At 47.4% G+C, this 72089-nt stretch overlaps 2 protein-coding genes across 4 annotated transcripts; one reads left to right on the forward strand and one right to left on the reverse strand.

Moving 5' to 3' along the window:
* Positions 1 to 6812: 6812 nt before the first annotated feature.
* LOC135911397 (uncharacterized) lies at positions 6813 to 29266 on the reverse strand. Of its 3 annotated transcripts, none has more exons than XM_070528241.1 (5): positions 29079 to 29266; positions 28979 to 29023; positions 25472 to 25736; positions 9495 to 9633; positions 6813 to 7632 (listed from the first exon to the last, which is right to left on the reverse strand). In XM_070528241.1, exons 1-5 carry the CDS (start codon positions 29114 to 29116, stop codon positions 7565 to 7567), a joined length of 555 nt encoding a protein of 184 aa, XP_070384342.1. In that variant the 5' UTR covers positions 29117 to 29266; the 3' UTR covers positions 6813 to 7564. The 3 variants fall into 3 exon arrangements, with proteins under 3 accessions (XP_070384342.1, XP_065299739.1, XP_070384343.1); XM_065443667.2 differs by having other exon boundaries at positions 9502 to 9633; positions 29079 to 29265; XM_070528242.1 differs by lacking the exon at positions 28979 to 29023 and having other exon boundaries at positions 9502 to 9633; positions 29079 to 29265.
* LOC139051344 (uncharacterized) lies at positions 13956 to 17009 on the forward strand. The gene is made up of 2 exons (XM_070528367.1): positions 13956 to 14388; positions 16618 to 17009. Exons 1-2 carry the CDS (start codon positions 13956 to 13958, stop codon positions 17007 to 17009), a joined length of 825 nt encoding a protein of 274 aa, XP_070384468.1.
* Positions 29267 to 72089: the final 42823 nt, after the last annotated feature.

A 72089-nucleotide genomic window follows, 5' to 3' on the forward strand; every position in this document is an offset into this window, starting at 1 on the left:
AAATCTTCCCGTCTCTCCCTTCTTCGCAAACCCCCTTTTAAACGAGACCCTTCTTGCCCCTCCATCTTATATTTCGGCCCGCACTGACCACAGCCTTAAAATCGGCGTGGCATCGTGCATTTGAATGCACACAGTAGTTTGTGGGGTGATTCACGCTGTGATGCGTGAGGTCGCGTCATTGAACAGGTGCTTTTTTCCTCTGGAACATGTCTCTTGAACACGAAGGAGCCCACATATTTTATCCTGGCCAACAAGTCATACTCTGCCATAGATCTTAGCATTTTATCGCCGACGCTTTTACCCTATTTTAAATGGCATGTGCTTAACAATCCGTACGGGAGTGACCACTTCCCAATAATCCTAACTACGCCGAAACAAGATCAACTTCCCCCGCAGGTCCCTCAGTGGAAGGTTGACTCAGCCAATTGGGAACAGTACCGAACTCTTACACATATGAAATGGTCTGAGATGTCGGGTATAACCATAGATGACGCTGTTGCATATTTTACAGCTTTTATACTTGATGCCGCATGTAAATGTATTACTCAAGCGAGCGGCATGGGTTCCAAACGGCGTGTTCCCTGGTGGAACGATGCATGTAGGCAAACACGGAGGGACCAGAACAAAGCGTCGGCGATGCTTCGCGATTCTCCAACAGCAGAAAACCTGGAAAACATTAAACATGTCAAATCCCAGGCGAGGAGAACGCGCCGGCAAGCAAGACGAGAGAGTTGGGCGAAGTATATATCAAGCATCAACTCGTACACAGATGAGAGTAAAGTATGGAATAGAGTGAAAAAAGTCAATGGGCAACAAACATATTCCCTGCCTTTAGTAAATAGCCACGGAGAAAGCCTGGAAGATCAAGCCAACTTTCTTGGTACACACTTTGAACACACATCCAGCTCCTCGCACTACTCCAAAACATTCCTAAATTACAAAACACGAATAGAGAAGCAAAAGTTAGAAAGAAAATGTGCAAAAATTGCGGCGTACAACGAACCATTCTGCATAGCAGAATTGCAGGCAGCTCTGAACTGTTGTAATACATCTGCCCCAGGTTCAGACCGCATAATGTATGAGATGTTAAAACAACTACCATCCGAAACACAGAAAACCCTCCTTTCCCTTACAACATTACTATATGGTTTTCCGGCGAGATCCCCTCTGCTTGGAAGGAGGCTATATTAATTCCAATTCTGAAGCACGGAAAGTATCCTTCCTCTGTAACAAGTTACAGACCTATAGCACTAACAAGTTGTCTCTGCAAAGTACTCGAAAAAATGATTAACTGTCGCCTACTACACTTCCTAGAATCAAATTGCTCCACCCATACCAGTGCGGGTTTCGGGAGGGTCGATCCACCACTGACCATCCCATATGTATCGAGGCACGTATCCGTGAAGCTTTTGTCCATAAGCAGTTTTTCTTATCAGTATTCTTAGATATGGAGAAAGCCTATGATACAACGTGGCGGTTTGGGATATTGAGAGACCTCTCACAGTTAAGTATGCACGAAAATATGTTCAATGTTATTGAAAGTTATCTGTTGTATCGGACATTCCGTGTTCGAGTGGGCAATGTGCTGTCACGGAAATTAGTACAGGAAACTGAAGTGCCGCAGGGTGGGATGCTTAGCTGCACGCTCTTTATTGTAAAAATGAATTCTCTTCGTCTACACATACCACATAACATCTTCTATTCAACGCATGTTGACGACATGCAGATAGGATTTCAATCAAGTTCTCTTACAATCTGTGAGCGACAGGTCCAGCTAGCTCTTAAAAGGTCTCCAAATGGGCCGATGAGAACGGGTTCAGATTGAACCCACAAAAAAGCACTTGTGTGATTTTCTCTAGAAAAAGAGGCCTGCAATCTGATCCTGAAATTGCGTTGCATGGTGAGCATCTGCCTGTAAACAGGGAACATAAATTTTTAGGCATACTTTTAGATGCGAAGTTAACCTTTGTACAGCACATAAAGTATCTTAAAAATAAATGTATGAAAACAATGAATATCTCAAAGGTGCTCTCACGCACAACCTGGGGCAGTGATAGAAAATGTCTGATGAACTTGTATGAAAGCCTAATACGCTCCTGACAGTGGAGTTTCCCGGCGACGGCCGCGCCACCTGTAGCGTTGAAAGCGCAACTCTGGTACTGATACAACTTCAGTCGACGGCGTAGTGGCGCACGTGTTATGACCGCGTGTGATTTGAAACTTCTGAACCACGTGCGCCACCACCCTGCGGGTAAACGTTCTCATACCGCTGTTTTACGATGACAAATGTGCAAGACATCGAAAACTGCCCAGGAAAAAATAGCGTGGGGATGGCGGTACTGCTGCGTCAGAGGCTGTAACAGCCGTGCAGGGCTGCCTGCTCTCCGACTCCAGATTTCCTGGCCGGCCGTGGTTTTGTGCTCGCGCTTCCTTCCTGGAGGATCGTACTAGAAAGCATTGTAGTCAGTAGACTGAAGTTTTTGGTCAAGAAAGAGTCTTGCCGAGCAGCCGACTTACATATTTTTGAAACTTCTCCATATCTTTTAGAGCTATTTATTTTGCTGTGTACGAGGCATACTGCGCGGTGGCTGCAGGTGGTCTGGCTTGCGTGAGTCGCTCAGCACTTCCCGCTGTGTGGCTCGTTCTGAAAACGCGCACTGAAACGCTCGCCCGAGTCCGCTGCCCGACTAATGTCATGACGGTTTGGTCTATGAACTTGTCGATGCTATAGATACTAGAAAGGTCAGTGGAGTCGAAAGGCAGCGGTAAGAAGCACATTTAAAAAAAGCATGGCATATGGTCATGTTTGTGTTATGAATTAATGCACTGGATTACAAAAAAAGGAGCAGCGGGAAGTTGCACGCTGAGGACACCGATAAACATACAGTGCGACGCGACTCGAGAAATAGTATTGGAAGGTAAAAAAATTTAGAAGAAAAGAAAGATTGAATCGTCGCAACGGCACATCACAGTCCCCGTAGACGTCGAAGTCTCTACAATGAAATTATTTTTGAACAGCTCTGATAGCGCCCACGCAACAATGGTTGCTTGTATACTGTCAAATGATCATATTCTGCGGCCTAAAGCTCATGGCACGGTGCGAAAACGCGCGCGCGGAGAAAGCGAAACAGTGCGTGGACAAGCATGCAGGCGCGCAGTCGGTCGCTGCGAATCTACGCCATCGCTGCATTGAGGCTTCGTTCTATTACGCTCCATTTAGTTATACAAACGCTATAAGAACATATTTCACATAGTTTGCTCTCAGCGTTTACCTATCTTTCACGCAAGAAGCTGGCTCGGGAGACTCCATCGCGGCGACCGCGCGCAGTGGCGTTCACTGAACGTATTCGGTAAAGAGATGGCATCTATAAACGATTGTGTGCTTTCAGTTTGCCCAAGATTATTATTTAGACAATAAACGCTTCTCTCGTTTCGAAAGCACGTACAGAAATGTCCGGGAGAGCTCGTGCGTGGTGTTTTCAGTGAGCGCTGACAGCAAAACCTATGAGTAGCGCGCCACGTGATCCATACACGCCAGCGAGGCGCTTCCAATAGATGGCGACTCCGTAACTCCTCGCCGCCAATATTTGTGGATGTATATGCAAAAGTTATATGAAAGTAACCGCCAAGTGGCTTATATAACCCTGCTATTCTTACGATGTATGGCCACCTGTACGTTAAAAAAAAAAGGAGTCCTTAATAAAACCTGAACCTATAATAATGCCACTTACAGGCACTTCAATCTGTAAATGAAATGAATCATATTTAATGGATCCCTCAATTTTATTTCGATTTAGCCACTCAGTGTGTCACTGGATCTGCGCCCGGTCTTGGACAAACCTCCAAAATGGGTATTTCCCATTACAACGCAAGAAGTACAGAATCCCTAAACCTTACTTGATATGTGTCACAGCTTTTCGTTCATACACCTGTCATGCCCATGCTTCCCTTGAGAAGTCTCATACCCTTATGACATCGCTGCATAAGTGTTTCACACTGTGCAGCGATATGGTGCAATAACGTGCCAACTTGGGTCGGTTGGTACATGTCTGAAGAAAAAGAGTAACAGTGCTGTACAACGGGACGTGACTGAGACAGACAGACAGACAGACAGATGAAGCGCTGACTTTCAACCAATACATTATTGCGCACGCAGCAATATATCCCCTTCAGTAACGAATTATGTTCGACTGTTAATAAATGTGTAAAATTTACATAATTTTATGCCAAGGTGCTGGAGGCTCCATAGAAAGCAAGTCAAGGTGGGACGAGAATGATTGTGCATTTTATAGAGAGCTACCATAATTACATGGTAATTACATATTCATTTATTGTACAGTCAGTAAAGCTGCGTCTCTTCATTAAAAATATTGAATCACCCGCTCGAATTACAAGCACATGTTAATTATTTGGCACAGGCATTGCAACAATGGAGAAACATCGTTCGAAATGACTACCGAAACACCCCACTTCAAACGTCCCGTCAAACACGGTAGTGCCTTCACCAAAGGAGTCGTCTAAAGCGACACATTTCTCTCAGAAGCAAAGTGGGTGTGCTTTAGGAAAGCACAATTTTCAATTTACTCAATGCTTAATGTTCGTTGTCTATTCCTTGCAACCACAGCACAGTAATGCAAAAGTAAGTCGCGCCCACAAACGTGTACTCCGTGACTGAAGGCAATATACAGGGGCTTGAATAGGCACGAGGGAGAGGAGAACATATCACAGGAGAAATACATTGTCAGGAAGATCGAGATGATGGAGAACATGAAAACAGCACAACAAAATGGTCGTAATCATCCATGAGTAAGATACACGAGTTCCTTCGCGAGATAAGGAAAAAATAAAGCCTGTTGATTGCTCCCACGAGGTAGTGTACGAGATCCCCCTCTCATGCGGTCTTTGCTACATCAGCCAAACTGGCCGTTGTAATACTGACCGCCTCAGAGAACATTCAAATTTAATGAAGAGGTCAACCACCTAGCCATGCGTAGCTCCCGTTGTGGTTGTCAAGCACTGTTTGACAAATGCAAAATACTCAGGTGCTATGGTGACCAGTGTGCACATGAGGTGTACGAGGCCTTTTGTGTCGACAAGAAAGGAGATACGTACATGTGTGTGCCTTCGGTATCACTCCTCACGGAGGAACTTTTGTATCTTACACATGGATGATGGCGAATGTTTAGTTGTACGGTTTTCATGTTCTCCATCGTCACTGTCTTTCTCGCAATGTATTCCTACTATATGTTCTCTCCCTCCTGCCTATTCAAGCCCCTGTATATATTGCTGCGTGCGCAATAAAATATTGGTTGAAAGTCAGCGCTTCGTCTGTCTCAATCATGTCCTGTTGTCCAGCGCTGTTACTCATTTTCTCCTGACATGGCGCTTTCATTTGGCACAGCTTGCGAGCGAAGCATAAAAATTGTATGCCAATAAAGTGTTGACCTTTGTGGTGAATAAACAAACGTATGACATTACATGCTGCATAACATGAAAGTAAATAAAATCCTACAGTTTAACAAAACTTGAGCTAGTTGGTTCATGACTTAAAAACAAAGGTTATGGTGCCATGCAGACAAGGACGAAGTGAGACACAAACGACACATTAGGGCGCCAACTTCGAACTGTTCATTCAATCACTAGCATTACCTGACAAAGAAATGGCATTCATAAATTATAGCCGGTGATCACCGCTAGGATTAGAACGTGCAACTGCCACACTTGGTTGGATGCTCAGGTTATGCCTGTAATGCACACGTGCTCATATGTACCTGCCGTAATTCAGTACAGATCACTTGCCTATGAGCAGTATTAATTCATATCACCCCTGCCTATCTCTACAGCAATTACATTTCACTTAAGTTTCTTGTATAAATTTGTGTGGATTCTGGGGAATAAACAGTAGGAAGTTGGCGCCCGCATGTGTCGTGCGTCTCACTTCGTCCTTGTCTGCTTAGTGCTGCAACTTTTGTTTTTTAAATTGTACACATTGCCGTTAGTTGTAAAGCATTTACTTACCCAGTTCACTAAAGGTTCGCTTCACATATATTTACATAGTTTGTTTGTTTTCCAAGAAAGTTTGCCAGAGAATTGCTTAGGTGGTGCAATCCGATATGAAACCAAAACCACATTCGCAAAACCCTACCACCGGAGCAAGCCCAGCCAGTATCATCGCCACTGCCACCACAAGATGGTGACTATGGATGACGATCGAATGAGTTCTTGCATAGCATGATGAAGATGCACAGCTTTCAGCCCCCATTACAAAAGCATATCAAACTACTTACACATTATTTTACACATGTCGAGTTGAGTGTTCTTGGTGTTCTGGAGAATTGCATGTATTGCAGAAAGACCTAGCAAAGTGGTTAGCCTAGGTGTAAGCCATGATCCTGTTTGTAAAAGCTGCGAAGTAGTTTGATAAATGCAGAATATCAAATGCACTATGGGCTGTACAGAAGACATTAAATTTTTTATAGACAGCGGCAAATGCGATACGAGAGTCGATTATTTATACGAACTGTCATACGCTCGCCTCGCCATCCAAGAGGTAACCTGCCACAGTGATGTGGACTAAGGAAGTTCATACCAAGTAGACAAGCAGAAATGTGAAGTGTTTTGCTGAACAAAGCCAGCAAAAAAAAAAAAAATCTTGTTGCAAAATTTGTGATGACAAGGTGGTAGTAAATGCAACACCTTTTACTTAGAGTAAAAATGCAGGTCAGGGCATACAAATGTGTCCGTCATCATATCTGTTAACCCTTCGGCTTTAAAGGGTCAGGACTGCCGACACCATTTAGTCGGAGAGACTCTTGAATTTCTGAACACATTTATTCATTTGTACATCCACATATTAATCACTAAAAAAGAAGCCCCACGAAGACGCCATCCAAGACATAAAAGGACAATGTGCCCACGGATATTTTTGGCAGGTTTGTGTAACTTGTGTTTTCGAAGTACCTCCACGTAAGCCAACATTGGTCACTCTCCACACACACACGCACATGCATGCACGGCACACAAGACGAATGTTAGATGGTTTACTTGTCCCAGCTCCTGCCTTCTTTTGAAAAACGGGGAACTAATTGCAGGTCATCCAACCTAATCCATGCAGCTGAATGAATTATGGAAGGGACATAAGATGCCAACAGTTCCTGCGCAGGCTTCAACCACTGTAGTGCATCTCAGTTCACTATGACACTTGTACATTAAAGTTACCTTCTGGATGCCACTGCCATGCTGTCTTGGTGGCTGTTGAATGTTTGTCACAAAACACAGCATAGGGTTGAGTTGTCAGACACAGAGCGATGTGATGAATGAAATAGAAAGTGACAATAATTATGAAATTAAAACAGACTTAAGATAAGTGGAGACACTGAAATGGTCAAAATTAAAAGTAGCGAGTTCATTACGAGAGAGCGCTAGCTGTGTTCCTTCAAAGAGGCGGTAAAAGAAAGATGTAGAGCACCAACACAAATTTACGTCATCCAATTCGCGAAACGTTCGTACAGACGCATATAAATATATAATATATGTACAAAATGTGTCATGTCACTGTTTGCTTCTAAGAGAGAGCTGCTTTTCTGGCAAGCTTTCGGTCAACGTGTCCTCTGGAATGGCCAAATCGGACTCCTGAAAGAAGAATGCAGGACAAAAATAAAGAAATATAGTCAGAAGTCTAAGCTACTTTCAGTAACTACAAACAACTTGTTTGTATTATTTTTTAAATGAGCACCTTTGGATAAGCCCCTGCAACACCTTTATAAAGGGGCCATAACCCACTCAGGAAAAAAAGAACGTAAATTCTGGGGGTATTCATGCCAAAACCACGATCTGATTATGAGGCACACCGTTGTGGGCGGGATTTGGGATTAGTTTTGACCACCTGGGGTTCTTTAGTATACCTAAGTACAGGAGCATTTTTGCCCCCCATCGAAATTCGGCCACCGCAGCTGCGATGAACCAGTAAACTTAACAGCACAATGCCCTAGCCACTAGCTAAGCTACTACAGCGGGTGCCACTCAGGAACACTTAAGAGCCAGACCACTTCGGCCAGTTTTGTGAACATTCGCCTACAATATGTATTTCAATAGACAAGATAACAGAGGAGTTCTGCCATTCTGAAGTGTACAGTGTCACAGGGTGTTTTGCAGTTGCTTTCTCACAGCATTGCTTAGCATCATACCATGTGGCTGCCAATGAAGCCTCATGGGGATGGATACGGGCTCCTGCAAGCACTTGAGCAGCCCTTGTCAAGTAATAAAGCGGAGATTTCTTTGGCTCTTTCCCGCACAGTGCATGGATGGCTGTCTGGCTGAGTGGACGGTGCTGATCCCAGAGACAGCTTGAAGAGCCACTAAAGAGAAACGCTGAACTAGTTTAAGCTGGTGAATTTTTGCGGGAACAGGTTGATTATTAGAAGAATGTGAATGTCAAAATTGAATTTCTTGAATTTTGAGCCAATACCAACGTGTCTTTAACACCGTCTGTGTGGAGTCAGATTTCAAAGTACTTAATTCATATTTTGTGCTGTTTTGGCCCAGTAAAAGATCCTGAATTTTGGCAAGGTCAGTTTTTGGCTTTTTTTTTTTTTTAGAATGCAATGCAGTCTACGTTTCACCAATAACTTAACTAGGCCCAAGCAGGTGACATCACTGCGAGCTGGTGTCACCACCCACATTTCGTTTTGGTTTTTTTCTCGCTTACGAGCTTACAAAGGCTCTTCTCATGTAAGATCGACCAATTTTTCGGTATTGTAGAAGCAGTAATTTGCTAATGTAGCTCGAGTAATTTTTCTTTTTAGTGTTCCTTTACTCTGAGGTGGTTACTTGTTGTGGCGATTCTGATACCAGTTCAAAATGTGCGTCCTCGCAAAGTTTTAAATGTGGTTTGCAGCACTGGCTGATCCTGGAGGCAGTGCAATGTACCCACGCACTCATAGCAATCACCAATAAAGCACCCACGCACCTCGTAGCAATGACCAATAAAGCTGGTGAATAAGTGTTTCCAGCTGAAATTTCAAGCAGAAGCCTGTCCACCTTTCCTTTCAAGGGAGCCCTGCTTCCAGCCAGCGAGTCAGTCACACACGCGAATGCCTCCGCACAAGATGCACTGTCCACAACATCACCTATTACGGCACGTGAACTTGGTAAATCATCCAATGCAGAACATGCCACACCACCATTGAGAGTGAGCCACGCAGCAAAAGAGGAAGGAAAAAACAAAAAGAGGTGGGGCTCGTGACGTAAACGTGATGTGGTCTTACATCTTCGGTATGGGAGAATGCGGGGAAGCTTGCCATCTGGCAGCGTGGCAACGCAACATTTAAATTTCTCCCGTTTCCACTAATAACGAAGCAAACTGAAAAATTCTTGTGGTAAAATACATAACCAAAATTTCCAATGGGGCCCGGTGCGGGGCCCAGTGGGGGGCGTGGGGGCCTTTAAGGCAATTGCTGCTACCACGGTGGCTCTTGCAACAAACTGTATATTACTACTTACGGAGTGCTGCGCCACGGGACACTCCCCCTTGCAGGAGCAGAGGGAGGAGCAGCTCCTCTGCTTCCTGGAACATCCACAGCGTCCCGAGCGGCACAGTCCTCGGCACTTGCAGGCAGCCGCCGATTTAGAGCGCTTCAGTAAACGATAGCAAGACAAGCACTTGAAGGCCAACCGCAACAAGATTCAGGACATCCAGAACAAGCATTTCTAATCGTGTATATATAGCCCGAAACAACCTAAAAATGCAGTAGCAAGTACATTACTGTCACACTCAAACAGTATAAGCACAGATGTGCCAACCAATTCACTATCATCATCTGACTATTTGTATTGCAGGATACAGGTTAAGAGGTTTTTGCTGATCAGGCCTCACTAATATCAATGAGAAACTTATTTCGTATGAAGTTTATACTATACAGTAAAAGCTCGTTAATTCGAACCGCAAGGGGAAGCCGCTTCAGTTCGAATTAACGAAAGTTCGAACTAACGAAAGTGAAGGAGAGCAACAGTACACTGCGATTTGGAAGCAGTAGGGAATGTCAGAAATTTGGCGTGTCAGAAAGTTTTATACGCTATTTTATAAGCTTGAAAGCGCGAACACAATGGGGTAATGAATATATAACACAAGAGGGAGTGCCGATGGCTCTAAAAATAAAATGCAGTTAAACCTTGAGTCCGTAAAATCAGAACTTCACTTCATTATAATGAATTTTGATATTTGAAAATGGAAGGAGCCACAAAACTTTCCGTATTATTGGAAAATCTGAAAAATCAACTTTTACTGAGGGGAAAAAAAAACATTTTGTAGAATTTGAGAGTCGACGACAAAAGATACGGTTTCGTGTCGTGTCTGCGATATCTTCATGTCGGCGGCATGAAGCAAGACCAGCCACGCTTTCCCGTCCACTCCGTCCCCTGTGGCTGATAGTATCGCCGGCAGTGCGGGGAGCGAATGCTTCGGCTGCTTCTCACTGCAACGCGTCTCTAAACTCAAGATTACGCAACCTCCAGCATTAAATGCACAGGAAGACAACGCATGATGCCATGCCGTCTCAGCGAGCTTGCCTACTCTCTGCACGCTTCGCACATTACCTCTAAAACAGGGCATGCACGCTGCACGCAGAGCCTGCAGCCATGCTAGTAAAGGAGACGTGCACTAACCTCGTACAACATTGTACCGCCGACGTGGAGATGTCATTGACAAAGCTTGAAACCGTAGCGTATTTGCACGATTGTAAGTCGACCTATTCTTTTTTTTTTAATTTCAAAAGCTGAAGTCGGGGGTCAACTTACAATCGAAACCAAAACATGGCACCGAAAAAAAAAAAAAAAGCGAGACCAACGAGATATCAAGGGAGCTACAACATAGTTACAATTTTATGTTTGCTCTACGGCCCTACATGTAGCTTTCCGCTATCCTATGCATTTGTTCGCTTTTTAGAAGGGTCTTTTAACATTTTTTATAGTTTTACAGCACACACAGCACTCATGGGGGGTTGTTGATAGTTCGTGGAAGTGCCGCAGTTCCATTTATGGTGACACCCTAAGTCAGCGGCACTTGCGGGAAGTATCGAAAGTTCATGGAAGAGCAGACACCGCTCACATGTTTCTATTTCCGTGCAGCTCTAGTTTCATGCGGTCTATTTGACTGCCAGCCACGTGCTACTTCCGTGCTTCCTCAGTCGTCATGAGTGCTCCAAGTCCAGTAAACATTCGGGGCTCGTCCACAGCAGCGTTCAAGAGGGCTGCCATCCTTTACACTGAAGAAACAAATAACTGCGCAGCGGGCCACAAGTTTGATGTTTCTTAATTGTTGGTGTGAGAGTGGCGACTGCAGTGAAGCAAAATTTTCACCTGTGACGGCAAGCTAAGAGGTTTCCGTGGGCCGAAGTCGGGATGTTTTCCGAAGCTGGAGGCCAAGCTTGTGGCGTACATCGCTGAAATGCGTGATCGGTCCCTGCCAGTGACGTACGATATGGTCATGATCTTCGATCAGGATCTTCACCTTTTAAGGACTTGCTCTGCCATGAGTATGAGTGGCAGGCAGGAGAAGACCGCGAACTTACGGCAACCAGACATGTCAAAAGAGCCTCCCTGATGGCTGTGTGTGGTTGGGTCTTTCGGCATGGACTTATGTATGTATGCAAATGCACTTAAATGAGCACGTCACACGTATTGTTCGCCGTGAACTCGAGGCTACCAGTCCCGCACCGTTCCATTCACGCCCACTTGAACCCACCATTGACCAACCAACCCCAGCGATCTCTCTCATTCCGGCAGTTGCACGGCAAGAATTTGCACACCTAGGTTTTCCTGCTGCCTGCTCCGTCTCCCAACCTGAAGCCTGACCAGTGCCGACTGCTTCGCCTCACGGCGATCTGTATTCCCCTCCCAGATACCACAACCCTACCGAGTGGAGAACTCCGAACAACAAGCCCATTTGCTTCCGTTGCCTCCGCATTGGCCACGTTGCTCGCCACTGCCGCACCGCCTGGACGTTGCCATATTTGAGCTCCTTTTCCCTGTCTCCTCGCCCCCATATGCTGACCTGTGCCGTTACTCGCCTCGCCGCATGCCTCCTACCTCTGATGTATCCGTTGATGTCAGTCATCCTGCTCGCTCGCCGCCACCTCAGCACCGTCAACCCCTGTTGCCCCAGGCACCCCACTATTCATCGCCGACCAATTACGAACCATCCCAGACGGAAAACTAGACCATGCAGCTCCTGGAGGCAGTGCTGCATTATCTTCGTCGTGTCGAAATCCTCCATTGACGCTCCCAACGAACCAGAAGTTACTTGATGTTAAGGTCGACGGTGTCCCCTTTGACGGTGTCAATAGATACTGGAGCCCAGCTGTCCATAATGAGTTGTAATCTCCGTCGTTGACTGCGGAAAGTTCTCACGCCTCCTACTCCTCGAGCCGTACGCGTGGCCGATGGCAGCGCTGTTGACGTGACTGGAATGTGTACTTCTCGTATAAGTATCGCCAGCCGCCACATTCCTGTTCCTTTTCCTTTTACCAATTCTCCCCATGACCTAATCCTCAGACTCGACTATCTTTTGGCGCATTCAGCTTTGATCGACTGTTCTGCCGCTACCCTTTGCGTCCAACTTTCTCTAATCGCGCATATTCGTGCTGAACTGCTGAACAACTTTAGTACGGCCGCCTTCGTCCCCGTGCCGCCTAAATCCTTGACTTTCATCGATTTGCTATAATTTTTTCCTGTGCCCGATGGTGATTACGTCGCCACACCTGTTCCTGATGTCCTTTTTGATATGAAGTGCTGTGCCACACGTGTCAAACATGATTCGTTCTTTATGTTACGTCATAGGCAAGCAGCCTATATATCTAGTTCGCTGTCGCTGAAATAAAGAGTGCGGTACGTGCTCTTAGATCGTCTCCGTCACTCTGCCACCCGCCACAACAGTGGCGACGAGGGTGACCACCCCGCGGAGCCCCCACCACGAACAGTGGCGTCTGGGTAGCGCTGGGAGTCCTGCTAGGTACTGAAAGTAATCGAGTCTACGGAGCATCGGCGGTCATGGCCCTGGCTACGAACCTCGGTACCCCAAGTTTTGACGAAAATCAAGATAAGTGGGATATTTACTTGACTCGACTGGAGGCATTTTTTGAAGCAAATGATATTAAGACAGATGATAAGAAAAGGGCGCTCTTGATTTCGACACTATCAACGAAGACGGTAGGCGTTCTTGCTGGACAGTGCACCCCCCAGAAAGTAAACGCCCTGAGTTACAAGGACGCACTTACCATCCTAAATAACCACTATGCGCCGAAGACTAATGAGGTTGCCGCAAGTTACAAGTTCTTTACAAGGGATCAGGCTGCAATCGAATCTGTCCGGGACTATGTTGTTGAGCTACGGAAGCTTGCGGATAATTGTCACTTCGGCACCAGTTTGAATCGTATGTTACGGGACCACATTGTTTGTGGCATCCGAAATCGGGCTGTGCAGCAGACGCTGCTTGAAAAACTGAGCTCGCACTTGCCCAAGCTGAAACGAGTGCCATAGCAGCAGAGACAGCGGCACTGGAAGTAAGCGCCATGACTGGACTTGATAATGAGGCAGCGGTGTGCATTGTAACGAATAAATCGCGCCGATATCAGGCCTTCACTAAAGATAAGCAAAGCCATACTGAGTGCGCACGCTGCGGAAACTACGATCACGAAGCAAGCGACTGTCCGCACAAAAAGGAGCAGTGTTTTCGCTGTCGGAAGACTGGTCATTTCGCAAAAAAATGCCGCTCTCAGTCGGGGCTGCGGGCTGGTCGTAGGCACAATGGCGTCACTAACGCAGTTCATTATGAGAGCGCTGTATGCGAAACCGAGGAAGGCGATATTTCATCAGTCTTCACATTGCAGGAATCACGGGAAAAGAAATCTTTGCTCCAGGCGTTCCGCAGAGTTATCCACTGGGGTGGCGTGCCCATGAACATGATTATCGACACGGGATCACCGTTTTCTATCATTCCGCAGGAGGTGTATCTAAAGCACCGTCCGAGTTGGCCACGCTTATTGAAATGCAAACACACGCTCAACTGTTACTTGGGCAAGTTACCCATTGTCGGTGAACTGCACCTTGAAGCCCATTTTGCGGGGAAGACTGTACCTGCCACACTGATAGTTACAGGCTGCTCGGGTCCCAGCCTTTGCGGAAGGGACTTAATCCAAGCGTTCTCGCTTTTGCCGTCCGGGTTTCTCGCTGTGGTTCAATCGATGTCAGCAGATCCCGACAGCCTCAGGACCGAGTTTCCTGCCCTTTTTGAGCCAGGACTTGGAAACATTCAGGGGCCACCTGTGAAATTCCACATTCGAGAAGGTGCCCAACCGAAGTTCCACAAGGGGCGGTCAATTCCTTATGCTCTTCGTGAAAAAGTGGAAAGGGAGCTGGACCGTTTAGTAGAGCAAGGCATATTATCGTCCATAGCACATTCTGAGTGGGCGGCGCCAATCGTACCAGTACTGAAGAAAGACGGTTCCCTTCGCATCTGCGGCGATTTCAAAACTACAATCAATGCTGCGTGCATAATTGAGCAGTACCCTTTACCAAACATTGAAGACATTTTCGCGTCGCTACGTGGGGGATATGGATTTTTCACAACACTGGACCTTAAGGATGCATATAACCAACTCCCATTGAATGAGGAGGCGAGGAAGTTGACCGTGGTAAACACTCACAAGGGGTTGTTCTGCTATAACCGTCTTCCGTTTGGAGTTGCCTCGGCTGCCGCGATTTTTCAGCGGCGCATGGAAACGGTCCTGGCCGGTTTTCCAGCCGTGCAAGTGTATTTGGACGATGTATTGATAGCGGAACGTCAAGACGATAATGGCTCAGTGCTTCGGGACGTTTTGCGCAGGCTTCAAGAAAATGGTATCAAGCTGAAGGCTGAAAAATGCCACTTTCGCAAAGACTCAATCGTCTACCTGGGCCATCGCATTGACAAAGACGGCTTGCATCCGCTTGAGAAGAACCTAGCAGCAATACGCGACTCGCCACGGCCTACGAATGTGAGCGAACTGCGCTCTTTCTTGGGTCTGTTGGCTTATTATCACCGGTTCTTGCCACACATGTCAATGATGCTGGTGCCGTTGTATCTTTTGCTTGAAAAAGAGCATAAATGGCACTGGGGAACGGCGCAGGAAAATTCATATCTCAAGGCTAAACAAACACTTCCGAGTTCGGCTGTTCTGACGTATTCCAATCCCAACCAACCAGTGCGTTTTGAATGCGATGCGTCACCTTCGGGTTTAGGTGCCGTAATCTCGCACCGAATCTGAAAATTGGATAAGCCCATTGCTTTCCGTTCACGCACGTTAACACACGACGAAAAGAATTATTCTCAGCTCGAGAAGGAAGCGCTCGCACTGGTATTCGGAGTAACAAAGTTTCGAGACTACCTGCTGGGCCGCGAGTTTATATTGGTCACGGACCACCAACCACTGGTGGGACTTCTACGAGAAGATCGACCTGTGCCCCCAACGGCGTCGGCACGTATTCAGAGATGGGCTCCGTTTCTAAGCCAATATAGCTACCGCATAGAGTTCAAGGCCGGCAAGGAAAACGCCAACGCGGACGCACTCAGCCGCTTGCCCGTGCCGATAACAGACGTTTGTCGATCGGGCACCTTACCAGAATACGTATTGTCTACAGAGACCCTTGACAGCTCGTTCGTGCCAGCGGATGCCATACGGGCGCTGACGAACGGAGATGAAAACCTTAGCGTTGTGCAGCACTTTGTACTGAATGGATGGCCTAAACGCTTGCCACCGTGTCACAATCACCTTCAACCTTATTTTTGCAGAAGACTGGAGCTGTCAAGCGTAGAAGGCCTGCTCTACTGGGGTCATCGCATCGTCGTACCCCGCAAAGCGCGAGTCTCCATGCTCGCTGAGCTACATCGGTCACACCAGGGTGCATCTGCGATGAAAAGACTGGCTCGGACGCTGTTCTGGTGGCCTGGGTTGGATGGTGAGATCAAAAGCTTTGCACGTTCGTGCATTTCATGTGTACAAGCTCAGCCAATGCCCCATCAACAGGTTCCTATCTGTTGGCCAGAAACGGGAACCAAATGGTCAAGGCTTCACATTGATTACACCGGACCGATAGAGGGATGCATGCTGTTCATAGTCGTCGACTCGCATACTAAATAGATTGAGGCACTTCCCGTCAACTCGGCGACCACAGAAGTCACAATTGCGCGGCTTCGAGAATTGTTTGCGCGTTTTGGCTTGCCGCAAACAGTTGTATCAGATAACGGGCCTCAGTTTGCAAGTCAGCAGTTTTCCCAGTTCATGACTGTCAACAACATAACTCATCTACGTAGTGCGCCGTACCACCCACTATCTAATTAATGGTCTCGCAGAGCGTGCAGTCCGTACACAATAAAGGATGGCCTTCTTAAGCACTCGATGGTGAATGATCTCGAAACAAAACTAGCACGAGTGCTCCTAGGCTATCAACATACCCCACTGCCGTGGGGCAAGTCTCTTTCAGAGATGCTGCTGAACTACCAAATTCGTTCGCGCTTGGATACTTGCCTCCCTTCTCTACCTCAAAGTTACTCGCAGACTCCCAGATTCCAGTCCGGCGACCAAGTGTGGGTGCGCAACTTTGGCCAAGGGGAGCGTTGGCGTCCAGGCATCGTCAAGAGCATAGAGGGTTCACGCCTTGTAACGGTCGACATTCTAGATGGTCTAGCCAGACATCACTTCGACCAAATTTTCCGTCGCGTGCCTGTGTCACCCGTGACCCCAAAAGCGGAGGCTCCCGACTCGCTTCAACCCAGCCTGGACAACAAGAATCGGCCCACGTCAACGCCAGAAGCCCGGTGCAGCCTGGCCACTCCAGAAGCAAGTGGCGCTGCGCCTGTTCCTTCGAAAACACCTCCAACGTCCGTCCCAGCCGAACAGGCTCTCTCTCCCCCAAGTCCGCCGGTCTTACGGAGGTCTACCCGACAACGAAGACCCGAGCAAAGAATGCAGTTGTAAAAGAAAGGGAGCAGTGATATGAAGTGCTGTGCCACACGTGTCAAACATGATTAGTTCTTTTTATGTTACATCATAGGCAAGCAGCCTATATATCCCCCATGGAGACCTATGAATCGTACATCCAGGACATGCTGGCACTTTGTCGTAAAGCCGATTGCGACATGACAGAAGTTGAAAAGCTCAGGCAAGTGCTTAAGGGCATTGCTGACGATGGCTTCATCTGCTCATATGCAAAAGATGTTCTACAGTTGATGCCACCATTAAAGAGTGCCGCCAATTCCAGCAGGCAAAAAGCCAATGCGTCTCGCAACCATTCACCAGACTTCCCAATACTGCCGCAACGTCGACTTGTGAAGATCAACCCGCACAGCAACAAGCGTCCCAATCAGAGGAGGTGGTGCGAATCGTTCGACGTGAACTGGATGCGAGGGCACATACAGCTTCCTGTTCGCGTAGCCCTGATGCTACCACTTTTTCGGTTCCCCTCGTACAAGCCATCGTTGCCGCGTGGACACCAGTCGTGCTCACCGCAAACATGTCGCCCATCTTCCCGTTTGCCACAGCCACATCGCCTTTCATCCCCTGCGGCTTTTGGCCGCAACTTTTCGGAAAACTAAGAAATGCAGCCCTCTGAGGTGGTGCTGCATTGCCTACTACTGCAGCAAATCCTCTGTCACTGCCCATAAGGAAAAGCGTAATTGACGTTAAAAGAGACAGCATACCTATCCAAGCACTCATCGACACTGGAGCGCACGTTTCTGTGATGAGTGCATGACTACGTAGACGTTTAAAGAAGGTCCTCACCCAAGCAGCTACCAGAGTGCTTTGTATGGCCGACGGCAGCGTGTTGCTTGTTCTTGGAATGTGTACTGCGCGTTTAAGTATAGCCGGCCACCCTACTTCTGTTCTGTTTGCTGTGATCGACAACTGCCCTCATGACGTTATCCTTGGATTGGACTTTTTGTCGACTCATTCTGCTCTCATAGACTGCGCAACCAGCGTCATTCATTAAAACTGCCTCAACTCGCCGATGCACCGAGCACCGCCCCACCGCACATGTGCTTGCTTTACGATGTGCGTCTGGCATCCGAGGCAGTTCCTTCCATCACTTTGACCGCTCAGCCACAGGTTCCTGATGCTGAATATGTGCTTCGCCCCATCGTTGACGTGCTTTTGCACCGGAATGTTGTTGTAGCGCATACCCTGGTCATGGTTACTAATAACGACACCATTCTACTGCTTCTGAATTTCAGCCTGTGCCCTCACGTGATTCCGGCCAGCATGTTCTTGGCCAGCGTTTCTAGTGGTTCCGAATTTTGCATTGAGAGTCTGAATGCCGAGAGTGGTTTCTTAGCACCAATTGCAGCTCACAGCTCTGGTTCCTTAATGGATGACCTCGCGAAAATGATTGCACCTGACCTCAGCTCAGCACAGGCCACGGACATACATCTCCTGCTTGAATTACACAAAAACATTTTTGATTTCGGCGACCAGCTTTCAGGCCAAACATCTGTCGTTCACCACCGTATAAACACTGTAGACACGAATCCTATTCGTCGGCGTCCCTATCTTGTATCGCATGCTGGACATCGAGTCATCCAATCTGAAGTGGACAAAATGCTCTGCAAAGGGGTCGTCGAGCCATCAGCCAGCCCTTGGTCCTCGCCTGTCGTCCTTGTGAAAAAGAAAGATGGTACCGGGCATTCTTGCGTCGTTTATAGCCACTTAAACAAGACCACGCGCAAAGACGTCTACCCACTACCACGCATCGATGACGACTTGGACTGCTTACACGGAGCTAAATACCTCTCGTCCATCCATCTTCGATCCGGTTAATGGGAGATTTCAGTTGATGAAATGGACCGCAAGAAGGCAGCCTTCATCACGCCAGCTGGTTTATATCAGTTCAAAGTCATGCCCTTTTACCAATGCAATGCTCCTACGTCATTTGAACGTATGATGGACTCTCTTCTGCGAGGCTACAAATGGATCACCTGTCTTTGTTACCTTGACGACGTTATTGTTTTCTCTCCCACGTTCGGCAGCCACATTGCCCGACTCGCTACCATTCTTGCAGTCTTCCGAAAAGCTGGCCTCCAACAGAACTCCTCGAAGTGTCGATTCTGGCGCTGTCAGGTTACCGTGTTGGGACACCTGGGGCAGCATAACGTAAAACTATTCCCGTATGTTTTTATTCCAATCTCCTGACGTCAAATTTGCGTAACCGCCGAGGCAAGCATCGGGCGGTCGCAGTGTTTTCTGAACAAACCAATCAAATGCTCCCCTCGTTCATAAGAGGTAACTTTTGCTTGCTTGAAAAACAAATAGCATTGCCTGCACTGAGCAGCTTCTCTTATCTAATTGGCTCACAAGAGGCGAGGAGCATGCTCAAGAGGAGAGGGATTCGATGGGGCCGAGCCACTGCACCGAATATCGATAACCAGATCAAGAGGGTCATGCCGGCGTCTGCGATTGGTCCGCTTTCTCTTACTTAGCTTGCAGTGGCTCGTCGACAATCGCAGCAGCATGCAACGGAAGCTTAAGAATGACGCTAAAACAGATCTTCAGCAAAGGAGAGTTGGCAGAACCGAGGTTGTAAACGTGCCGAAAGTTCTCGAAAAGGTTACTTGGCAACACAAAGAGCTTTATTATATGCGAATAAACCCATGCTCTCCGGCAGGAGCAAGTAGCCAGTGCCGGAGCGATCGGCGGCAGCCATCTTTCATTCTTTCAATAACGGGGCAGCTTGCGGCTATTCAGAAGAAAATTCAGTTTTGTTCAACATATTAATGCTTCTCTTCACGCGGTAAGCTTCTCTTCACTTTGACGCGGTAAGCTTTTGGGGTTTTGTGACATCTCATGACAGGCAGGTGAAGTGGGTGCTGCCCAAAAACTTTTGACCAATAGCCGAGGGCTAATGGCAAAAATGCGTCGAATCAGAAAGAACCTTTTTTATTTTGTGCGGTCAAATTATACATAATCAGTGTGTACACATCATATCAGATGGATAGCTATCCCAGTTTTTGTGACGTTGCGTGACAGACAGGTGAAGGTGGGGTGTTCCAAAAAAGTTTTTGACCAATCGCGGTGCACTGATTGAAGAATTGGAATAGTTTTATGTTATAGCGCCCCTGGTTGACACATCCAGTGTTCAACCAGACCCAGAAAAAGTTCGCACCGTATGCAGTTTGCCTGTGCCACATTCTGCTTCTGACGTGCGCTGCTTCCTACTCCTGTGTTCTAACTTTCGCCGTTTCATCGAAACTTCGCGGCGGACGTTGCTCGGCCTTTGACAGAACTTCTAAAGAAGAACACGCCATTCTCATGGGGCCCGGAGCAGGCTCATGCGCTCACCGCCCTCATCGGTTTTCCGACTACTCCTCCCATACTTGGCCACTTCTATCTACCTGCACCAAATGAAGTTCGCACTGACGCAAACGGCCATGGCATCAGCGCTGTTCTCGTCCAACAACAGAATAGCACCGAGTGCGTGATAGCTCACGCCAGCTGCCTGTTGTCCCTTCTCCCACCCTCCCTTCGTTCCACATGTTGCAAGTGAGTACACTCGTGAAGTCATCAATCGTGCTCACATTGGCACGTCAAGTCGGCCGATCTCGTTTCTTAGCCTCGCAGCATACACAACAACAGCATTATGAACGGTGCCATCGCGATGTTAAGTTCGCGCCAGGTGCTTGGGTGCTCCTCTGGTCACCATGTCGTCGGGCTGGCCTCTCCCAGAAGCTTCTCTGTCGCTACACAGGGCCTTATGAAGTCCTACGTCAAGTTACTGACGTAAATTACGAGATTTCGCCGCTACAGTTTGATGCATCCTCAAGTCTGACGCCCATTGACGTCGTGGATGTTTCGCGGCTGAAGCCATACTTCACTCGCAATGCACTCACTCTTTCACTTACTCTCAATTCACTTCACTCGCCCATGGTGCTTGTTAAAAAGAAAGATGGCACATGGAGTTTCTGCATAGTTTATCGTTATCTAAACCGCATTACCAAGAAACACGTCTGCCCCTTGCCTTGCATTGACGACGCCTTCGATTGTCTCCACGGTGCCAACTACTTTTCATCAGTAGACCTGCGTTCTGGTTATTGGCAGATTTCTGCGGATGAAAAAGACCAAGAGAAGATCGTGTTCGTCACTCCAAATGGTCTATATCCATTCAAAGTTCAGCGATTGGCCGACCTCTTACTGATCTTCTGAGGAAGGATGTGCCATTTATATGGGGCCCCGCTCAAAATGCCGCGTTTACCCACCTCACCAACATTCTCACCACGCCACCTATATTGGCCCACTTTCACCCATCCTCTACTACAGAGGTGCATACCGATGCCAGTGGTCACTGTATCGGAGCTGTCTTAGCCCAGCACCAACAGGGTCAAAATTTCATTATCGCATACGCTAGCCGCCTCACAGCAGCGGAGCACAACTATTCGATTACACATCGTGAATGCCTGGCTCGCGTTTGGGCAGTTTCAAAATTCCGCCCGTACTTGTATGGCACGCACTTCTCCGTAATAAGAGAACACCACGCGCTCTGCTAGCTTTTCTCACTCAAGGATCCTACCGGGTTACTTGGTTCGCTGGGCTCTGCGGCTGCAAGAATATTCCTATACAGTAGTGTACAAGTCAGGCCTATTACATCAAGACGCAGACTATTTATCACACTATCCAGTGGATGAACAACCCGGCGACCCTGACCCCGATGCTTGAGTTTTCTCCGTTTCTCAGCTGTTAAGGGCCGTTTATAGTCCGACGTAACGCACGCGCGCGCACGCTACGTCACGTCGGCGAAAACGACACCTCTATAGTCGGGCGCACCGGCGCAGCTAACGTAACCGGTGGCTTCCAACGCGCCCCGACGGGCCCGGCGCCGATTTGGCTCCGGAGCCATTCGCGCGTCGAAGTCGGCGGAACTTTCGCACCACAATGCATTGCGCGCGAAGAAAAAGGCGCCAACACAACTCCGCAGACGGCTTTTGCGGACGGCGCGCGACTTGGCGAACCTTCTGCGCATGCTCCGAAGATAGCAGCCTACGGCGCGCGCGTTGAAGTATAGAGGGGATGGCATCTCGGCTGGCGCAGCGCAACCGACGTAGCCTGACTGACCGCGAACGACGCTCGCCCGCGCGCCGATAACGGCGGACTATAAACGGGCCTTTACACGTTGCCGACGAGCAACACCGTGATGCCATTTTGTGCGCCATCACTGATGGCTTGGAATCTTTGCCTTCTGATTCGTCCCTTCACCTGTTTGTACTCCGGGATGGTGTATTATACCGCCACAATGTACGCCTCGACGATCCTGCCCTACTCCTCGTCATTCCTAAGCACCTCCGGTCAGCTGTTCTCGAAGAACTTCACGTTATACCAACGGCAGGTCACCTTGACGTTTCCCGCACCTACGACCTGATCCGCCGACGATTCTTTTGGCCAGCACCTTGCCCGCTCCATCCGGAAATACAGTGCGGCGTGCGAAAAATGCCACCGCCGAAAAACACCATCGATGCTCCCTGCTGGGTGCCTTCAACCGCTCGATATTCCTTCGGAGCCGTTCTTTTGCGTTGGCTAGGACTTACTTGGCCCTTTCCCACTATCCCTGTTTGGCAACAAATGTGTCGCTGTGGCAACAGATTACACCACGCGCTACGCTATCACCAGAGCGCTTCCAACAAGCTGTGCCACAGATGTCACCAATTTTCTTTCACACGACGCGATTCTGTAGCATGGTGCTGGACGCCAACTGCTCACAGACCGTGGTTGGACATTTCTTTCTCCAGTCATAGCCGACATCCTGCAGTCCCGCTCCACCAAGCACAAGCTGACTATGTCTTACCATCCACAGACTAATGGTCTCACTGAGCATCTGAATCGCACCTTAACAGACATGCTTGCAAAGTATGTCTCGTCCGAACATACTGATTGGGACCTTGCCCTACCTTATGTAACTTTTGCACATAATTCTTCGCGTCACAACATGGCCGGCTATTCCTCGTTCTTTCTGCTGTTCGGACGAGAACCCACATTGGCACTGGATGCATCCCTTCCATGCGCCATAGCAGAGACCAGCGTGTATGCGCTCGACGCCATCACCAGGGAACGCCCAAGCACGCGAAATTGCCCACGCTCACCTCCTGATCTCTCAAGACAAGCAACGCACCTGTACCATCGCCAACACAGAGACGTCCACTTTTCACCTAGATCTCTGGTACTCCTATGGTCCCCGACTCGTCACGTTGGCCTGTCAGAAAAACTCCTGTCTCGGTACACAGGCCCATATTGCGTGCTGCGGGCCGTGACTCTAGTTACCTACGAAATCACCCCAGTCAGCACCAGTGCCTCATATGCCCCAAATTCCACTGACGTCGTGCATGTCGCATGCCTCAATTCATATTACTCATGTTATCACCGATATTTAGACACCCCGGGACGGTGCTTCTGCAGCAGGGGGTAATGATACATGCATACTGAGTGTTTCTTGTGGCCGATGCACGTGGGCGCCCGGATGAAGACGATGAACGCTCTCTGGCTTTCGAGCTGTCGGCTGAACTGGCCAGCGTTGCAGGTAACTTTTGTAAATATACCTTGTAAATAGTCTCCCCTCTTAACCCTTTGTTCGCGTAACAATATTATTGCGATAGCAATTATACGAACACTCCAGGTGCATTCCTGCTGTCGCCATCGTCCTCATGTTTCGTATAAAGTCTAAGGGCAATAACAACATGACCGCATGCCGCATGCTGTAAGTGCGAGTGAAAGAGGGTGGGGGTGTGGCATGGGTGAGCCGACGATGGTGGCTCAGTCTTGTGTGCGCAAAGGAGAAAGGCGCGAAGCAAGCACGATACCTTCCATCAAACGCGATACATCAGGGGGAGTGGATGGAGAGTGGGGGAACTTTGGATTCTGTCATCTGTGAATTGGCGATTGCGCAACATGTTTATTTTTCTTGTTTGATACATTATATACCATGACTTTTTCTTAAACAGGTAGATTTATTGGAGACTTATATTATATTTCAATATCTAATTGCAAGGTTTTGTGTATACGTGCAGTGAATTTTGTTGCCGGTGACACTTTTTTGGCCTTTATCAAGCTGTTTCTTCGCATTTGTACATTCCATTGTACCTTTGCATTTCTAATGTACGAGAACGAGTCAAATGAAAGCCAGCCAACTAACACTGGGCAGTAATGGTTCTGTTCATTATCTATGAAGCAAGCGCGTGGCACACAGACATCTTGCCTTTACAAAGGTGGCACGCAGTTGTGAGGATAAAGATTCTTTAATGCTCTCATACAATGGGTTGAACATAATTGCGTGACATAATGGACACTCCGAAAGTTGAACAACGTGGTGTCGTCAGGTTTTTGACAGGTGCAGGTCTTTCCTAAAAAGAATTTAGATGCCGTATGGCTGCCGGGTACGTTGAACATTGCATTTCATTGGCCACTGTGACGCGTTAGAACAAACGGTTCAAAGAAGAGCGTGAAAGTTGCAAAGACGATTCAAAATCGGGTCCAAGCCACCGTGCAATCACCCCCAACACAATTGCACAGGTTGATGAGCTGATTGTACAATAACGGGGGATAAGCATCGTTGAGCTCGCAGAGCGTGTGAACATCAGTCACGGTTCAGTTCACACCATAATTCCTTAACATCTCGGTTATCGGCTCTTGTGTGCGCAACGGATGCCCAATATTTTCAACCACCCCAAAGATGGAGAAGTTCGGCGCTGCCTTGACTCATCTGATCCGATATTACAATAAGGGTGACGACTTCCATGGGACTTCGTGTCTGGAATTGCGACTGGGAAAGAAACATGGCGCCACTACTGCGAGCCTGAAACACGATGGCAAAGCTTCTAGTGGAAACATTCGAATTCACCAGCCCCAAAGAAAGCAAAGGCCGTCATTTTTACCGGAATGGTGTTGTTTACTTTTTTTTTTTTCTATCGTCAGGGGCCCATACTCACAAAATTTGCTAAACTTAGAGAGACTATCAATTTTTACCGATATTTTGAAATAGCGTGGGAGCATTGATATCAGTTATTTCGGACACAATTTTTGGCACATATGAGTGCATTCTTTTATGAAAAAATACATTTTACTTGCCTTGACAAGTGCGTAGCGTTTAAGAATTTGTTTGCAGCAACTTTGGCAACAGAAATGCAGTTATTATTCATGTATTTGATCCCTCGATATCCCCCCCCCCCCCCCCCGTCGCACGAATTTCTGGCTACGCCACTGCTTTGTGCCCCAACATGGCACCACCAATTTTGCTGTTTACGACGTCTATGTCTCAAAATTCCAGTGTTCCAGAAACAGCAATTTGCGTTACGGACTTCCTATACTACATTTAACGACAATGCTCAGCACAGCGGTTAGATGGTGTCGCACACAAACTGTGTCACAAAGATGATCGCCATTGATCTCTCCAGGCTGTGAACTCTCACCTGCAGGTGCTTCGCAGATGGGCCAAACCAGGTGATGCCAGGCCACTCGATGGTACAGTCCAGCTGGTAGATTGGCTCTTCATAGAAGTTCCTGCTGGGCTCGTGGTATACCTCGCTGAACGAAAATGTTGCGTCGACGTCCAGCAACAGGGCCTGCTCACTGAAGAAGACTCGGTACTCGTCAAGGTACCTGTCGTGGCTTTCTCTGCGGTCAGACAGGATCCACCATACTTGAAGCTTCAGCTGGTGGCACGTGGCGGGCATGCTGCATAGTATTTAGGAAATTGAATTCTGGAATTCATTGCTGCAAAGCTGCACAATGAATTATGAGGGACGCCATAGCAGACGGGGGCACTCCTAGTGAATTTCGACCAGCCGTGGTTCGTTAACACGCATCCAGAGCACACAAGATCAGCCTTTTTGCATTCCGCTCTTCGCCAAAATTTGACTGTGGGCAGCCGAATGTCCGATTTTATGCTCTGCAGCGGAATGTGACCACTAAGCCACCATGGTGAATGCATTGCATTCGCTCAGTTGTTAGTTCTGGTTCATTCAGGATCTTTCAAGTGTCATGGGGTAACAGGCCAATTCATCTGAAAATCATGGCGAGGACCCACACTAATTCTTAACATTTCAGATTCTGCGTGACTTCCGCTGAGGGATAACGGTAGTATTTTGTCCAGTTTTTGAATCAAATTATTTTTATTAGCGTTTCAAGGCACATCCACTCATGTCACAAAATTTTGCACGAAGGCTGGTATGTATCTATGCTATCTGAAACTAGGCTTTCCATGTAGCCTGAAATTTCATTACAGCTTTCCCTTACGTAAAGCCTCGTCCTTAAGTTAATGCTTTACAACAAAATTGCAAAACATATGGTCATTACTTGCTGGCTTTACTATTTTGCCAGGCAGTATCTTACCGATATTGGCACCGGGTCTTCTCACATTTTGCAAAGATTTACCTGGATAACTATAGTCTCCTGTGCGAAAATCCTGTCCATGCTTATCAGTAACATTAGGTAACACCCACGGTAGGATGTCACTGAAAGTTATATTCACACCAATGCATTTACCCGCAGTTTTGAAGTTCCTTCCAACTTTCTTAAATACAAGTTGAATACAGGTTTCAGAAACTTAACGAACAATTTAGAGTATTTATCAATATCTACACAATTGCTAAGCAAGCCACATATACCTTTAGAAAACAAGAAGGCTGAGCAGTTTGTGTAATATATTACACAAATGCAAAGATAAAACTATATGATAGAAGAGCAGGGTGTGGGCGTGGTTTTTTTTTATGAACCAGTTAGAAACAGAACTTATGGGGACAAGACAAAGAAATTTGGGAAGAAATAAAAGCCCAAACAAATAGGGGGTCAAGAAATGGTGGGTTGTGTATTCATAATGAAAAAGCATAACTGCCGCCTACCGCTGACAGGTGTGATTCGCTTTATCCGATTTCAAATATAGCCACTAATATTTGAGTCATGGTTTTCTTTACAAATTGAATAAACTGAGCAAATTTTTGTCGAATTAAAGACAAATAAAAATTTTAAGAGGAACTTTTAGCTCCTGTCCAACTTGGATGCCGCCTAATCAAATACACGTAAAACACAAAAACGCTTTTATGAAACCCCTGGACCAATCTGAATGAAATTTGTTGCATATGAAAGGACATTAAACTCGAATGACATTACAAGCAGAATATTGATTTAGAGCCTGAATCATACAGAAATTGCCAGAAATCAGTATTACACACACACTATGCACACACAATGTTTACAAATCTGCTAGTCTGCATTATAAACAAGCATCGCTGTTTTGTAAACTGCATCCATTAGAATATCTAAAATGGACAACTCTTATTATATATGAATTTACAGCTTACGTGAATTTATTACAATATACGTTTACAAGGGCTCTGCAGAAGTCCCACTCGCACATTAGTGGTGTTTCTGAGTACAGTATAATACATTAAAGCTATCTGCTTTAGATGTATTCATGGGCGTAGTTTACAGACTTGATGTCGTTTTTCATTGCCGAGTTAGAGTTGTAAAAATTATATTCCCCTTTTTAAAATGTTGCGATTTTCAACCAATTTTATTTTTAAATATCGGCGGCCTACACAGAAGATATGTTGCCCACAGTCACTAACTAGACTTGAATTTATTTCTTTTGCATGTAACAAAAACTTCAAGTTCGGCGTAGCAGCTGCCGAGAAAAACGATTTCCTTATTAATCGCACGCAATTAGAAGTCTCCAAGCGAAAGCGTCATCAGGTATACGTTCGACAAGACGCTTTCGAGTGCGTTAATTCTTGCGGTGCGCTTTAAATCGAGCGCTCGGAACACATTCGAATGGGTTATTCGGAGCACTCGGAGGCACAGAGTACGAAACTCTACGCTCGGAGGCGCCGCTACCTTCTACCTGGGAGCGCGACCGTGCTCCGACAAACTCGGGTCATGTGAGTGGTCACGTATACGTGACAACTCTGATTGCTTGTTCGGCCCCGAGCTCGATCCGCAACGCTGATTTCACAGCCTACATGTTTTGGGGGCAGCTATATTCGCCTCCTCGCCACGGTGATACGGAAAACAAACGATCAATTCACAGCAAGCATGCATATGTGAGTACGCTGCTGCGTACGGGCGGCACGCGCGTTTGCCAGCCTATAGCTTGTGGAGGGCGACGACCTGCTACAGTTTCTCAGCAATGTTTCAGAGAATGCCATGCGGGGTACGCGTCGTACGTGATTAACACCAGTAACTCCATCGCTATTGGTTCATTTTTTTTTTTAGTTTCTGCCAAGTCGACTCGGATTATTCGTAATTAATTTAAAGTTCTGAGTCAATCCGATACGAATAACACGATGTTTCACTTGTCATTTGGAAAATTTGGTATATGCGCAGCCAGGCCACAGAACGCTCAGCAGCAGACGACGCACGCGGAGGCCTGCACCCTGCCGTCTGCACGCGCTCACGCACGATGTATGGTGAACATTCGATAGCCCACAACGGAGACGAAATTTGTCAACTCTCGCAAAGAATGTGCATTACGGCAATATGTTTCAAGTGCCAGCGCTGTGCAAAATATGCAAAATCCTTTTTCTTTACTGTGCCGATAGCACGTACGGTACCAGTCGGCCTCGACTGAACTGTACAAGGATGGCGGCTCGGGCGAGTTGGTACATATCTATCACAGCAGTGCACGGCAAGACAAGATGCATACACGAAAAGAGGACAGCGCTTCTCCCGTCTTTTTCCGTGTCCTTACAGTTTTGCCGTGCGCTAGCTGTTGTCACGAGTGACAAAGCGCATGCCATGCGCGACAAAAATTTAATGGCCAGTGCCTAGGCTAAAACGGGGCACGGGGAATAAAACCCGAGCATACCCGAGTTAGAATAGGAAGAACAAACCACTGTAGATAATGGACACTGCGACAAGGCACCAAACTGCAAGCTGGCCAAACCTTCACGACTCGGCGAACGTGGGTAGGCCAAGCTTACCTTTCGACGCGCTGCTGCCGCCAACTCGGTGCAAGACAGAACAGCCTGCATTGAAAGCCTCACGTGGAATAGAACGCGATCACGAGAGCGCTCGACTCACGTGCGGCGCGTTCTCCCGAGTTGTCCGTAGCACCACATCCGAGAACCCCTGTCTAAATAAAGACGAGCACGCGAGACGGATGTGGCTCGCCCTTCGCTGTACCATAGAGAAAGAAATTACTTGCTCTATGCTGACACCATAGTGACCACAGAAGGTAGTTCTGAACTTAGTGTCACACATTACTTCCCCCCTCTTCTTTAGCTTCTGGATTGGATTGGCGCGGCTCGCTACGTGCTTGCGTGCGCTTTTCCGAGCGCAGATTGGTGTGCGCCTGGTTTCTGCACTAGGCTGTTATGCGATCGCTTTTTCGAGCGCAGATTGATGTGAGCCTGGTTTCTGCACTAGGCTTTTGCACGATCGCCTGCTTTTTGCACTGGGTTTTCAAAAGGCGAAGTGAGCGTCGCTTACTGCGGAAGTGCAACGCCGCGGGCCTACCGTGTATGGAAGCGCGCAGCAATGCCGGGAAACATTCATACAAAAGCAAAGGGTCAGAAAAGTGCGCTTTATTTTCCATTACTATGTCACACTGGGTAGCGCCGTGCGATCGCTTCGAATAAACGCAGAAACGAGTCCTTGCAGCGCATGTGCCCATTAATCGATGCCCACCATAGCCATATCAGGTGCGACTCGAGAAGCTGTAGAGTCACCCTGTAGCCGGCGGAGTCGAGGTAGCGCTTCACCTTCTGCCAGTAGCTTTCGATTTTCTGGGTGTGAGCGCCCGTGATTGGGTCTACAAAGTTCATGCTGTGGTTAACAGCCTCCCATTGCAAATTCAGTCTTGCTCCGTTAGCCCCCCCCAAGTTCGGGATGCAGTTGTATGGGGCCCATTCATCACTGTGGATGGTGGTTCCCGGTTCAACGTTGGCTGCAATAATGGGGCCTAGCGTCGCCGCGTCTCGTCGGTCGACCTTGAATAGTCGGAGCTCCCCGGTGGTCACGCAGATCATGCCGAATACCCATGGTCCACGATCTGCAATGCCGCCGTAATTTTGGCGGCTCGGCGGAACGTTGTCGCCCGTCATCAGGCGGCCTCGATTGTATTTTCGCTTGCCGCGAAGGAGGCATTCATCAATTTGCACAATCCTCCCGGGGCCACTGAGTGGGGGTCGCGCCAGCAGCTCGTCCCGCACGACCTCACGAGCGTAGTTCCTCCAGTCGGCGATGACATGGTCCGACAGATTAAGCAAGTCGCCGGTCATCTCCTTCATGAGCCACGTGCCTATGTTTTTGCTCACGCAGTACGTGAGCCAAATCACTTGCCGCCTGCAGTAAGCGACGCTCACTTCGCCTTTTGAAAGCCCAGTGCAAAAAGCAGGCGATCGTGCAAAAGCCTAGTGCAAAAACCAGGCTCACATCAATCTGCGCTCGAAAAAGCGATCGCATAACAGCCTAGTGCAGAAACCAGGCGCACACCAATCTGCGCTCGGAAAAGCGCGCGCAAGCACGTAGCGAGCCGCGCCAATCCAATCCAGAAGCCAAAGAAGAGGGGGGAAGTAATGTGTGACACTAAGTTCAGAACTACCACCACAGAATAAAGAACAACTGCTGACACTCCGCCAGCCTGGCCGGATTGCCAATCAAGGAACGGGAGTAACTAGCGCTACCATGGCGCTACGTGAGCTGACAGAAACATCACATGAAACACATGAAATACAGTGATGATGATGATGATAATGAACTGATGACAGCGCTGCTGGACAACGAAATACTTAATGTCTGTGACGTGTTTACGGCTGTCATTATCACTTTCGCCATAAGTAGAGCCTTTAGGATCGGCATATTAAATTCAAAGCGTATCGCTATGGAGCCTCCATAGATTATTATTTTTTTTTGTTATGGGAGCGTGTACTTCGACACCACTAGAGTAGAGTGCCTTGAAGGCCTAGAATATACCTGCTATCATGGAGGATGAAAATAATAGGAGGGAGCACACCGCAACGCCAGCAACGCGATTGAATCCTTATGGCGGCCCAACACGTGTAAAAGCGTCAGAGCGCGCGGTAGGTTTTAGTACTCCTGGTTGACTTTTGTTGTTTTTCGATACACATTCGAAACCATTTGAAGCTCTTCAAACAAACAAAAACATGGCTACCATCGCGGCACTTTCGCTTTCTGCCGCGTTCAAGCATCAAATCGCGGCGTTCCACTATGCGTGTCCGTTCGGCGAGCCGCATCTGAGAGAGTGCCTCTCAAGCGTGTCGGAAGTTCAAGGCAAATCTTGCAGGCTTCTCTAAAAGGTGCGCGGCGTTGCTACACTGCTGACTGCTTTTGCGACAAGTGTGCGCTGCGGTTCGTGTTGCAGTAAATTGCGTATTGATGTCTGTTGTCGTTTCAGAAGCTAAGCCGGCATATCCTTCACTTATATAAAGTGAGGCTAAAAACTGTTTTGTAGGCTGGTCAGTTCTCGTGTGAAGGATTAAGCAAAGCTTAGCTTGAGTTGGAGTGCACCTTTCTCTTTCGCTCGCCGATACATGTTATATGTTTTACCCGCCGTGGTTGCTTAATGGCCATATGTTGTTGGGCTGCTGAGCACGAGATCGCGGGATCGAATCCCGATCACGGCGGCCGCATTTCGACGGGGGCGAAATGCGAAAGCACCCGTAACGTTAAAGAACTCCGGGTGGCCCAAATTATTCCGGAGTCCTCCACTGCGGCGTGCCTCATGACGAGATCGTGGTTTTAACCCCATAATTTATTGTAATAAGATCGTATGCGTCCGATGACCTACCGCTTGTTCGCAGTACGCGGTGTACGAAGCAGCGCCAGTGCTTGGGAGCGTAGCGGAAACCGCATGACCCGGCCGTATACCCAAGCAACCCTAGGCGACTGCCGATGATTGGCCGATTGTTAGGAAATAGTCGGCAGCTTGGCCACCCGACTTCCGAAAACAGTCGGCCCACTATTATGAGAATAAGAGTTAGTGGAGAATGTGGAAGTAGCATGAAGAATACACGTGGCGGAAGTATTACATTTCCTTTACGAAAAATCGCGAGATTTCAATACTTCGAAAACGGATATGTTTCTAACACTATTACATCGTTCATTATTGCTTTCTTTAATTTTTGTCTAAGTGTATACTATCGAGAAAATAACTATTGAACTGGGAACAAAATTTACTCAAGTGGATATTGCATTAGACAGTTCTCGTAATAGTCATCTGAACTGCGGAAAGGGTAAAGCAAAATTGTTCGCGAACGCCTTGTTATTGTAAACGGCCCTATTGCAGCACAGCAACAATCGTCAAACGATCTAAGCGCAGGCGATTCGTGGAGTGTACAGCTCTAGGAAAACATTTCAGTTGGATGTTTTCACTGGGGAGGGTGGAAGAAGCGATTATACGAAGCCGAATTGTGAAGAGATGTTAAAATCTGCAATTTTTGTAGCTATTGTCGATTCGTCTAAGAATGATTAAGGCTGCATGCCAGTCAATGTAAATCATAAAATGGAGCATTTCCGCTGTCGACGTGCATTTGATTGGGAAGAACTAGAGTTAGATCAAATTCTTCCAATTTTTGCTCAATGAACTAATGGCATTCAACAATCATAGCAGTCAAGAATTAATAACTTCATGGTATATCATGAGTGTTTTTTCAAGCGCCGTCTCCTGTGAAGCATATCTGACATTTCCGTGCGAAGCTCCCTGGAAAGCGTATTGACTGTGTATGCATGCACGCACCTATCGAACTTCGTGCACATATAGACGTGATGCTTTGACGATAAATATTTATTAAAATTCAAATTATTCATTTCTGCCTTGTAAAGGTACAGATCGCGGAGGCGCAGAAAATGCTGTCAGATACAGATTGACAAAGCCGCAGCCCCCTTTCGCTTGGCAGAGCCTGTACAGCGAGACTTTTAAAACAAATACAATTGCACATGGTAATAACAGGTATACAATAATAAGTACAAAAGGAAACAAAACAAGATTATAGAATATTTATACAATACTCCCAAAAAAGAAAACAGAACCTCCACGCTAACGTACATAGCACCCAAAGTACTGTTCGACGCATTGAAGAGGTCAAAATTATTGTATACATAAGCTATATATACATATTCGTATAGAGCTACCAATCCCTGCAAAAAAAATATAGAACGCAGATTTTCATTAGACACACGCACGCACGCACGCATGTGCACAGCACACGCACCAAAAGGAAACGGCGACGCACTCCCAGGAGGCGCCTGAAAAAAAAAAAAAAGGAAAGGAAAAGTGTGGGGAACCAAACTCAATTCAATCTCAAATTAGCTACCGTGTCAAACTGCTTGTACATCAGCGAACTTTATATTTGTCAAATGAAGCTGTAGTGGCAAGTGGCGCACTCCACTGTCTTCAGTTACATTTTTTGCCACTTCTCTTTTGCCTACTGGCTAATCGGAGGGACAAAGCACCCATGGTGTCTCGATCTCACATAAATGAACCCGAACTTCCTCTCGGACCAAAAAATGCACTCTGACGTCACTATCCAATAAGACAGTTGAAAACATTGCGCCCACAGAAGAGAAGGCGGTTTCTTGCTGCTGAGCGTTACTTCCCTCACTTTGTTTTTTTTTTTGTTGTGTGTGTGTGCGTTTGTTCATTTGTTCGCGGCTAGTCTGAACCAGTGATACAGCTTACATTTTCCAGCTTGTCTTTAAACATATGCTTATGGAATGCTGTATACTGTACTGCAAACAGCGACCGCATTCCTATCATTTTTGAGGTTGATTTCCGTTTGATTTCTTTAAAGAAGCAAAATTGACGGATTTGTACATTATGACAAATTTCAAAGATACATGAAATCGACAATTCTTTCGCGCACGAATATGCAAGAGGATATTGGGGCTTTGAGCGTGTGTGCAGTTTCAAAACGTTGCTTGAAGAATCCAGCGTTTAATTTAGCCTCCTATACAGGCGAATCTTTCAGTTCGCGGTGGAATTTGGACAGCACGCCGGCTCGTTGAAAACAGCTGCCTGGAAGCAACTTCTTTGTAATCAATGTCCGAAAAATTAGAGTTATAACAAATTTGTTAGTGTATCTTTGAAGCGTGCGGTATGTAAAGGTATATGAACAAGTTCAATTATCTGTCCTATATCTAAACATAAACGAGCCCTTTTTAGATTTTTGCGCTCCCGAAAGATGATTCGTGTTCTAGCAAATGTTTTTGTATTTGCCCTTTCGTAACGTGAATTGTCCAAATTATTGATAAATGTTGTAAAGATACTAGAAAGCAGGTTCACTTCAATCGTTCCACCGTACCTACTGAATCCGTTACTGCTTGAGGAATTTAGGGAAGTCACATTGCCAGAACTGGCGTACGTCGTTAGCTCTCTGCCTTTTTCAGCACCAGGTTATGTTATGGAAATCAGACTGCTGCTTCACCACCTCGTCGAGCAAGGACACGACATCACGTTGTAGTGGATTCCAAGCCACTGTGGCATAATGGGCAATGAGCTTGCTGACGCAGCAGCACGATCTGCACACGAGGCGGGCTTGCAAGACTCCATTCCATTCTCAAGAACAGACGCTGCAACGAAAATTCGTGTGCTTGCAAATGAAGCCATCAAAACTTTATGGAACACACCCAGCTTAAAGCATACACGTCTACACCGACTGGACCCATCCCTTTGACTTCGACCCCCACCTGGACTCTCTCGACTCGAAACAGCAGTACTTTGCCGACTGTGGCTTGGTGTCGCCTATACAAGATCCTTCGCCTTCCGAGTCGGTATGGATGACAGCGCGGCTTGCAGACACTGCGGCGGCGAATCACGTATCATGGGACGCTAAACTGGAGAAGCCACATTGAAAAAGTCGCATGTAATACAACTCGTGCCGCGGGATGGTTACACAAGATCAGCAACCAACGATATTGATTGCGAAAACATACATTAATTATGATATATAAAATGTATGTCCATCCCATCATGGAATTTGGATGCGTCTTGCTTTCCGGCAGCCAAACTTATAAAAATTAACCTCCAATACTCAACCGCTGAATCAACCTCTGAGCTTTGCGGTTGTGCCTTGGACTGCCTACATTTGCTGCAAACATCGCTCTGTATTATATAAAATTGCGAATACGTTGTTTAAAAAGTAGATTTCGGATTTGTACAGTCCAAACGGAGCTAAAAATTTACGAATATCCTCAAAGATCCGTGGATGTTTCATTAAAGAACCAAATGCTTCTTTTTAGTAATCATTGGTCGTGACTACACAGCCTTCCGATCGTATTCGTACAGGCACAGGTAACACAAATGAATGGGCAAATTCAAGGTACTCACCCAACAAGTGAATTCAGGATAAGCCTTCGGATTGAATTTTATGACATTTTTCGCCCGAACGCTAATGCCATTCATATATTTGAATGGCCAATTACAAGGTTACATTTCTCACGCGGAAACAGGCAATATATTTGCCACTGATGCCTTACTGTCAGACGAGAAGGCTGGCGTAGGCATCTTCTCTCCTGTTCTTAGTTGCTCCGTTTTCGATTCGCCTTCCGGACTACACGCCTATTTTCATAGCAGAATTATAGGCGATTGTTCTAGCGCTGCGCAAACTTCCTGCGAATCAATCGTTAGCTGTCGTTGTTACAGGTTCTCTGTCGGTATGTTCGTCGCTTTGCGCGCAACGAATACGGCTATCTGAAGTGTGTGCCAAAATTTAGGAACTACCACTTTAAAAAAATGTAATTTACTTTGGGTTGCAAGCCACCGAGGGTTATACTTAAATGAAATGGCAGATTTATTATATTTTACCGGATATATCTTCTGCATGGAGATGCAGAATCTTCTTACTGCAATATGATTTAAACAAATCATCGCTGATTACATCTCCAATCTTTCAACCTCTCGGTGTTTCCTTAAATGAACAGGGGTGTCCTTCTTCGTATTTGGAAGTTACATACACCAGATTACGCTATCGCACCCCGCAATTGAATTTTTATTTACATAGAGCTGGTCTGATGATGTCCCCTCTTTGCCACAATTGTAAGGAAATTCAATCAGTAGACTACTTCTTTCTATCATGCCGACAGTATTCAAACCATGGAACCATGTTATCCGAAGCTCCACTTTGCAAAAATTGGTTAGGATTAAGAGTACCGGTAATATTATCATTTGGAGCCTCGATACTAGGCTATAGTCACAAATGCGTTTGTTGCGCAGTGTTTTTTTACCTGAAACGAGACAATAACCTCCCGAATTATTGTAGCTTTATCCTACGTACCTGTCTGATAAGCATTAATATCGCTGAAATTGGTTTCCCCGAATCGTTTGTCACCACTTTCTCTATTCTCTCCTTGATTTTAACGTCTTTTAAAAATTTCCGTTTAATTTGTCGGACAGCTCGCTCCCGTACTAGTAAAGTTATTCCAGCATCCCCTTTTGTTTTCCCTTTTCTTCTCCCTTCTTCTTCTTCTCTTCAAACTAGAATTCTCTTAAGCTATCTCCTGCCGCCCGATTCGGGGCCCATCCCTCTCAGTAGGTACGAGCCATTAAAAGGGATCGTTATCATCATCATAAATAGCCGCTCTTTTTTCGTCGCTCTTGTCTTTGCCTCTCCGATTTGCTTTATCGGAAATGTTTTCTTTCGTCCCAAATCCAGGCGCCTATTCTGTTCACAAGTGAATATTTTTCTTATTTCCGAAAGTGATATCAAATGCGAGTTCCCCGTACCTTTTCTAATCCACTTTCTTCTGGTGTCCAACTGTGATAACTCTACGTCAGCTGATATATACGTGGCGCTGTGCGCGAGGAGGGGCGATGACGTTTCCTCCGCGTGCCTCGTGTTCCACTGCCCGCTTTAAGGATCGAGTAAGCCAGCCAACAACCATTTGTCACGTCAGCACTCGTGCCTGCGGGAAGCTTCCACGGGCCTCTCCGCAAGGACCCGTAGTTTTCGAACGAGAGCCCACGCAGAAACCCATCGTACCCGACGTGCTCTACGCCTTGGTGCTGCTCCCGAAGACAACGTCCGACGATCCTGCCCACCTCTACCTGGCTGTTCATCGCCTCGCAACGCATCCGGAGCGCCAACCAATGCCACACCAATGGATGCGCGAGCTTCGGTGGCGACGTGTCCGACTACCGAGGCAAGCGATTCAGCTGACGGGTGCCGGCCGCGCCAGCGCCTGTCGAGTTCGCGGTAGGCGGCGGGGCAACCTCACACCAGCCGACCTGCGCCACTGCGACGTCGCCCTCAGCCGTGCCAAACATAGCGCGTTTCCCGAGAGCCGCGCTTCTGACAACCACGGCGCAGTGGAACATCTTTCTTACCAGCTTCGCAGCGAGCCACGACAACGCGACACCGCATCTCGAGTGCTTGTAGGCGACCTGTTGTCAAAGCCGAGGTGCTGCCGGGCCTGTGACTACGCTGGCGCTGATGCCGCCAAGTTCGTGCCTCCGGAATTAGCCCGGGCCGCGACAAGAACGCGCCTTCTGCGAGGCGTGATGCCGGGCTCAGTTCGACAAAGCTGGCAGGTCGCCACCGGAAGCGGCTGGCAGCCGCCTCAGGACCACAAGGAATGTTTCCGTCACCGGTGCACGCCCAGCGCCTTTCCGAGTTGTCCAGGTGACGACATCGTACAAGACGTACAGACGCTCTCACGATGTTTTGCAACGGCCGTCGCCCATCGCGCACCCACGCAAGCGGCTTCAAGGGGAGCGAGATGTTGCGGATTCCGACTGAAGCTTCGCGCTGTTGGCAACGGTCGCACTGCCCATCGCGTCCTCTTCGCCCATTCAGGTGCACGATGGTGTCTTTCGGGACAATCAGCGGGAGTGGCGATGATTCTGCTTTCTGGCAAGCCGCCTGGTACGGGAAGAGAGCATCCAGTGCGAGAGCGCGGCCGGGCAATATCCAGCCTGCTGGACTCGCCATCCAGTTGGAGCTGTTGGACTTTGTGGTCTCCGAGCTAACAGCGACACCAGCTGGACCTGCTGTCATGGCCGATTGCGGATGCCGTTCAGTCAAGCCTGACCAGTGCCGCGGCTGTGAGAAACCACTACAGTGTTCCGGTGGAAGCGGGCAGCAGCCAGCCTATTCACAGCGCTTGAGAATCGCGCATTTGAGTTATAGAGAAAACTGCACGCTCAGAAACAGCACAGGTGGCAGCCAAGAAGCAGAGTTGACGCCGGCATCACACGACGGTGCACTTGGCTACACAGTGAAGCTGGAGCCAAAGAACACTCCTGTCGGTGTTCGCACTAGAACTGCCTTCGCCCGGCTTGTGCCGCATCGCCATCTCGCGATGTGGCAGAAGCATTTTTCTCGCTTCCGTCTAGAGTGTTCTTAAATTGGCTCATATTGGACGAAAAGTATTTTCGTTTATCATGCGAATCAACAAAGTAAAACGTGTAATTATCATTAATCCTTCTCATATGTAATAATGCTTTAAGACTTATACGTAACAGGGCTTATGGTTATGGTGAAATTGGAAGTTCCGTGACATTCCTTGACGTAGGAACGCATTTCGATAGACAGGTTTGGCGTTCCCAGTGATAATTTCATCGCTGTAGGCCGTTTCTATTTATTAAAAGCGTCTGCGCCGTATGTGAGCACAGGCAGGCGTAAGCTTATGAATGGACTTGTCATTGGACGTGCATAAGTGTAGGTCGGGTTGGTACCAACGGCTTCCACGATAACGAAGTCTCGCAGCGCACGGCTATGGGCATTGTTTTTTCGAGTGACTCCCCGATATGGCGCTACGCGAAGAAACGCGCACAAGAGAGAGAGAGAGAGAGAGAACCGGTAACCTTTCTCGAAATTTGCACCTTCCACTGGCCGTATGGTTATAATGTGTTCCTCTGGGGACCCGCTAATTGCGTCAGGTGTGGTGCGACGGCGAGCTATTGCCTGCTGGCTCGATCTCACAGAAATGAACCCGAACTTCCTCTCGGAATTACTTTACGCCACGTATTTCAATCTACAAATTATAGCCGCTGAGTTCGCAAGGCGCATCCACCTGGAACGAATTCTCTGGACAGCACCAGTTCCGGGATATTAATTTTCAAAGTGTCCGTCGAAATGCATAGGGGTTCCACTTACTTTTGTGCTTCTGTGCATAAAACTTCTTTAAAGAGTTACTGAAGAGTTCTCTACGGTGCACGTTGACTATGAAGTTTTGGGTGTTAAATCAAATCGTATAATTGTAGTTTTAATTTACAGGCCTCCCTCCGGAAAGATCAATTTTTTTGTCGTATATAGGGGATACACTCCAGTGCATTGATAACACTAACAAGTCGCTTGTTGTACTCGGTGATTTTAAAATTGACATGAAATCAGATAATGTGGCGTCTAGAGACCTATCTGATATTTTGTCGTCAAGTTATAATTGTGAGAGTGTAATTACGGCACCGACAAGAATAACCGAAAATAGCGAAACTAGTATTGACTTGTGTTTCACGGATTTTCTATGGTCTGGTGTTATAACTGGTTACTAGCTTCTGATCTCAGTGACCATCTTTCTTCTTTTGTTATCCTACCGATTCATAAACATGAGTTAAATAATTCAATACAGCATTCTTGTTACAGAAAATATAATCAGAAAACATTGAGCCATTTTTACGAATTAGCCCTTCAGTTGAACTGGTCTGAAGTATACAAGGAAACAAATCCCAGCCTTTGTTTACGATAGATTACTGAAAAAAATTCTAGCGATATACGAAATTGCTTTCCCACTGACTCATCGTACGAAACACAAAAGGACGAGAAAGCCTTGGATAAATAAGGAACTATACAAAAGAACTGATCACAAAAGCAAACTTTTCGCCAAGTTTTTACAAAGTAGAGATTTAAACTTACTTCATACTTTCAAAATAACGAGAAATAAACTAAGTTCTGACTTGAAGAAAGTTAAGCAAGGATATTATACCACGATGTTTTCAAGAAACATACCACGGAGCAAATATGGAAGGTTTTCAATAAATTACTTTCGAAAGCCAATCCATCAATACCAAACGAGATCACGATCGACGGAATGGTTTATAGCGGCGCCTCTTTGTCAAATAAATTGAATGATTACTTTCTAACTGTATGTACTAATAACAATGCCACCTCCACCGGTCCAGACCCTACTCACTATCGGCTCAATTGTTCGGTAAGTTCACTCTAGCTCGAGCGGACGACGCCATATGAGATACAGAAGTACATGTCACAACTAAAGAATAATTCTTCTATTGGAACTGACAATAATAAAGCGGAAGCAGTGAAAACTATAACTAACGTAGTTACACCCGTCCTGGTCCACATATGTAACGTAATGTGTGAAAAAGGAATATTTCGGCAGCAGTTAAAAACGGCAAGTGTGTGTGTCATTCACAAAGGCGGCAGTCATAATGATCTTAATAATTACCGCCCAATCTCAGTTTTATCTGTTTCTTTTTCAAAAATTGCAGAATATGTTTTCAAGAGCCGATTAACATGTTACCTCAATAAAACATCAGCAATAATAATTGATCAGTATATGGTTTCTAGAAAGGAGAATGCACTTAAATGGCACTATTCAAAATAAAAGACAAAATTATTAGTAATATTGAAAATAAGTTTATTGCACTTGGGGTTATTGCTAGACTTCAAAATAGCGTTCAATTCTATTAAACATGAAATATTATTACATAAATTACCGTTTTTTGGAATAAGAGGTATTGCTCTCGAGCTTATTAATGGCTGTTCGTCGTCGAGAATACAGTACACAGCTATAAACGGTGTTCCATCTGCTTTCGGCAAATATGTAGAGGTCTTCCACAGGGCTCCATTTTAGGGTCTTTACTTTTCATACTTTAGATTAATAATATTATCAATGTAACTAGTTCAGCTGATATAGTTATCTATGCAGATGACACTAACATACTTTTTTTTCCGGTAATGACTTCTTGAGCACTATAGCAAATGCAAACAAATATTTGTCTAAACTATCATTATGGATACATGCCAATGAGCTTCAGCTAAATGCGAAAAAATATAGTGTTTAAACCTAAAATAAAATTCTAACCTTCGGGCCTGTCCTCAGTTTCAGAGGGGAAAACATTGAACGTGTGAGGTCTACACGTTTTCTTGGTGTGGTCTTCAGTGAGCAGTTAACCTGGACTGAGCATATTAATTACTTGCGTTCCAAGATGTCGCGCTCAGTCAGACTCATTGTGGCTTTCTCTACCAACCTGGCAAAAAAAAGAAATAACTATATTTTGCCCTTACCCGGTCACTTCTCCATTACTGCTTATTTGTATGGGGTAGAACAACACATACAAACCTGAACTCCTTATTTATCTTAAAGGAACAAAACAATTAGAGCAATCGTTAATGTTCCCTACACTTCGAGTACACGAGAATACCGGCGACCACTGGGCCTTCTTGACATATATATGTTAACACTTCGACAGGCAATATAGGCTGATTGCTTGATCCACAGCAAACCTAACCTTAGCTTTGTTCAATTTGACGGCCTGATGCTGTTAATGAACTCCGATATATCCATCGCAAAACTCCTGAGGTTAGAACTAACTATGGGCTTCATACTTTTGAACATACCCTTATAACTTTCTTGAATGACAACAAAGATATCGAAACGTTAGTACACGAGATCCCAAGTAAAATACTTTACAAAAAAAGAGTTATTGAACTGTTGTGCGGGACGCGAGCGCGGCTGGGAATCAGCAGAAAGAAGCGAGTAATGCGTCCCTGAAGAACAAGCAACAACTGACTTTATTTTTGTGTTCGCGCACCCTCGCACCACTTCGCTTTCCCGCACACTCCGCGATAAGATATTACCGAGTCTAAAAGGGCAAAGAGTGTCTGGCTGCTGCTGTGCGACCGTAAGACCACCACAGATCTATTAAGTCATATATATAGCACAAACTTGGACCTACTGTAGTCTTAACGTGGCAGATTATTTACAACATTGCTAGATAACGGTGGTTTACTCATGTACTGATTTTTGTGTGCTCTCTTGTTTCTTTTCACAGCTGTAATTTCAAAAATTACTATGTCGAACCATTTATATACTGTACAGAATTGTGGATGTTCCTTTCTTGTGCGATTTTAATGTTACCTCAGAAAAAAGCTTGTCATCTCAAACGCACTGTTTGTCTCCAGCAGGAGGGTAGGCTTCGTCAGGCATACACAGCCTTTAGCCTCCCTCCTGATGTGGCGATGTATGTTGGGATGCTGTGTATGAAATTGAAAAAAAGAGAGAGAATAAAAAACTTTAAAAAACTTGAGTTGACGTAAGTCGGCTGTTATTAGGTTCCGCCTACTTATTGCTTGAAATTGCAGTTGGTATATTATGAGGCTTTTGCGCTTTATTCTATGCACATTACGAAGTTCAAAAAGTTCACCGGCGATTACGATACTCCCTAGTGCGAAATTTGAGCACATTTGTATACGTGTTTTCATTTTGCGGTGTGTTGGCTGGCCCGGACAATCTGTCTCGTGCGGCACTTTGCAAACGGAGCGAAGTGTGACGCGACTGCCTCACTAATCGGCAGATCGCGAGAGGCACCGCGTTGGTGACGCGTGGGCGCGATTCACAGCACTCGCCGCAGACAGACATCAGTTCATGCAGCGCTTTGTTTCCATGTAAGGCATCGGTAGCGTCATCGGTGAACAGACGACGCGTGTTACACGGGTGCCATCTCGCAGCCATCGTTGCCGCAGAGCCCGTCTTGCGCGGCACTACGCTTTTCTTCACACGCTTCCGCCATAACCTCATCCTCCGCTTTCCTCCTCGCGCTCTCTTCACTATCGCACTCTTTCATCCGTGCTCCTCGTTCGCTCTTTCATCCTCGCTGTGCTCGTTCGCTCCGTTACGAGGGACGCCGAGGGATGACGCCGACGCGCGCAGCAGGAACCGGCGCCTATAAGAGCTGCGCTCACAACGGCGCTCAAGTTCCTCAATGCATGGCGGCGCGCGTGATTCCTCTTGTACGCGCACGAAATTTTCAGCACGCATACGAGCCAAAAATCCTTCGTTGCCGCTCGATCACGTCTTCGAGAGACAGCATGCGTCGGAAATCAAAAGAGCATGCGTGGCCACGGCAACACGCTGAACTGCGAATCGAGTGCAAAAACGTTGTTTTGATTTTAGTACTTCAATTGGCTCAAAAAACACCCTTCACTTTAGGGATGGTCGATTAATTTCAGCTATTCTTCGATTAATCTTTTTCGATGCTGGGTATTTCATCGATTAATTGAAAAATCGGAACATTTACCGGGCGCATTATAAAACTTGAAACACAAATGTATAAACGTTTGATAAAGGATAATCTTTAACTTGTTAAGAGGATGCTTTAGCTCGGGCCCAACTCCGACGCGGCCTATTCAAACACATGTAAAACGCAGAAATGTTTTTCTGAGATAACCCTTGGGCCAATTTCAATGAAATTTGTTGCATTTGAGAGAGAAAGTGAAGTTCTAGTGACTGTCGAAAGCGTAATTTCGATTTAAGGCCTGAATTTTGTTAAAAAGATTTCAAATATTCGAAAGTTTGAAAAGAAATCGAAGCACGAACTTTCTGAATTAATAGCTCTGCATCAAGAACATATACCGCGGTTCTGTAAACGGCACCTATTAGAACATTCAAAGCAGACAAATTTGATATGACATTTTATATCCTACGTGAATTAATTACGTTGTGTACAAGGGTTCTGCAAAAGCTGTATTTCGATATTACTACTTTTTAGATACATGTTAACATATCAATTTTCTCTGCTTTAGATGTACCATTAGATGCAATTCACATAATTCTGATATCATTTTTCATTGCTGAGTTACAGCGTTGTAAACTTGATAGTTCTGTTTTCTTAAAGTTTTCAATTTTCGCCACTTTTTAATTAAAAATTGACGACCTAAACCGAAAATACGAAGGCATCAGGCACTAGATTTTAAGTTTTTCTTTTAAATGCAACAAACCGCCAAATTTGGTGCAGAGGTTGCCGATAAAAACGAATTCTCCTTTTACATGTATTTAAATAGGAGCACCCGAGCTAAAGCTTCTAACACTAATGGATTTTGGAAAGACAAACAATGTTTATTATCAAATGGCATTTAGTGTAGAAATAAATAAGATACATTACATTAGTGAATCCCTGTGCAGTACAGTTAAACAAGAAATAAGAAAAATGACAGAAGTGGGAGGCTGAGTCCAACTGAAATATTCAAGAAATTGCAATATGCACAGTGGAAAAGAAAATTGCTGGTTTAGAATTTCAAACCACACGCTCCTTTCCACAGAGCGAAGGAATGTCAATTGGCTGGGATGTTTTGGCGGAACCGTAAACCTATTTGAGTGGCCACACAACCACCATGCGAGAATGAATTCTCGGACGCTATAATACAGGGTCTTGAATATTTGACTGCGCGTGTTCAAAAATATATTTTGCACTCACCGCTACACTGTTCTTGCTCAAATTTTGCAGAACGACCGCATTTTGTTGTCGTCTTCGTTTAGTATAACGCTTGGTACAATTAGTCGCCTGTCTTTTAAGACAAAAATGAGAAACTATTTTCGCCTGGGAAAAATGGCGTCTGAAAAGCCGCCCATAGAGCCGGCCCTGGCACAGACTTGTGACGCCGCCTGCCGGCACCAACAGGAAGGAGCTGCTTCGCAGACGAAACGGTATCTTGAAATCAGCCGCTTATGTGGCAGCAGCAACGCCCTGTTGTTTAGCACCGTTTTCTGCTCGTGAAGCAGAAGACGACTGGAAAAGGTGACTGCCAATTTCCCCAGGAAGGATCGGGTGCCTTCGACGTGAAGCGCAGGCCAAAGAGGTGTGTTGCCTCCGCTGACGGACCTTGAAGGTTCAGACACTCAGAAAGACAGCGCTAAACAACGTCCTGTTTAGCGCTGTTTTCTGCTCGTAATCATGAACCAACCAGCACAAATGCGCACTCTTCTCTTCTCCACGCTCTTTTTCTTTGCTCTCTTCTTTCATACCTGTCCTGTATTCTTTTATCAGCTAATATATATTAAATTTTATTGATGGCAAGGGTTAACCTTGTGTGGCTAACCTTTCTTGGTTATGTCGTATTTAGTTATATTGTCACGTGGTAGTGACGGTGAAGAAAGAGGCAGTACGGTGGAATACAAAACTAGCTTTTATTGGGCGAACCTGTGCCCACAAAACAGGCTACACTTATAGCACAACGTTAACGGCGAACACGGTCGGCGATCGTCGGAAATCTGATCAGCGGGTCAAGCGCGTCGGCTTTTATAGAGCAGTCGTCGAACGTTCCAGACTAATCGTTCGGACCCGCGTGCCTTCCACAAAGTTCTACACCATTCACGTTACGCGATGAAATCAGATAATACAAGGTTCGGGGACAACAGACAGCCGGGTAGAAGCATCGATAACTTTCCAGAAACGTCGGATTCATGCAGGCGCGTCCCTCGCTGTGCGATTACATTTGTTAAGCGGCGAAACGTGGTCGCCAGATAAAGATAAGTACACGTGTCAATATCAACGCTTGATAGCCGGCGTGGACGTCGGGGCCAATTTCCTTGCAGGAACCCCTGTCACGCCCCCTTATTGGGCTCACCAGTGGGCTGCTGGCGTCGCTGCCGAAGTTAAGGCTTCATGCATCATCTTCCTTCCCCATACTATCTGATCGTCCTTTTTCCAAAAGGGGACGCACTGAAGAAAAACTTTCAGCATTTTTTGTCCAACACAACGAAAACTTCCGCAGCTACCCTGTCATATACATACTGAAAATCCTGTAAAGACTGTCAGAGCTATCTTGCCATTCTTTGTTGCTACATGACTCACGGACCCACTGGGTCCTGGCTAAAAGGGACAAAAATGGTTAGCGGTGACCTCCTGCTTGAGGTACGCAACAAGGTCCAGCATTGAAAGTTTTAAAATCTTCTGGAATTTGGTGATGCTTAAATCACGGTGACAACACATTGGTCACTGAATACATGCTAAGGAGTGATATCAGACGATGACTTTTTGAACTTGAGTGAAGAGCTCCTAGAGGGCTTGAAGGACAAGAACGTCAAGCAGGTACAGATAATGAAAATGAAACGGGGCAACTAAGAAATTTCAACAAAACATATGATACTTACTTTTGTTTCCAGTGAACCGCCGAGACAATTGAGGCTGGGTACACACCTAAACCCACGCATATATTTGAAATGTCAACGGTATGGTCATGGTTCGCGAAGCTGCATAGGCCAACATACTTGTGCTAAATGCGGGGACCACGATAACTGTAGTGGTGCGCTCCATTGCGTGAACCGCGATTGCGAACACGCTGTATATTCCCGCTCTTGACCTACATGGAAAAAGGAAAAAAAAAACAAACATTGTCACTCTCATAGGCGCCGAATACGGGGAAGGGGGGGGGACGGGCGGGAGGCTTCGGGGCCCGAGCCCCCTCCAGAGTTTTAGGGGGGGAGCTGAGCCCGCCCCCCCCCCCCCCCCGGGCGATGCCGAAGCCTCCCGCACCCACCCCCCCACACACACACACACCTGATGTGTCATTACCAGAGCTTTGTCGCCCACATCTTTTGAGGCTTCTTTTGACTTTCCTCGAGCTTCTCACTTAAAATTTTACTGGGGCGAATAGCTTACTTCATAATTGTTGGCGCGGACGTGCATGGCATTTAATTCATAATTTCGCTTTATTTCTGCAAATCCTGACAATAGGAGGACACGCGAATTAGAAGCACTAGCGGCGGCTGCCTCATCATTATTTTCTCACTTCAACATTGTTTTAAATTTCACCTATAAACAGGATGCACATACACAATATATTTAAATATACACACAGGGCAAAGTTTATTGTATTTCTGAAAGATATAGAGGCAGCCAATTAAAAATTATTTCTAAAGGTACGGATAGCCTATGCCTAGAGAGTGAACATGTTGTTGTATGTTCACAACACTTCAAATTGCTTTTCGTGCTTTTTTGACCATGAAAAAGAACCTATAGACTTCAGTGACCCCTTGAGCAGAGTCTTTTATCAATTGCGTGTGAAATGCACGTGAATATTGTGTGCCTCAGTATTGCTTCTCTTTCCAGTAAGCAATGCTAACGACTCATGAAAAAAAAAAGTCTTCTAATAATTTACAACGTTTATTACGGATGGAAACAGCGTCACTTGAACGTAGAGGTCATAAATATATACAAGGTGTCCCGTTTAACTACTATGCACCAAGATTGAAAAAAAAAGGAGTAATGCGTTACTCTAAGAAAATCTTGTGCATATGGTTTCCAGTACAGTGGAGTAGCTGCTAGTAATTCTTTCGTTACTGAGATTTAGTTAGGTAATTGTACCTAATTATCTAATTGTACGTCCTAATTGCGTACAATTTTTTTCCGACTGATGAACCCCGCGTAATATGGAGAATACCACGTGAGTGCGCTCCCTCCCGGATCATAAAGCAGCGCCCTCGAACAGGCTCCCTCTGAGTAATCCAGAACGAAATAAAGGAAGTAAAGAAAAACATTATGATCGAGCTAGTGCCTTATCAGCCGCCCCGCGGCCGAAGTAACATGTCGCGTTTGGTGTTAGTTGGAAACAAGCTGTGAGAGCTGTTGTCTTCGCCTAGATAGAGTGCACGGATGTATTGTTTTGTTTTTTGCCACAAAACCTATCACCACAAAAGCGAATTCGACAACGTCAGTGCAAAGGTTTAAAGGTGCGTTCTCTTTCGTCCCATTCGCGATGTCTTTCTCTGATGAGCAGGAAGTAAACGTGATCCTTGACTCCTTGACTTGGGAGGATCTGCAAATGGCAGCAGGAGGAAGGCCGCATATATATATATATATATATATATATATATATATATATATATATATATATATATATACGGTTCGTCTCAGGTTCTCATAATTTCTGATTATAGTCTAGGCGTTTGCTCTACCGCCACATTTCCTAACTGATATATATATATATATATATATATATATATATATATATATATATATATATATATATATATATATATATATATATATATATATCAGTCATGGAGTCATGGAACCGGCAGCTTCAAGAAGCAGCGGCGGGGACTCATCTTTGAGTCCTAGGGCCCTATAACGTAAAACTATTCCAATGTGTTTTTATTCCAATCTCCTGACGTCAAATTTACGTAACCGCCGACGCAAGCATCGGGCGGTCACCCGCCAGGTTCTCTGAACAGACCAACCAAACGCTCTCCTTGTTCATAGGAGGTCACTTTTGTTTGCTTGAAAAACGAATAACATTGCCTACACTGAGCGGTTTGTCTTATCTAATTGGCTCACAAGAGGCGAGGAGCACGCTCAAGTGGAGAGGGATTCGATAGGGCCGAGCCACTACACTGAAAATCGATAACCGGATGAAGAGGTTGGTGCCAGCGTCTGCAATTGGTCTGCTTTCCTTTACTAAGCTTGCGGTGGCTCATCGACAATCGCGGCGGCATGCAACGGAAGCTTAAGAATGACGCTAAAACGAATCCTCAGTAAAGGAGAGTTGGCAGAACGAGGTCGTAAACGGGCCGAAAGTGTTCGAAAATGTTACACGGCCACGTAGAAAGTTTTATTATACGCAAATAAACCTATGCTCTTCGACAGCTGCGAGTAGCCAGTGCCTGAGCGATCGGCGGCAGCCATCTTTTATTCTTTTCGGAACGGGGCAGCCTGCGGCTATTCAGAAGAAAATTCAGTTTTGTTCGGCATATTAATGCATCTTTATCGCCTACACGTCTCTTTGACGCGGTGAGCTTTTGCGGTTTTGTGACGTCGCGTGGGAGGCAGGTGAAGTGGGCGCAGCCCGAAAACTTTTAACCAATAGCCGAGGGCAATGGCGAAGAGGCGTCGAATCAGAAATAACTAATTTTCTTTTGTTCGGTCAAATCATGCATAATCCGTATGTACACGTTATATCAGATGGAAAGCTATCGCGGTTTTCGTGACGTCGCGTGACAGACAGGTGAAAGGGGGGTGGTCCAAAAATTTTTGACCAATCTGGAAAGGCTGATTGCAAAATTGGAATAGAAAAGTTTGGAATAGTTTTACGTTATAGCGCTCCTAGCCTACGCACGGATGTTCTAGGAATTATGGCCTGAAACCATCATGCTAGTGTGGGGGACGTGGCCGCCCAGGTAACAATTTTCAAGTGACCAGTTTGGAGGATTCTAAATGATGGCCTTTCACTCGTAGTGCCTTAACGAGCATCAATGCTTAGAAGATATGGACCAGTAGAATCGTCTAGATTTCTCGAATTGTGTCCTCGCAAAGCCGATAAGTCACCGAACTTTTTGAGCAACCTCATGTGCAAAGAGGAAGTCAATTTTCGCAGAAACGCCTAGCGAAATTTGTATAATGCACACTATTGGAGGGACTCCAATCCACACTGGGTAAAGCGCAACCGGCACCAGTACCAGTGGTCCCTCAATGTGTGGTTCAGAATTTACGCCGGTGCTATAATCAGTCCCATCTACTTCAACCACACACTGACTGGACAGCGTTACGTGAACGAAATCCTTGAAGGAGTGGTGGACAAGTTTCTCGGCGAAGTCCCGCTGTCACGTCATCCTCTTCGATGGCATCAGCAAGATGGGGCACCCACATACAGCAGCAGCCGAGCACGAAGCTGGCTGGATGTGACTTTTCATGCGCAATAGATTAGAAGGGACGGGCCTGTCAATTGACCGGCAAGGTCACCTGACTTCTCTCCACTCGATTTTTTTCTTTGGGGTTATATGAAAGATCGTGCTTATATACATGATCGAGACGGACGTCAGATTAGTTCAAAGCATTTTTAATGGATGTCTGCCGCAGAATTCTGGCGTCGATCATCAAGAAAGCCACTCACGTGATAAAACCCACACAGTACCGCGTGCAATAGGAGACCTATTCGAACACGTCCTCTAGGCTGGTGTTGAACGGAGCTTACGCATTCATACATAATAAGGGCACATTGGAATCTGATGGGCTTTTTTGTTTTTGTGCAGACATCCTGATTGGCAATGCGACTAATTTAGAAGTGGTATATTTATCTTGAACGCGTCGGCTTTGCCTTTACTCTAGACGTTGGTCGCTTCCCGGTCTGTTTTTTTCGCTTTTATTTTTTGAGACAAACCTGCTTTTGGAGCACGTGTACACTTTCATGAAAAATAAAACGGTCACTTTAATTTGGCACGCACGCTTTCAATGCTTTACGAGGGAGAAAGAGAGAGAACAAACATTTTTATTGGGTGAATGCAGCTTTGGAGAGGCGTCCTCATTCCAGAATGCCTTGAGCTCGGGCCATGTCCTGGGCCCTCGCAATCAGCCGTTGCTGATCCTCGAGGTCGGAGCTGGCCAAGGCTCTCTCCCAAAGCTCGTTAGTGGGGTAAGGGTTCGGAGGATTTAATGGTGCCACTCTGCAACCCCCTACTATGTGCCTGAGGGACCAGGGCTCCGCGCAGAAGCGGCATTGCGGAGAGAATTGTGTAGTGCCTATGAGGTGATTTCTGGTTGGGTGGTGGAATGAATTAGCCTGTAGAGCTCGGAGGAATCGCTCCTGCTCTCTAGGTAGTGACTTGTGTGGGGGTGCATATGTTCTGCGGGTTAGCTTGTAGTGTTGTGTGATGTCTTGGTATGAGATTAAAGGGTGCATGCGCTCGGGTTCAGATTCCTCGCCGTCGGCTCGGTGGGTCAGACCTCGAGCCACGTGGTTGGCGACTTCGTTGCCAGGAATGCCTTGATGAGCTGGCGCCCAGATGATCATGACTGATCTCGTCGGCGGCTTTTGATTGATGATCCGGAGCGTAATGGTATAAATTCTGCCGCTAGCAAAGTTGCGGCACGCTTGTTGGGAGTCATCACTATGACTTCAAACTCTGTTTGGGAGAGCGCGAGGGCTATGGCCGCTTCCTCGGCTTGGAGGGGATTGTTTCGTGTGAGCGAAATGCTGCTCCGATGTTCTTTTTTGACGACTACGGTGGCTGTTGTGGCTGCGCGTCTGGGGTAAGAAGCCACGTCCCTGTAGGCTGTAGAGGGTAAAGTCTCGTATCGCTCGTGTATGGCCAGGGCGCGGGCCTCCCTGCGCTCTGCGTGGTGCACTGGGTGCATATTGCGAGGTAGAGGACGTACGGTGATGATGCTCCGGATGGCATGGCGTAAGGTCACAGTCTGAGGCGGCGAATGGCTCAGAGGGGCAGAGAGCCCCAGGCGTAAGAGAATGGACCTCCCCGCTTCCGTAACCGCCAGCCTTGTTCGCTGACTGGATAAATTTGCCTCGATCAGCTCCTCGGCCGTGTTGTGCACACCCAGTCGCAGTAGGCATTCTGTGGACTTACTGATCGGCAGGCCCATCGCCTGCTTATATGCCTTTCTGATCATTGTGTTGATTTTCTTGAGTTCCGTCGCGTTGAGTAGTGCGTATGAAATAGCGTAATTAAGTTATCGAGACACGACAAAGGCTTGAACAAGCCGAAGCGTGTCCGCCTCCCCCTTGCCTCTTGTCTTGGTTGTTATTCGCCGTATACCATGGGGGTAACTTGGGCTGTTGTATTCTTAAGCTTTTGAATTAATATTGTATTGGTGCGATCGGACTGGAAAGCCATTCCAAATGTCCTTACGCTCTTAGACGGAACGATGGTGTGTCCCTCCAGTTGTATGGTGATAGTGGGCGAGTCGGATGTGTGCTTCTTTCGCGATGAGACCAGGAGTAGCTCCGACTTTTGGGGGGCGCAGCTGAGCCCGCATGACTTAGCATAGTCACTCACCACGTCTGCAGCTTCCTGCAAGCGGTCCTCCATTTCCCAATGGACCCTGTGGACGACCAGATAGTAATGTCATCGGCATATAGGCCATGCCGTATCCCTGGGATGTTATCGAGGAGCGGCTGTAGGCCTATTAGGGCGATATTGAAAAGGAGAGGGGATAACACTGAGCCCTGTGGTGTGCCGCGCCCGCCCAGTAAGAAGGGGTTTGTGGCTTTGTCCCCGACATAGAGGATGGCTTTTCTATGTGAGAGGAAATCTCTGATATAGGAGTACGTCCTGGCCCTACAGCCCAGCGCGTTTAGCCTCTGTAAGATTGCTGTATGCTTGACGTTATCGAACGCCCCTTTAAGATCTAAGGCGAGGATAGCCGTGGGGGAGTTGCGTGTCGCTGGTACAAGCACCTCCTTTTTCAGCTGAAGTAGGATGTCTTGAGTTGAGAGGTGTGGACGGAATCCTATCATCGTTGTTGGAAGTTTCGCGGAGTCCTCCAGGAATGGTTGTAACCGGTTGAGAACGATGTGCTCTAGGAGCTTTCTTACACACGAAGGGAGGGAGATCGGTCGTAGGTTCTCAATGGCTGGTGGTTTGCCTGGCTTTGGTATCAGACGAACCTCGGCCATTTTCCAGTCCTCTGGAAGGTTTCCTTCCCTCCATACTTCGTTAAGATGAGTGGTAAGCTCTATTAGCGAGGGGCTGTCAAGATTGACAAGTGCCTTATTGGTAATTTGGTCCATTCCCGGCGCTGTGTGGCGTCTCGAGCCCATTATCGCCGCTGTTACCTCATGTTGATGAATATCCTCATCTAGGAGCTCGTTAGGGGTGCCGGTGTAGGGTGGCAGAGGCTCCGATGGCTGTGTGGGGAAGTACAAGGCTTTGAGAGTCAAAAGGAGGTCCGCCTCGTTTCCAGGAAATTGGTGAATTACTCGGGCCATATTGTGGTGGGATTCCGTTTTGCTGCTGGCCGGGTTGATTAAACACCTCAATGACTTCCACGTCTTGGAAGTATTCAGTCTTCCTCTCAAGCTGTCGCAGAGGGATAGCGAATTCTCTCGGCATAGCGTGGTAGCGTATTCCGCAGCCTCTTGTGTGAGTAGTGCTATTCGCCTCTTGAGCTTGCGATTTAATCTTTGCCTTTTCCAACGCTTCAGCAGGCTACACCGGGCTTCCCACATGTGGAGCAAGCGAGCGTCGATGCTTGGAGTGGTGGTGGATGTTTCAAGCATTTTGGTGGGCGCCTTCACATCCTTGTGAAACTGAGTGATCCAGTCCTTAATTGACTGAAGCTGTTGGCTTTGTTCGTTTGCAGCTCTTTCTTCTCTTATCTCCCGCAGCTTGGTCCAATCCGTGAGGCGAGCCGTGTCTATCCTGGCTTTGTATTCGAGCCCATGGAGAGTGGTGGCTAGCACCGCGTGGTCGCTGCCTAGGTACTCCTCCAGATTGGTCCAGCAAGCTTGGGGGATATTTCTGGTGAGGGTTAAGTCGGGGTTCGTGTTTCTTTGAACACTTGTGCCGAGCCTCGATCGTGCTGTTCCTTGGATCGTTGACGAGTGTGAGATCCATGTCCTCAATAACTTTGTGAAGCATGTTTCCCCTGGGGTTGGTGTACGTATAACCCCAGAGGGGGTGGGCTGCATTAAAGTCACCCACAATTGGAAGCGGATGGTTGCCTGCTGCGTGCGTGACTTGCTCCAAAACCAGTTTGAGGACTGATGGCGCGCTTTTCGGCTGACAGTAGACGTTTAGAACAAACATGGGGCCCTTCTTCTTTGTTGCCTGTGGGATAATTTCGAGCAGAATGGCAAGCGGTTCGGATTGCTGGAGATGGTGTTGAACGGACAGCAAAGCCGGGATTTTGAAAGATGCTTTGCCTATTACATTGCTTTTCGCATTTCGTGCTTGGCCAGAGTGGTGCATCGGCCGCGTAATCAAGGGGCTTTTGTTGTGTATGCGATCAGTCGGCCTTGAGAAACGGATAAGTGTGACGTAGAAATAAGAGGAAGGAATAGCTGCGAAGCCGCGAAACCTGCTGTTGCCGCTCCTTCCCTACCATTATCAAGATGATGCGCAGTCTCTTCGGGTTTGCGACAGGCAATGCAGTTGCTTTCAATCAGCTTATTTGAGGGCACTGCTTCGTGATGCGGGTGGGAGCGCATTCACGTGGTATTTTTCATGCTTCGTGAGGTTTCTTTGCTAGTCGGGAAAGAAAATGTACGCAATTAGTAGACGTCGTTGAGAACACCGCATTTAGATGCCAATTTGAGGTACCTACACATGTCCCATCGACCCTTTGAAAATTAGGACAGCACTTCTAGAGTTGGATAATAAATTGCCATTACTGAATTAAATCTTAGTAATGAAAGAATTACTGGCGGCTTCTCCACTGTAGCAGAAACAATATGCACTAGGTTTTCTTCGAGTAACGCAACTGCTTTTCTTTAGGTCTTGGTTCATGATAGTTGGAGAACGCTGTGTAATTCACTCGGTAACCGAAATGAAGCCAAGCTGAATTCACTCGAAATCAGAATCAACAGCAGTCATACGCAGCAGCGCTTATACTCGGACGCACAGAAAAAAATAAGTGAGAGAGAGGCTGCAGTTTCCCCGGAAAGGCGAAGCAGCATTAGTGATAGTCAAGTATGCGACAATTACACGAAGGAAGATTACACCACCGAGGGGACTCAGGCTGTGAAATTGAACTGACTCATGAGGTCTTTTATATACTCATGTAACGCCATCACTTCAGCGCTCAATTCTTAGAGTTCACACTAAGTTTAAATATATATATATATATATATATATATATATATATATATATATATATATATATATATATATATATATATATATATATATATATATATATATACATATATATATATTCTAAAGGTGTTTATTTGGCAGGGCTCGGGAGCAGCGCAACGTCGACGGGCAGGGCAGTCAGAGCTTCCAAGCACGAGAGCCGTTGCTGAGCAGGAGCGCTCGACCCACTAGCGTTTAGAGCCAGTAGCGCTGAACCCACTAGCGTCTCTTCTAAAAACTCTTCGCTACAACCACCCCCCGGGAGCGAGAAGGGAGCCGTCCGGCGACCTAACAGTTCGTCACGATGAGCGGGTCGTAGTAAGGCTTTAAACGGTCGACATGGACAAGGTCGCGTCCCCGGCGGCGCATGTCTTCAGATGGCTCAACTGGTTCGATGACATAGTTTACAGGAGATGCGCGTTCGAGAACACGATAAGGGCCTTCATACTTAGGGACCAGTTTTGATGAGAGGCCAGGGGCAGTTAAAGGGACTGAGAGCCACACGAGCGCTCCCGGATCGAAGGTGACCGCGGCAGTGGCGTCACCGCGAGTGCTCCTCTGGCGCTCTTGAACATCGGAAGTAAAGGCCCGTGTGAGGTCACGGCAGTCTTCTGCATATCGGACTGTGTCAGAAATAGGGACGTACTCGGATGCATCCGGCCGGTACGGAAGAATGGTGTCGATGGTGTGCGAAGGGTGTCGACCATACAGCAAGAAATAGGGTGAAAATCCAGTGGTGCTCTGCGTAGCGGTATTATACGCGTAGGTGACGAATGGCAGAATGGCGTCCCAGTTCGTGTGGTCGGAGGCAACGTACATTGAAAGCATGTCGCCGAGCGTACGGTTGAAGCGTTCTGTGAGGCCATTCGTTTGAGGGTGGTACGCCGTAGTTGTGCGATGAACAACGTGGCACTCTTTGAGAATTGCTTCAACTACTTCCGACAGGAAGACGCGTCCGCGATCGCTGAGCAATTCTTGAGGTGGACCATGCCGCAGAATGAATCGGCGAAGCAGGAATGATGCAACATCGCGCGCTGTAGCTGCGGGGAGAGCGGCGGTTTCGGCGTATCGTGTCAGGTGATCTACGGCCACAATGGCCCAGCGGTTACCAGCCGACGTCAGGGGAAGTGGTCCATACAAATCGATGCCAACGCGCCCGAACGGTTGGGTAGGGCAGGGTAGAGGCTGCAGGCCAGCTGGCGAGAGGTGGGGTGAAGATTTTCGGCGCTGGCAGTCGGGGCATGAACGAACAAACTTTTGAATGTAGTTGTACATTCCTCGCCAGTAATAGCGTCGTCGGAGGCGCTGGTAGGTTTTGAAAAGTCCCGAATGCGCACACTGTGGATCAGAGTGGAACGATGCGCAGATTTCAGAACGCAGGCTTCGAGGTACAACTAATAACCACTGGCGGCCGTCAGAGGTGTAATTGCGTCGATGAAGCAGGTCGTCGCGAATGGCGAAATGGCGAGCTTGACGGCGCAATGCACGAGTGGTTGGCTGCGATGACGGATCAGCAAGGCAGTCTATGATGGAGGCAATCCAGGGGTCCTTGCGCTGCTCAGAAGCGATGGTCCCAATGTCGACGGAAGAAACGTCAAGCTGGGATATTGCGCAACAGGCATTGTCGTCTGGCAAGGGAGAACGTGAGAGGGCGTCAGCATCAGCATGCTGGCGTCCGTTGCGGTACAGTACGCGGATATCGTAATCCTGTAAGCGAAGCGCCCAGCGGGCGAGACGGCCTGAGGGATCCTTCAATGACGACAGCCAGCATAGTGCATGGTGGTCCGTGACGACATCAAATTGGCGACCATACAAATAGGGCCGGAACTTGGTAAGCGCCCAGATGATCGCCAGGCATTCTTTTTCCGTGACGGTGTAATTGGTCTCGGCTTTAGTAAGCATACGGCTTGCGTATGCCACAACATATTCAGGAAACCCTTCTTTGCGCTGTGCTAAGACAGCGCCGAGGCCAACACCGCTGGCATCTGTGTGTACCTCAATAGGTGCCGTTGGATCGTAGTGGCGCAAAATGGGAGGAGACGTCAGCAAACGACGGAGCTTAGTGAACGCCTCGTCGCACTCGGACGACCACGAATGGAGAGGTCCGTTGCTGCCAAGGAGCTTCGTCAGGGGTGATATGACGGCGGCGAAATTGCGAATGAAGCGCCGGAAGTAGGAACACAAACCTACAAAACTGCGCAATTCTTTGACGGACGTCGGTTTAGGTAATTCAGCTACGGCACGAAGTTTGGCTGGATCGGGGAGGATTCCATCCTTCGAGACGACATAGCCTAGTATCATAAGCTGCCGCGCTGCAAATCGGCACTTCTTTAGGTTCAGTTGAAGGCCAGCGTTCGCTAAGCAAGTCAAAACATGCCGTAGACGTTGAAGGTGCGTGGTGAAGTCAGATGCAAAAACAACAACGTCGTCGAGATAACACAAGCACGTGTGCCACTTCAAACCGCGGAGGACTGTGTCCATCATGCGTTCAAAAGTTGCTGGCGCATTACAAAGTCCAAACGGCATGACGTTAAATTCGTATAGGCCGTCGGGTGTGACAAAGGCTGTCTTCGGCCTATCGACGTCAGCCATAGGTACTTGCCAATAGCCGGAGCGTAAATCTAGAGATGAAAAGAATTCTGCTCCTTGTAGGCTATCGATGGCGTCATCAATTCGCGGCAGCGGGTATACATCTTTGCGAGTGATCTTGTTGAGGCGGCGATAGTCTACACAGAACCGTATCGAGCCGTCTTTTTTTGTAACAAGGACGACAGGGGATGCCCATGGACTGTTCGAGGGTCGGATCACTTCGCGGCGAAGCATATCGTCCACTTGCTCATTAATCATACGACGTTCCGTCGCAGAGACGCGATATGGTCGTTGCCGCAATGGTGGTTGGGAGCCAGTGTCAATATGGTGCGTGACAGCAGACGCCCGGCCCAAGGAAGGTTGCTCGACATCAAAAGAAGAACGAAATTCTTCTAAGATGCGCAGAAGCTGCGAACGCTGAGGTGGGGTGAGGCCATCGGCAATAGATGAATCGAACACACCTGTGGGCAAAGGGTCGGACGTCGACAGAGAACCGAGCGTGTTGTAACTGGCGCAGGACGTGTCTTCGGGAACATCCGTAATTTGTACGGCGTCGAGCACTTCTACGTGGCCAAGACATTCGCCTTGAAGCAGCATCACAGGGTATGAGAAGGGGTTACACACAAAAATAGCTGTGGAGCCCTGTTTGACGTTCACAGTCGCAAAAGGCAGCAGCAGACGTTTTCGAGTGTAAAAGCGGCCCGACGGAGAAAGTAGTGCGATGGCGTCAGAGAGGCTGTTGCACTGCATTGACACAATCACTGACGAGTTGGCAGGAACGTTTGTGTCGTGCCTGACGAGTAGTTTGTTCGCAAAAGGAGCATTATCGGCAAGCGTCATATCTGCTATCGGCGACAGTTCTAGTTCGGCCCGTGCGCAATGAATGACGGCATCGTGGCGGGCGAGAAAGTCCCACCCCAGGATAACTTCGTGGGAGCACGAGGAAATCACAATAAATTCGATGGCGTATACAACGTCCTCGATGAGAACACGAGCGGTGCACGCCGCAATCGGGTGAATACGCTGTGCGCCTGCTGTGCGGAGGGCGAATCCACCAATGGGCGTCGTAACCTTTCGAAGGAAGCGACAAAGCTTTGCGTCCATAACTGATACAGCGGCTCCGGTATCCACGAGGGCAGATGTGCGCACACCGTCAACTAACACGTCTATCACATTGGTCGGGCTACGTTGAGGACTTCCGCGTTTCGACGGCGTCGCAGCCCTTGCCTCATGGACTGCGACGATTAGTTTTCCTCATCCCGAGCTTCGGGACGAGGCCGCATCGGTGATGGGGAGCGTCGGCGTGGAGAAGTTGAGCGGCGGATGTTAGCGGACCGGCGGAATGGTGGTGACGCAGCCCGAGGTTCGTCATCGTAATAAGGGCGCGGAGAACTCGCCATAGAACTTGGCCCATAAGGTGTAGCGCTAGGCGACTGCACGCGACTACAGTAGCGTGCGACGTGGCCTGCATAGCCGCACGCAAAACATATTGGTCGATTGTCCGCTGTACGCCACCGAGTCGTTGCGGGAGGTCCCATCCATGTGGAAGGACGCGTTGGACGTGGCGCCTGGTGAAGTGATTGCATAGCCGGCTGTTGTCGGGGCATAGCGAGGACTTCGGCGTACGTGAGAGGTCCCCGTTGATGGAGTGGTTGAGGCTGGGTGACGACTTCCGCGTAGCTGAGTGGCGCAGCCGTCGGCATCTGTTGGGGCCTGGCCATGACTTCGGCGTAGCTCTGAGGCGCAGCCGCAGGAACACGCTGGTGGTGCTCAGGCAAAACCTCGTGCAGTTCTTGCGCTATGACGCGGCGAAGCGGAGGCGCAAAACTTGGCGTAGGCGTGTGTACCGAATGCGGCTGTGCAAAATCCATCAACGAGAGTTGCCGGGCAACTTCCTCGCGGACGAACGCCTTCATTTCTGCGAGCAACGCTGCCTGGTTGGACATGGCAGACAAACCAGCGAGGTGTTCGTCACGTGGTAGAGATCGACGGGTCAGTGACCGCTGCCTGCGGAGTTCTTCATAGCTCTGGCACAGTGTGACAATTTCAGCCACAGAGCGTGGACTTTTGGCCAGCAGCATGTTAAAGGCGTCGTCTTCTATGCCCTTGAGTATGTTTCGGATGCGATCAGACTCCGCCATGGTCGAATCGACTTTCCTGCATAGATCCAGGACATCTTCGATATAGCTGGTGAACGTTTCGCCTGGCTGTTGAGCTCGTTCTCGCAAACGTTGCTCGGCACGCAGCTTGCGAACAGCAGGGCGCCCAAACACATCGGCGAGGGAAGTCTTAAATTCCGACCATGTCTGGAACTCTGCTTGGTGGTTGTTATACCACAGGCTGGCCACTCCAGCGAGGTAGAACAGAACATGGCTCAATTTGGCTGCTTCATCCCACTTGTTATGGTCGCCTACTCTGTCGTACGCCGTGAGCCATTCGTCCACGTCAGTGTCGTCCGCTCCAGTGTAGATAGGAGGGTCGCGATGACGAGGCACCCCGGGACACGCAGTGGGCGCAGGAGGAGGCGTTTGCTGGGAGGCGTCTTGGGGCATGGTAGATGGTATGGTACGGGACCGGAGTTCCAGGATGATCGTCTGAGGTTACCCCGCACACTCCACCAATTCTAAAGGTGTTTATTTGGCAGGGCTCGGGAGCAGCGCAACGTCGACGGGCAGGGCAGTCAGAGCTTCCAAGCACGAGAGCCGTTGCTGAGCAGGAGCGCTCGACCCACTAGCGTTTAGAGCCAGTAGCGCTGAACCCACTAGCGTCTCTTCTAAAAACTCTTCGCTACAATATATATATATATATATCTTTGAGATTCGGAAAGCTGGTCGCACCCCCCCCCCCAAAAAAAAAAGAAAAAAGAAAATGAGAACTCTCCGCCTATGGTCACTATCACAGCAAAAGAGAACATTTCTTTCCAATAAGGGTGCAAGCACAATTCATTTCTTCAAAGCAAACACTATGCTGATGCTGAGCATAAGGAGGCAGCGCCGGAGCCGACGCCGGCACTGCCAGGCCCACAAGCGCTGTGACCCCTGCCGTGCCACCTGCCCCCTAGGCGCTAGCAGCCAGTGCTGCTTCATTATCCCCGAAAAAGAACCCATCGGTCACCGCGCTGGTGGGTTCCGGGCTCTCTTGAGGCGACAGGCGAGGCTATCACGGCCAACCAAGGAGGCTAAAGAAAAACTGCTGGAGTGTAAACTATGTCCCGAAGGTGAGGCCGCACAGGAGGAGGCACGATAAAGCTATGAGTAAACAATAAGAATGGTGAAGAAGCGCTTTTCACAAACTTCCCACGAGTTAATCAACCTCCTTGGTTAATCACGGCTTATTTTATTTGACAGATACTTATCTACGCGCATCTCTGTATTACTGGTTTTAGCGTGAAATCTAAATATCATGGCATTGGGGAGAACGTCATTAATATTCAAAAGTTACTGTTTTTGTTGGGAACAACCAGCTTTTATTTTCTGATTAGCCGAGCATTAAGATAACAGAGTCACATCACTTAATCTATAAGCGGACATCACCCGTCAAGGCTCTATTTCAGGTGAAGCAGTGGCAAGCATTGCCTTCATCTTTCTTGGTAAGAAGATAGGGGAGCTTCCACTCCAGCAGTATTTCTTTAGCCTCCTTGCGGCGAACACACCGCTTCCAAAAGCGAGTGTCCAGCGCCTCGCAAGAAGCGATGGATACTGTTCCCAGCCAGATGGCGCCGCCAGAGCCTAGGGAGCAGCGGAACTCTCTTGACTGCTCGAAAAAAAAAAAAGAGAAACCACGCATTACGGGGTCCGAGAAAGGCTATGTCATATATTTGTTACCTAAACACACAGAACAAGCCCCACTTTCACTATGGGCACGCAAAATAGTTCAATGGAACCTCAGAGGTCCAGTCCACAATCTTGTCGGCATTTAAGAACTGCTTCACAAATTTAGACCCAGGGTGCCGTGTATTCAGGAAACACACCTCAAATGTGCACATACTTTCTCCGGCCATTATGTCATTTTCCAGAAAGACCACGACAACACTGTCGTGTGGTGCGGTGGTGTAGATACACTAGTTGACAGAGGTATTGCCTGCCGGCAACTACAACTCCGAAGTGCCCTTGAAGCGGCTGCTTTCCAGGCGGTGCTGTTTGATAAGCTTGTCACCATGTCGTGTATGCATAGCCACCCGAGTTATCAACTCTCCAGAGCAGAGTTTCAGAACTCCATCGATGAACTTCGTCACCCTTACATAGTCATTGGAGATCTGAACGCGCATGGTACACTGTAGGACGACTCGCGCTGTGATGCAAGAGGGTGTCTAATAGAAAATTTCCTATTCTCAAGTGCCTACTTGCTTTACAAGAAGGAACCAACATTCTATAGCCTTACATACAATACATTTTCCTTGATAGACTTGAGCATAACGTCCGGTACAATCGTGCCATATCTGGAGTGGAACGTCATTAATAACCCTTATAGAAGTGACAGTTTTCTTATTGTTTTAAACCTTACAAAACAGATTGAATGCTCTACACTTGTTCCTCGATGGAATTTCGATTCAGCCCACTGGACGTAGTTTCGTGAACTAACACGTTTGACCTGGGATTATGTCTGTGCACTTAGTTTTGATCATGCAGTAGCGCACTTAACAGCATTTGTAACTCATGCTGCATCAGTATGTGTTCCCCAAATAAATGAGTCACCTTCGAAACAACGTATTTGATGGTGGCATGAGGAGTCTAAGGAAGCCTGGAAAAAGAAAAACAAGGCCTGGAGTCTCCTTCTTAACTCCTTGACCACAGAGAACCTCATTAGCTTCAGGGTGGTTAATGCACAAAGTAGACGAACGCACCACCGTACTTAGCGGGAAATCTGGCAAAAATACATCAGTAGCATTATTTCTTATACAGACGAAAGGAAAGCCTCGAACAGAGTTAACAAAATACCGACAATCTCATCCTCTACCGCTAGTAAGTACCCAGGGAGATGCTCTCGCAAACCAAGCTAATTTTCTAGGTGCACACTTTGAACGCATTTCCATCTCATCCCACTATTCTGACACATTCCTAAAATGCAAGGAAGAAGCAGAGCGACGGCCCGTGAATCGGAAAAGCATACAAAACGAACCATCCAATCGCCTATTTACCATGGCTAAATTTCAGGCTTCACTGAACTGCTGCAACAAGTCTGCTCCAGGAACCGAGAGAATAGTTTACGACATGATTAAACACTTAAACCCTGAAACTCAGATAACACTTCTGTCACTATTCAATGAAATATCGTCTACGGGTTACATTCTGTCTGTTTGGAAACAAGCAATCGCAATTCCAATTCTCAAAGAGGGCAAGGACCCGTCTTTAGCCGGCAGCTACAGACCTACAGCGTTGACAAGCTGTCTCTGCAAAGACGCTGCGAAAATGGCGAACCAGCACCTGAGCATCATCATCATCAACAACCCCCTTTTTTTTAACGTCTTTATTTCTGCATTTAATAGGCGAAGCCTTGCGGCAGAAAAGGGGTGCTAAAGTCCACTGCAGGACGAAGGCCCCTCCCTCCGGTCTCTGATTGCCCCTGTGCTGCGCCAACCGATTCCAACTTGCACCTGCGAATTTCTTAATTTCATCGCCCCACCTAGTCTTTTGCCGTCCTCAACTGCATTTCCCTTCTCTTGGCACCCATTCTGTAAACCTAACGGTCTGCCGGTTGTCTAACCTACGCATTACATGACCTGCCCAGCTCCATTTCTTTCTCTTAATGTCAATTAGAATATCGGCTATGCCCGTTTGCTCTCCGATCCACACTGCTGTCATCCTGTCTCTTAATGTTATGCCTATCATTCTTCGTTCCATCGCTCTTTGTGCGGTCCTTAACTGGTTTTGAGAATAAAAACAGGAACATCGCCACACAGGACGAGCGAGTAACGAGCATTGCAGGACAGGCTTCTTTGTCAGTCTCCAAGTTGGTGCCCCATATGTTAGGACTGGTAGAATGCATTGATTGTAAACCTTTCTTTTTAGTGATAATGGTAAGCTTCCAGTAAGAATCCGAGTATGTCTGCCGTCTGCGCTCCAACATAATATTATTCACTCACGCCTGTGATACCAGTTGTGTAATGTGTCCTTCACCTCGTTCCTCCCATTATCATCCCCCATTGTGACCCTTTTATGCGAAGCATATTACTAGAGCTCAACCCAGCTCCTCAGGCGCGGCGGTGTCGCCTTCAATACCACGTGACACCGTGACGTCACGACAGAGGAGAAACGGGGCTCCAACTCGCGCCGTCGCTCGCGGCGTCGCCTTCAAGGCTGGCCACGTGACACCATGACGTCACGACAGAGGAGACACGGGGCTCCAACTCTCGCCGTCGCTCGCGGCGGTATATGAGCAGCTGCGCTTGCCTCTGCTAGACACTCACGAGGTGAGATGCCTCCTGGAGACAGAGCTGCTCGTTGGAATGAGAAGCGAAGGTTGCGGCGTGCTATAGAGACTGTTTCTAGGTGGCTTTGCTACGGCGCAGCGACTACGCGCCCCGCATCGGACGCGGTCAGCGTCGAGCAATGCAGCGTTCGGCCAACACCACCTAGATAGCACAAGGCCTGTTTACTCCGATCCATGACGACACGCTACCTGGCCCGAAATTTCTATTGACAAGGCTGGCGTGATGAAAGCGGTGACGTCAAAATCACTGTTGCCTACTCGAGAGCATCCCCTTTAGATTCGATGGCTGTCGGGCCAGGTAGCATGACGTCATGGATCGGAGTGAAAAGGCCTTGTGCTATCTAGGTGGTGTTGGTTCGGCGCGACAACGAAATGTGCGCCTGAGCAAGCGCCGCACGCCTGAGCCGATGCCGACGACACCGGCTTTTCTGCGACACGAGCTCCTTAACGCTGTCGCGTTAAATTAGTATGCTTCGCGTCCTGGGCTTAACCTTAGCTAAGCCACAGCCATTTTTTCTTCCCCTCTTCCCCTTCCCTTACGTAGAGTAGCAGGCCAGATGCTCCATTATCCGGCCGACCTCTCTACATTTTCCAGTCAATAAAATACTTCTTCTTCTATAAATTTCATTCTCTTGATCAGGGTCCCCTGTGAGCAATTGTCCTAGGTAAACTTATTCCTTCGCATACTCTAGAAGTTGCCTGGTGGTCCTGAACTCTTGTTTCCTGCCAGGCTGCGGATCATTATCTTTGCTTTCTGCATATTAATCTTTAACCCCACTCTTACACTCTCTCTGTTAAGGTCCTCAATCCTTTGGTGTAAGTTCTCCCCAGTGTTGCTGAATAGGATAATGTCATCTGCAAACCAAAAGTTGCCGAGATATTCGCCGTTGATCCTTACCTCTAAGCGATCCCAATTTAATAGCTTGAATATTTCTTCCAAGCACACAGTGAATAACACTGGAGAGACTGTGTCTCCTTGTCTGACCCCTTTCTTTAGAGGTATCTTCCTACTTTTCTTGTGGAGAATTAGGGTAGCTGTGGAATCTTTGTAGATATTTTCCAAAATATTTACGTAAGCCTTCTCTACTCCTTGATTATGTAGCGCCTCTATGACTGCTGCTATCTCTACTGAATAAAATGCATTTTCGTAATCTGTGAAAACCATGTAGAGAGGTTGATTGTACTCTGCAGATTTCTCGATTACCTGATTGATTACAAGGACCTGATCCATTGTACAGTATCGCTTCCTGAAGCCAGCCTTGGTTGACTGAAGTGAAGTGTTGCCCTTATTCTATCAGAAATTATCTTCGTGAATATATTATACAATGCTGGAAGTAAGCTAACAGGCCCATAAGTTTTCAATTCTTTAACGTCTCCCTTTTTGTAGATTAGTAAAATGTTGGCGTTCTTCCAGTTCTCTGGGACCCTTGAAGTCGTGAGACATTTCGTATAAAGGGCCGCAAGCTTTTCAAGCGAGATGTCTCCTCCATCCTTGAATAAATCGACTGCTATTTCATCTTCACCTGCCACTTTTTCCCGTTTCACGTCTTGCATGACATGTTGTTGAGCTAGTCAGTTCATATATTCAGATTTCCTCTCGCAGTTTAAAATTCTGCTGAATCCAGGAATCGCCTAGCCCAACAACATGCCTTAAGCCCGGCATACATGGAGCGAAAAACCAGCATTCAAGCAACGAAATTCGGCTGGCGGCTAACGCTCGCCCCTGGGCGTACAAAAACTTTATTCCCGCCGGCTACCCGGTCCGATCGGAAAACCTCTGCCCGGCAAAAACCGCCGTCGGAAGTGGCAGGAGCGCCTCGCGCGCTCACGAGGCGTCGCGACGATCGATCTCCCACCGACTTCCGGCAGCCGGTTGGTTTTTGTGTTTTTCCTTTTCCATCAGAGCGTCCGTCGCGCGCCCGCGCTGAAGCGACGGAATGCGGGCGTTTGGGCTAGTTTGATCGCGCATTTTCGGGTTGTCTGGGCGTGAACGGGTCACCATTGATAATTACAGCTTAATATTGAATGTTTGAGAGCATGAGTTAATAGTACACGTTTGTGTAAACTTATTTTTCGTCTACAAACTCAAGTGCTCACAAAATAGATAATAATTATAAGTGCAGTGCAATTTTCTTACCACCCCGATCGAAGGTTCCATGGCGCAAAATAGTGTGTGCATTGTACTGCTTTTCTTATTATTGCCTTCTCTGTGTGGTGGCACCCATATGGATTCGTGTATAGGGGACGAAACGGTTTCTCTTTCGCGGTGCCCGAAGCTGTTTTTCTTTTTCGTTTTTCGCTGTCGGCACGAGTACTCATCAAGCTTGGTTTTGTGCTTCTTCGGTCAGAAATCACCCCTGCTCCACTACAACCATGAGTCCCTTCTGCTTGAGTTCCTTGACGGAAAAGAGCGGCGACAGATTATAGGTAAAAGCCGACCATGCCTGTTCTTCTGGCTGTTTGCCCATGTGAAGGCCCAGGCGGCACATGGACTGCCTAGGGCATCGAGAATGGCCCATTTCACTCCAAATATCAAGCATTCTATCCTCTCCGGCTACAGTGCTAAACGCTTGTTGTTGGAGGAGGCTTTAAAACAGGAACTGAAACTGAAGTAAACATGAATAACAATACTGTGTTTTTACACAAAGTAGACTAATGTTCCTCTTGGAGGAGCGCAAAACCTTCTGCAATGGCGTCGCTCCACCGCTCACATGGCTGGACGGTGCAAATCCAGCCCGCTAAAATGTGCGGAAATAGTTTGCAAGCGCCTCTATGAAACTTTTTTAAAGTTGTTTAGTCATTAACAACAAATATCACAATAAAAGCTTATTTACTATTTATTTCTTATCGAAAAACACATTCCTAGAGTCTGGCAACACTGACAAATACGCAGCGAGTGTGTGGCGGTGCCCGCCGGTCTTTCGCTGAATGTAAGCGATGCCAGCATACCATCGGCGGCGTCCTGTCGCGTCTATGTGTGCCGGGCGAAGTTCGCCATGAAAGTTCGCTCCCATGTATCCCGGGCTTTAGTTAGCTTCCTTCTACTTCCTGAAGGCAAAAGCAAATGTCGAACATTCATGTCACTCTATTATCTGTGACATATCCACTGCGTGACTTTATCGTAACCGCCCAGCTATGATGACTCCTTTGTCTTTGTGTTTGGAAGCATTGCCAGAAGAAACACGCGTCCCACTTCGAGAAAGTGTTCTAATGGCTCCTACTCGCTTTCCACCCCCTTGGGAATGGAAAACTATAGAGTGTAATATAACTTTTGTAGAAATATCAAAACATGCACCTGAAATGCATATGTGCTCTCACTTCCTTGAACTTCAAGCCAAGTACTGTTGTGCGGAATTTTATGCAGGTGCTTCCAAGTCTCCCGCTGGTGTGCCTAATGCCGCTCTGGGCGCGTCCTTTTCAACAACCGGTGCATTAAATCCACACAGCAGTTTATTCACTACGAAAATATGCACGATACTCACAGCCATGAAACATATAAAGCAGACAAATATCACTGAAGCTACTGTAATCACGGAGTCATTGAGCGTCGTTAGAGCCCTAATGAGCTTACAAAAATATAAAAACTCTGTTTTTCATCAGCGGCACACATTGGTATGCGCAGCGTACATGTGCAACCAAGCCATTCTCATTTTATGGGTAAAATTTTAATCGAAATCTCGGGTTTTACATGCCAAAACAACGATATCATTATGAGGCATGCCGATGGGGAGTATGGATTAATTTTACCACTCGGTAATTTTCAACGTGCCCCCAATGCACAGGGTACAGGTGATGTTGCATTTCGCCCCATCAAAATGCATCCGTTGCGGCCGGGATTTCATCCCGCGACGTCGTGCTTAGCAGCGCAACACCACAGCCACTAAGCCACCACAGCGGGTTCACTTGTTGGTTGGTGGTGGTGAGTTGTAGCAACAGGCAGGTTTACCCTGGCGATGAAGGCCAGAAACTTCCCCGCATGAGCGCCTTTTATAGAATCACTGTGGTGTTTCACCACGTTTATCAGACCAGTCTCTCCTAAGAATGTGATAATGACACGTGAAGTTTCTTTGCGTGCTATAACTGGTCCTTCGGGGAACACAAGGTGCTGCAGGCACGTTATGTGGAAGGTCCTTATGTTGCAGATTTTCCAAGAGAGCGTCCTTTCATCTTGCAATTTCGGGCACGACCACAGAAGGCGTTCAATGTCTCCTGTCTTGTCGCATGTCGTACATTTCGGAGAATTGATATCTCCCATCTTAAATAACCATGCTGGTGTACTAGCAGATCTTGTCCTTATTCGATGTAGAAGTGAGGCTTCCTCTCGGCGAAATATCTTGGTTACGCATGGCATATGTGGTGGAACTCAAAGTGATCCAGTGATTTCTCATGTCAGATTTCTTAACTTGATTACTTTTGAGCCCTTCACTTTGAGAGCATGACAGAGCACTGCGTATGCAAGAACATCAAATTTTTCGTTACCAGCAATACCTTGCCAAAGAGGTATAAAAGGCAATGTAGCTGCTGACTAAAATGCAACGTCAGCAGCCTTCACTGATATAGACATAAATATACCCATAACATCCACAGACCTTAAACCCTTCTTATGCCTACCTCTCGTTTCAACGTTAACTAAGCGGCGAGAACATAGCACACATGAAGCTATCAGCCCCCGCCGCACCTAGACTATGTACCTATTGCAGATCGCTTTCAATAGAGTTTTAAAATAGGTGCCCCAAACGATCTGGGGCCCCAAAGAAATAGCGTTGAAGCCACTGCGCATGCGCGAGACGCAAACTGCGTTTGGGTTTTGCGTCGAGCACGCTATTTCACTGGTTTAGAGGGAGCCCTAAAAGTTGCCCCAAAAGATTTGCGTAAGCAAACATGGCGGCACCAATCGAAGCGGCGCCTCTAACCTAGCACCAAACTGGGTTCCATTCGTGGTAACGCGTGAAGTTCGCAAGCTAGGAAAAGTGACTGCGGTTATCGCTTTCTCTCAACTAGCTTGTGTTATGAAGATTGATTCATTAGACGCCGCTGATTCCGAATTCGATTGTGGATATTATGGCTCGTAGGCCTATAACACGGCTTAGCTTGGCAGGTGAAGGCACGTATTTAAGTTGGTTACTCAAAACTAAGCGCAACTAATTGTTTGCTGCTTACGGAATAACCTCTAAATTGTAATTAAACGCGAAAACACAAAAGGAAAAATTACTATCCTTATCATAAAATGGTATATTTTAATTAATCATTTCTAATAGCTTTTCTTTGACGCCGTAGTGACGCTGTCAGCGCAGGACCCTATCCGCAAACGCAAAACTCTTCACTCGTGCGTGCCCCAACGGTAACACCCGCAACGCTCTTTGGGGCCCCAAACTATTGGGGCCCTTATTCTAAAAATCTCAAATACAGTGCCCGCAGGGGCGTGTTCAGGCGCCGCCAGAGCAGAACGCCGCCAGCCCTCCCCATGTTGCTTTGCGCACAAATGAGGACGGCACGCTTCCTCCCCACCTTCGTCTACGCGTGAGATCCAGCCACCATCGTCGGCTTCCGCTTCCCCTTGCACGCTTTCACTCGCACCCACAGCATACGGCCACAATGTTATCGCACTTGGACATTATACCGAACATCACGATGACTGTGACGGTGGAATTGCACCTGGATTTGCATATAATTGCTAATGCAATAAAATCTTTTCGCGAGGTTTTTGTAGCACTCCACTCAGAGGTTGCAGCTGCAATGCAAGCATATCTGTAGAGCATGTGCTTCCCAGCCCTGGCGTCCAAGGGCTCTGTAGAGGTACTAGTGCTACAGTCAACTATACGTTTCACTATTCATCCTTCGTCGCAATATTTATTATCATATCACACATCACTAATCATTATCATTATTTTAATATATTAATATTTTAAGCAATTTACGCAACAGATTTAAGCTCATTTAGAGCCATGTTACATCCCTGTCTCCATGTACAATTGTTGGCGTATTACACCATGTGCTTAGCATTCTTTCACCAGAACTGGCCCTTGCTCCATTAAAATCCATTTATCAATGAACTTTTGTCATGGCAATTAGTTGTGAACGGTCCAAAGCTGGCTCGACTCAAAACTTGGGTCATTTTCCCATAACAAGTTTCACATCAGCATTCACGTCGTCTTTGTTGTTACTGTTAATTCGTTCAAACATTTACGCATAGCACGTCTTTCTCCCCCTTCCCAGTTTCACATTTCAAATAAATAAATAAATAAATAAACATGCAAATGTGCCTCGCACATGGCTTATGTTCATAATCCTATATTATCACGCGAGATTATGGTACATGCATGGGTCTTACTTGCATGGCTTCCAGCGGCAGCCTGTGTGAATTGAGACCACTATCTAGTATATGGATTGCTCCATAAAGACTGGGGCCCTGAAATATTTATTTCTTAAAGTTATTCATCGGCACTTTTATCCGTTTCTATAAGTTCCCAATAAATGGAATGCCCTCGCCCCACCGTTACTGCCACCGCTAGATAACGTGAGCCAAGTGATCTTTCCACACCTATAGTTAAAAATCCCCTTCAATGTTTTCTACACCTGGCTTCATGTCATGTTTCATATCAAAACCGTGTCATTTTTTTACTGTTTCCCAAAGCATTGCAACAATCCACTTACACGTCCTATAGTCCAGATGCGGCACCCTACCCTCGGACTTCTTTATGTACCTCACGGTAAAAGTAAAAAGGGACATTGTTTTGATATAAAACAAGGTATGGTTAACATATAGGAGCGATCTTGAAGTGGTTGCCAATGACTTTTCAGAAATAAACAATTTATAGCACCAACCTCGGTCTTTATAGAACAACCCACGTATGCATACACAGCACCACCAAAGCGGGCGGAATGACGGGCGCGTTTGCCATTTTACGTGATGCGACTTTCCCCGACTGCCGTGCCGTCACCGGTGGCTCGAAGCCACGCTGCAGCGCCTCAGCCTCTACGACATCCGGCATTTATCCTCGCTGGACTTGCTCACGGCGTGCCGGCTCGCCGAACTTCGCATTTTCGCCGTCTCCTGGAGCGACGAGAAGAACTACCGAGGCATTGGAGCCCTGCTGTGCGCCAATCCCACCCTTCGCTCCTTCGCCTACGAGTATAACAGATTGGGCTTTCAGTGCGAGGAATTCCGCCGCGAAATTAGGCTCGCGAAGCACCTTCGCATCTTGTCGCTGTACTCCGAGCAGCGCACCAGTGCTCCTGTGATCGGGGAGCTCCTCGAGGAGCTCACGTCGGACATGCCTTGCCTCGAAGCCCTGCACCTGCACTACACTGACATGACCGAAGCTGAGGCGCCGCTGACCTGGCTCGTCAACGAGCGCCGCCTGGGGCTCAACACGCGCGGCGTCACGGTCTCCGACAAGCCGTGTGCCTTCTGCGACCGGTCTACTTATATCGGCCTCGCCAGCGCACACAACCGGAGCGGCGCCCGCTTCTACTAGCTTGCCGGTGTTAGATATGGCCCCGTTTCCTGAGGCTACTTCGTGTTCCCCAGACCACATCGAATCGCAGCACAGCTAATTGAGGAATGCAGAAGCAGGAATGCCACATTCCTGAGGCAAGACACGTGCAAACAAGTTGGCGGCCCCCAGGTCGTGTGCCGTCGGTGGAGCTATTCAATGCTTGAGTTTTCCAGAAAGCGAAGGGATAGCCCGGCATTGTTGCAAGGAAAGTGGGTCCCGAAACAAGACGGCTGCGATTTACCGGGAAGGCTAGGCACAGGCTAGGTACCGGGACAGCTAGGCAGCGTCGCCCCCACCTGGCTTTTGTGACGGCGAGTTGCTAGTCAGCAAGGCAAGGGGGATCAAGCGATCAAGCAAGGGGGACCAAGCGGCGACTCTCTTCGCCGGGTATGACACCATCGCACGGGCGCCTACCATTGGCCGAAAATGGCGTCATCTGAGCGGACTCTCCCATTGGCCAAACATGACGTGACTTCCAGTCCTCGAAGGATTTAAAAGGAGCATTCCAGAGATTCCAGAGCATTCTGGAGAATTCCCTGATTGACCTCTCTCGAAATTCTTGCCGCGGGCCGCAGCACCCGAGTTGCTGCCGTCCCGTAATGACTGTACGACTGTTACTTGACTCTCACCTCTCTGTATATAATGTAAAATAAATACTCCCAAGTTGGTTTTCATCCCGAAGTCCGCCCTTCAACCCCTACACCGGCCAACGCTTGATTTGCGAAACAGCCCAAGAGTCTCGCTGTTAATTTACCTGCGTTTTCGCAAGCAAAAACTTGCTCATTCAAACGCTGCTGAAATACTTGCACTCATTCATCTTGTTCTCAGTTCCAAAATAAACATCGCAGAAACTTCTATGTCTACTTATTTCCCTCGAAGTGATAGCGTTACCACAATGTTTCGTTGCATTGTTTTTTTAGTGGCACGAGCATCGAGTGGCACAACCGAGAAGGAAATTCAGAATAAATAAGAAAAATAGAAAAAAAATAGCACAATACAAAATTCATGAGCTTCATAA

Source organism: Dermacentor albipictus, unplaced genomic scaffold (genome assembly GCF_038994185.2).
Source record: "Dermacentor albipictus isolate Rhodes 1998 colony unplaced genomic scaffold, USDA_Dalb.pri_finalv2 scaffold_11, whole genome shotgun sequence".
In the NCBI taxonomy this organism is placed as follows: Eukaryota; Metazoa; Arthropoda; class Arachnida; order Ixodida; family Ixodidae; genus Dermacentor; species Dermacentor albipictus.

Excerpts from the sequence above, each read along its gene's own strand:
- LOC135911397 (XM_065443667.2), bottom strand. The coding sequence starts at position 29,116 with ATGTGGTGCTACGGACAACTCGGGAGAACGCGCCGCAC. Across the intron at positions 9,634-25,471 it reads CATCTGCGAAGCACCTGCAG|CGCTCTAAATCGGCGGCTGC; the intron begins GTGAGAGTTCAC and ends CGTTTACTGAAG. Across the intron at positions 7,633-9,501 it reads GTCCCGTGGCGCAGCACTCC|GAGTCCGATTTGGCCATTCC; the intron begins GTAAGTAGTAAT and ends TTCTTCTTTCAG.
- LOC139051344 (XM_070528367.1), top strand. The coding sequence starts at position 13,956 with ATGATTATCGACACGGGATCACCGTTTTCTATCATTCCGCAGGAGGTG. Across the intron at positions 14,389-16,617 it reads GTCAATTCCTTATGCTCTTC|TGTGGGTGCGCAACTTTGGC; the intron begins GTGAAAAAGTGG and ends CCGGCGACCAAG.